The following is a 56,697-nucleotide window of genomic DNA, read 5'->3' as shown; positions in this document are numbered from 1 at the left end:
CTTTGATTCCACTTATTTGAAGTTCTAGAACAGAAAAAACTAATGTTTGGTGGGAAAAAATCATAACAGTGTTTGCCCTTGGGGGAGTGAGTGGGGGAAGGAATAGACTGGAGAGGCATGAGGGACATTTCTGGAGTGATATTAATGTTCTGCATCTTGATATGGATTTGGGTTATAGAGGCTTAGGCATTTGCCCAGTTCTTTGAATGGTATGTGCTTAAGTCTTGTGTGTTTCATTGTCTGCAAATTTTATTTCAATGTATTCTTAAAAGGAATTATAAATGAATATTGAACTCTCATTAATGCTGAAGTATGTAGGAGGATGTGTCCTGATTTCTGAAATTGTAAAATGCATACAAAAAATAAGATATTAATGGATAGGTGGATAAAGGGATGAAAAGAGAAATGAATAGATATATGATATAAATCATGTATTGATATATAGTAAAATGTTAGCTGAAGAACCTAAGCAGGGAATATAGGTGTTCACTGTAAAATCCTCTCAATTTTTCTGCATGTTTGAAGCTTTTCGTAATAAAATGTTGGCAAAAATCTGCTTCCTCCTTTACCAAGTTTCCTTAGCATTCAGTAAACGACAACAGCAAACTTAGAAAAAAAATGAGAGTCATTATTTTACATCATTCTAGTTTAGACATCATTCCTTAGAATATTGATCAATTTTAACAAATAAAAATTACCATTTATTTAAAAATTACAATTTATCAAGTGCCTAATATGTTCCCAGAACCACCACAGGCATGTCACAGATATTATGTCTGATCCTCATAATAGCAAGACAAGCAGAGGTCTCCATTTTATAGATGAGGAAATTGAGGCACAAAGAGACTCATTCATTCTAATACCTATTGAGCCCTTGTGGGTGGAGAGAAAAGGGGGAAAAGGAGAATGAATGACCAGAGATGAGGCTGAAAATCTAATCAGGGGCTAGACCCTAAAGGTCCTTGATAAGGGTTAAGGAGTTTGGACTTTATCTGGAGGGCAATGGGAAGACATTGAAAACTTTTCAGCAGAAAGTGATCTGATCAGATTTGTATATTTAAACATCACGTGGGACTTCCCTGGTGGTCCAGTGGTTAAGAATCTGCCTTCCAATGCGGGGGACACAGGTTCGATCCCTGGTCAGGAAACTAAGATCCCACATGCCGCAGAGCAACTAAGCCCCCCACACCACAACAAAGAGCCTGTGTGCCACAACGAAGACCCAGCACAGCCAAAGTTTTAAAAATAAATCAATAAATTAAAAATAAAAGATCACGCAACTACAATTTGGAGAGAGACAATGGAGAGGAACAAGACCGAAAGCAAGAAGCTGCTTCTGGGAACAGTAATCAACAGGCAGATGATTTGACAGGAACTGAAACAATGGCAGAGGGAATGGAGAGAAGTAGGGATTTGAGAGCTACGAAGGAGGCAGAATAGATGGAGATTCGTACATGATTGGAAGTGGAAGTGAGGGAAATTGTTGGAGGATAATTCTCAAATTTTTAGCATAGGTAACTTGGTGGACAGTGGCTGCCCTTCTCTGAAATGGAGAGGATGAGGAGTTGTCAAGTTTGCTGTTCCTGTGGGACAGCCAAGCAGAGATGTTCAGTACAAAATGGGAAAAATGGATCCGAGCTCCAAAGAGAGCTCTGGGCTAGAGATGCCAGACTGAGGTCTCCAGCCCTTCCAGAAGGCAATTGTGGGACCACTGTAGAGTGAGAAAGGACGCGGTCCTAGGACAGAACCTACAGGCTGAACATCACCTAAGGAACAAGAGAAAAGGAGAATCTCTGAAGAGAGTGGGTAAACGCAAGAGAGAGAGAAGAAAATAACTGGAGTGGTGTCCCAAAGCTAAAGGAAGAGGGGGGGTTCCAAAAAAAAAGGGGGGGTTTCCAAAAAAGAATTTTGTATTTTGATACAAAATATCAAATGCTACTGAGAGTCAAGTAAAATAAGGACTGAAAGTATTCACTAGATCACCCACTGGTGACCTTGGTGGAAGCACTTTCACCTGAAAAGTAGTAAAGGTGGAGGTCGTTTTGCAGTCGATGGAGGGGTAAACGGGAGTGAGGAAGGGGTTTACTTATGGTCAGAGCTTATGAAGAAGAGCAGAAGAGGCGGTAGCTGGAAGGCAATGTGGTAGAAAGAAGTTTTTTAGCTTTTGGCTCATTTGTTGGTTTTAAGAAAGGAAAGTATTAGCATGTTAAAATGCTTCCTGGAATGAGCCAGCAAACAGGAGGAAGTGTACCTCCCTCATTGTTAACAAGAGGTTAAGAATGTTCAGAGACCTCCCTGGTGGTTAAGAATCTGCCAGTGCAGGGGACACGGCTTCAAGCCCTGGTCTGGGAAGATCCCACATGCCTTGGAGCAACTAAGCCCGTGCGCCACAACTACTGAGCCTGCTCTCTAGGGCCCATGAGCCACAACTACTGAGCCCACGTGCCACAGCTACTGAAGCCCACGTGCCTAGAGCCCATACTCTGCAACAAGAGAAGCCACCACAATGAGAAGCCCATGCATTGCAATGAAGACTAGCCCCTGCTCGCTGCAACTAGAGAAAGCCTGCACACAACAATGGAGACCCAACACAGCCAAAAACAAGTAAAATTAAATAAATAAATAAATAAATAAATATTTTTAAATAAATAAATATTTTAAAAAAAATGTTCAGGGGATGCTTAGGACAGTCCTGCTTTATACCTGTTGTCCTGCTGTAATGGTTAATAGTACCCCTTTCGGAGGACTTCCCTGGTGGTCCAGTGGTTAAGACTCCACGCTTCCAATGCAGGGGACACAGTTTCACTCCCTCAGTGGGAAACTAGGATCCCACATGCCGTGCAGGGTATCCAAAAAATTAAAATTAAAAAATAGTACCCCTTTCACACTGTGACAGTGTGGAAGATAATTTATATGGTCAACCTAGATAAGGGGGAAGCCCAGGCTGCGCACAGACTTGGCTAACTTTGAAAGTGAAAGTGTTGGAACCAAAAATTGAAGTTTTCATCCGTGCGTGTGTGTGTGTGTGCGTGTGTGTGTGTGTGTGTTTATAAAGTTTTTTTCGCCTCCTGAGAGAATTCTCATCTAGTGGTTCCTACTTCATTTGTGTACTAGGGAAGAAAGGTCACTGTCCTAGGATGAGGCAAGGAGACAGGAGCAGAAGTCGGAAAGGGAGAGGAGGTCTGACACAGTTGGTGACAGGAATGAGAGGAGAAATTGGCCAAAGTCAAGTAGCATTCCCAAGGTCACCTACCTAGTGACATGGTCAGAATTCAAAACCAGGCCTGCCCAGCTCTCAAGTCAACTCCAGAGCCAATTTGAACTCTTCCTACAATACCAGTTGCCCCTTCTCATTACAATGTATCAAATGGGACTTCCCTGGTGGTCCAGAGGTTAGGACTCGACGCTTCTACTGTCAGAGCCCGGGTTCAATCCCTGGTTGGGGAACCAAGATCCTGCAAGCTGCGCAGCATGGCCAAAATAAAAAAAAAAAGAATGTATCAAGCATGTCTACAGTCAGCCCTCCATTGTATGTTCAGGCCACTCTCTGACCAGTGGTGCCTTCCTTCCCTCCCCATCACTACCACTGTCACCATTCTGAGACTTCTGAAGCACAAGTAAATGAAATAAACATTAGGCATCCTCTTCTCTGCATCTCTCCTAAAAGAAAATATTTGATGGTGGCTTCCCTGATGGCGCAGTGGTTGAGAGCCTGCCAATGGGGGGGACAAGGGTTCGTGCCCCGGTCCGGGAGGATCCCACATGCCGCGGAGCGGCTGGGCCCGTGAGCCATGGCCGCTGAGCCTGCGCGTCCGGAGCCTGTGCTTCACAACGGGAGAGGCCACAACAGTGAGAGGCCCGCGTACTGCAAAAAAAAAAAAAAAAAAATAGATGAATGGATAAAGATGTGGGGTATATATATATATATATATTACTCAACTATAAAAAAGTCAACTATTGCCATTGGCATCAACGTGGATGGACCTAGAGATTATCATACTAAGTGAAGTAACTCAGAGAAGGACAAGTATCATATGATATCACTTTTATGTGGAATCTAAAAAATAATACAAATGAATCTATATACAAAACAGAAACAGACTCACAGCCATAGAAAACAAATTGATGGTTACCAAATGGGACACGGAGGTGGGGAGAGACAAATTAGGAGTATGGGATTAACAGACACAAACTACTGTACATAAAATAGATAAGCAACAAGGATTTACTGTATAGAACAGGGAGTTATACCCAATATCTTAATAAGTTAATAATAACCTATAATGGAATATAATCTGCAAAAACAAAAAACAAATCATTATGCTATACATCTAAAACTAAAACAATATTGTAAATCAAATACACTTCAATAAAAAAAAAAGTTTACCTGTTCCTTGGAAAAAATGCTCTGTCTCATTGATCAGACACAGTACTTAGCACACTGTAGGTGTTCAGTAAACACTGGTGATTGAGTAAGCTGATCTCAGGTTAGCAGAAACAAGCACTTTTTTTTTCAAATTAAATTTATTGTTCATCTTAAAGCAAATCAAATACACAGTAACATGACAATTCCAACTTGTTCACAAAAAGTGATAACTGAGTTCTACTGAGAAATAAGTACTTTTGGGATAATGGGGAAAGCATAAGTTTTGACTAAAAATTCTTTCTTCTTCATAAAACCAAAGTCAACTCAAGGTGTTCTTTCACCAAAAAAAGTCTACCATTTTGAGTTTTTCCCCTAATCTAGTTTATTTCTTTGGTATTTTTATATGAATGATTTGTAGTAATTTGTTTGTAACAGCCAAAGAGAATTTAACCATGGTACTAGTAATAAACAGTAGATTACCAAAACTTTAATATTTATTCCTCTCTATTTTATCTTGAGAAGCAAAACCTTTATGAAAGAAAATGTAATTTAGCAGAATCACTGAAAAAGAGTTCTACCATCCTAAGTTCATTCTTATTTTCATCTCTATACCTTTCTCAAACTGTTTCTTTCCTTTAACATTCTTTACTGCTCCCCACCTATTCACAGCCTTCTTTTTCTCTTAGGGTGGGGGTGGGTGACCATATAATTTACTGTCCAAACCGGAACAGTTGGTTTTTGGTTTTGTTTTTGTTTTTCATGGAAAGACATTTTATATTAAATATAGCAGTGTGTACAAGTCAATCCCAAACTCCCAATTCATCCCTCCCCCCAACCCCCACAACCATAAATTCATTCTCTAAGTCTGTGGGTCTGTTTCTGTTTTGTAAATTAAGTTCATTTGTATCTTTTTTTTTTTTTTAGATTCTGCATGTAAGCAATAATATCATATGATATTTTTCTTTTTCTGTCTGACTTAGTTCACTTCAAACTGGAACTGTTTTGAGACTGAAAGTGGCATTATTGATATTTACACTGGAAAAATAAAACAGGGCTTTCCCAGGGACACTGGGATGTAGGGGTCACCCTACTTTAAACTCTCGGGTCCTCAGTTTCCACATTAATAAAGCGAGGGGGTTGGACCAACTGACTTCTAAGGACCCTTCTAGTCTTAACCATCGAAGAGTCTACTGTTCTGATTTAACGTGCTTCATCCTCAAAATTCAGTCTTACTCAGAAAACCTCAGATGTCGCAAGGCCTCAGAACCACTCTTTTTCATCACAGGTCCATTGAATGCTGAGAAGCAGCAAAGGTGCTGAGTTAGCTAAGGCCTTTCAGCCTCTCTGCACTCCCCTCCATTTCCCATCGAGGCTTGTTGCCTGCAAGGGAACAAGCAGGTTGGACTTGTCGGCTCAGAAGCATTTCTGGGTGGAAAGGGCAGCCCGGCTGCTTGTCCAGGCAAACAGGATGTGTCTTCCCTGGTGAGTCAGAGCCAGATAGAGAAAGCACGCCTGCCCAGCCCCCTGGGGGGTTCCCCTCCGCGTCCCCAGCTTCCAGCTCCTGAAAGGGGAAGACAGGGAAAAATTCTCAGCAACGTTGCTGTTTTCTTCCAGCCTGCCCCCATGTTATACACCCTCTGAGTGTCAGTGTCTGCTGGGCTACACTAGCAGTAAGCAGAGGAAATGAAGCTTTCAAAGACAGAGCGAAAAATGATCATTTAAAGCTGTCACCCTGAGTGCAAGCTCTTACTCTAATGATGCTGACATTATTCCAAACGTTTCTAGAATGACTCTTCTGGAACGGCCTTAGCATCTTGAACCAAAAAAAAAATTTTTTTGAGATCCTTAACGATGACAAATCTTCACACTTTTGAGAGCTAGTTTGATTCTCCAACACATCTAAAAGTCACATAGATCAAATCCAAAAAGTGTGAGAAAGTGAGTAACCAAACACCACTGATTATAAAATCAGGAGAATGAAGATCTTGTGTAGTGTGTACATGCTCCCTGAGGAGCCTTTCAAAGACAAAAAAACTGAAGAACTCTTTTGTGCGTAACTATGATGAGAAGATAATCCCTCCTAGAGCTTAAGATCGCTCCTGTGGTTACGGAGTTGGATATAGACACAAGCAAGGGAGCTTCCCTGCAGGTCCAGTGGGTAAGGCTCCACCCTTTAAATGCAGGGGGTGAGGGTTTGATCCCTGATCTGGGAACTAGGATCCCACATGCCGAGAGGCAGGGCCAAAAGAAAGAAGGAAAAAAAACACTCAGAGGCTCTTCTCTTTTCACGGAATAAGGCCCTTCATGATCTGGCCCCACCAACTATCCAGCCCCACTTCCACGTTTTCCAGGCTCCTTGAAACTCACTCTTGGCCATGTCAAACTAACCACATATGTGTTCTTACCTTCACGTATATATCTGTACATGCGATTCTGTCTACTTTGTCCATCTGATGAATTCTTATTTGCTTTTCAAAATTAAGCTCACATTCTATGAAGGCTTCCCTGAGCCCTGGAGCCAGAGTTAATAGTTCCTTACACCTTGTGACACCTTTATTATGGCCCTTGCTGCACTATGCCATCATTACTTGTTTACACGTCTGTCTCCACTCTAGACTTAGTCCTTTGAGGACAGGGTCCAGGTCTTTTCATCTCTGTGTCCTCAGCACCTAAACATGCTAGGCACATAGTAGAGGCTCAATGTACATTTGCTAAAAGAGTGACTGCATACCTACCAGATAGGCTCCTGTGGGCTCCATGCTGGGCTCCCACACCTCAGCGAAGCCATGAGGTATGGAGCGCCCTCTGGTGGAACCCAAAAAAGCTCCAAGGGTGAAGACCTAAAACCAAGTCCCAGCTTTAACTTTGCTTATTTTTATATCTCAGTAAAGATCCTCTCCATAATTGAAAAATCTACACTTAACAAGAGTTTTCCACCTTCCACTGTTTTCAGCCTAGTAGCCATCATGAAAGGAGGGGAGCAAATATAATCTATAATATATATAATAGATTCTATTTGAATATGTACAATGTAATGTATTAAATCATAATTGTCAGGGTGTGTCTCCTACTTTTATTCATTTATTCTAGGTCTTAACTACTGAATGGATGATTCAACCTAGAGTTCTGAAACCTAGAATTTGGAATGTACTCATCCATTCATTTATTTAATAAATAATGATTTGATTGAATAAGAAAACTGAGACTAAACACTTAAGGAGCAACTGATATATGCCCCACACTGTGCTGAAGAAATATTAAAAGATGCCATATTGGGCTTTAAGGAATTCACAGATACTTGATACTAGAAGCTTCCATCTGCAAAGCTCTTTGCAAAGCATTTGAAGACATCACCTCCTTTAATTATGACTATTCTTTTTTAAAGATGAAGAAAATGAGGAGGATAATGTGAAGCGATTTGCCCAGCTATCCAGCTCACTCCCACTACAAAATAAATGGAAGAACTATGGCCCATTCTGGGGGTTCTGTATTTAAAACCAAAGCTCTTCCCATGGGTTCTCACAAAGCCCCACAAAGTCAAAGGCAATTTTTTTTTTAACCATTTTACTTTAGAGAATTTCAAACATATACAAAAGTATACAAAATGGTATAATGACCCCTAGGGACCTATCACTCAGCCCCGATTATCAGCAACTCACGGTCAACTTTTTTTCACTTATACCTTCACCTATCCATCCAATCTTATTTTGAACAAATGGAAAAAAATCATTTCACCCATAAATATAACTTCAATGCCATTGTCACACCTAAAAAGAATTAACATTTCCTAGGGCTTCCCTGGTGGCGCAGTGGTTGAGAGTCCGCCTGCCGATGCAGGGGACACAGGTTCGAGCCCCGGCCTGGGAAGATCCCACATGCCGCTGAGTGGCTGGGCCCGTGAGCCATGGCCGCTGAGCCTGCACATCTGGAGCCTGTGCTCCACAACAGTGAGAGGTCCACGTACTGCAAAAAAAAAAAAAAAAAAAAAAGAATTAACATTTCCTAAATACCAAATATCCAGTGTTAAAATTTCCACTTATCTCATAAATGTTATGTTTTTTACAGTTTACATATTTGTGTTTTATTATTGTTTTATTTTTTTTAATTGGAGTAAAGTTGCTTTACAATGTTGTGCTAGTTTCTGCTGTACAATGAAGTGAATCAGCTATATGTATACATATTATCCCCTCCCTCTTGGACCTCCCTCCCATCCCCCCATCCCACCCATCTAGGTCATCACAGAGCACTGAGCTGAGCTCCCTGTGCTAAACAGCAGGTTCCCACTAGCTATGTATTTTACACATGGTAGTGTATTTATGTCAAACCTAATCTCCCAATTCGTCCAACCCTCCTCTTCCCTCCCTGTGCCCACATGTCCGTTCTCTACGTCTACGTCTCTATTCCTGTCCTACAAATAGGTTCATCTGTACCATTTTCCTAGATTCCACGTATATGTGTTAATATACGATATTTGTTTTTCTCTTTCTGGCTTACTTCACTCTGTGTGACAGACTCTAAGTCCATCCACATCTCTACAAATGACCCAATTTCGTTCCTCTTTATGGCTGAGTAATATTCAGCCATGTTGTATATATGTACCACATCTTCTTTATCCATTCATCCATTGTTGGACATTTAGGTTGTTTCCATGTCTTGGCTATTATAAATAGTGCTGCAGTGCACATTGGGGTACATGTGTCCTGAGAAAACCATAATTCAAAAGGATACAGTTTACGTATTTGAATTAGGGTCCAAATAAGGTGCAAAATTTGCAATTGGTCCATATGTTTCCTAAGTCTCTTTTAATCTATAGCTTCCTCTTCATCACTTTTTCATTTCCTTGAAATTTACATTTAAAGAAACTGAGTCATTTGTCTCTGGATATTTCCACAGTCTGGACTTTTTGCCTACATTATTATGTCGTGTAATATGTTCCTCTGTATTTCCTATAAATTGGATTTAGAGCAATGGTTCTCAATCTTTAGTGGGCATCAGGGTCTCTTCTGAATGGTTTGTTGAAACAGATTGTGGGGCCCCACTTTCAAGAGTTTCTGTTTCTGGTCCGAGGCAAGTCCTGAAATTTTGCATTTCTAACAAGTTGTCAGGTGATGATTGACCACACCTGAGAGTCATGCTGTAGACTTGACTGAGCCTCAGTCGGAATCAGAGTTGATTTTTTGTAAGACTACCTCACATGTGGTATCGTATTCTTCCTTCAAGAGGTACATAATGTCATCTTTTTGGTTCTGTTAGCAGTCTTCAATGCTCAGTGCCTAGAACCATTCATTCATTCATTAAGCATTATAAACTATGATGTTCTAATTCTATCATTCCTGCTTCATTTACTAGCTAGGCTACTTCTAGGTAGAGAAACTCCCTCATCTGCTAAATGGTTACCCAGTGGGATAGTTCATACAGGAAAGACTAGTTTTGAACACAACAACCTGGTTCACTAGTATCGTCCAATTGTTACCATTTAAAGATTTTCTTTGTGTGTTTGTTTGTTTGTTGTGTCGTTATAAACTCATGGCATTAAACATATTTGATGCATTGCAAACATTACAGATATTATACTTATTGATTCTCAAATGATCCCATCATTAGCTGGTGGGAGCCTCTTCAGATTGGCTCTTGAATCCTTGTAAGGTGTGTTTGCTATGTTATTTAGGAATATTCAGGTCTGGGAATTTCCTGGTGGCCCAGTGGTTAGGACTTGGTGCTTTCACTGTCTCACTGCCGGGGCCCAGCCCGGGTTCAATCCCTGACCCGGGAACTAAGCTTCCGCAAGCTGCACAGTGCGGCCAAAAAAAAAGAAAAAAGAATATTCAGGTCTGCTATGGAAAATAAGAGAAGGAAACAAATAAAGAGGATAGAAGAAATTAAGTGTAGAAGTGAGTAGCTTGTGAGGTAGAGCAGGCCTTAATGAATAAAGCAGATATCTGTTGATATAGGAAGCAATGGACAGACTAAGTAGTTGAATACTAATCTACACGAGGCACATAAAACACCAGATATTTCTGACACACTCAATATTTGTAAAATCTTAAATCAGTCATTTGCTTGTGACACCTATTGTGGCACTCTGTACTCTGCCTGACATACGCAGGTAAAACCCATAACTGCCTATCACAGTAATTGACAAGCTACAGCTGTAGCCTGGAATTGTTGCCCTTGTGTTCCTACAACAGAGTATAGGAGAGGGGAAAGTCTTCCTTGACCCTCTTAGGGTCCCTGGCTGGGTCTGAAAATTAAACTGACAAAGAAAGGTTAACAGGAGGAAAACCTACACATTGATTTAATGTAATTTTTCAGGATATGGGAGACTTCATAAGGAAATGAAGACTCAGAGAAACACACCTGAGTATTTTATGCTGGGTTTGCTGAAGAGTGGACCATTGTGGTGGAATAATAGTTTGAGGAGTATGAGGTCATTGTACCACACTGGGGGAAATTTAACAAGGACAGATTCTTCTCCGAGTTCCTCTGTCTTTGGAGATAAGAATGTTCTTTTCCTCCAGGCATAGGTAGGGCACCTATCACATGAGGATTTATGACCTACATGTTTCAGGGTAGAAGGGCAAGGGGGGAAGGTGAGAGTGAGCTTCCTGCTGCTGCCGTTTTCTCAAAGTCCTTCAGCGTAAAATATTCAATATGCCAAGGTACCATCTTTTGGGGTAGTGTGTCCTGAGCCCCTTGATGGGAGCAAGAGGCAATCCAGCCACCATCATCTGCAGAGCCTCCCTGTTCATCCACAATCCCAGTCCCTGCAGCAGAGAGAAAGGTAGGGCTGATGAACATTATGTAGACAGGATTCACACCCAGTGGGTCTTCCACCGGTTTATACCCTATCCCAGAGGGATTAACCTTCCACATCTCTTTCCCATTGCTACTCACTAAATGTTTTTAATTGATTTAATAAACCAAATGAATCAAGGGTATTAATTTTGTCTGTGAACCATTCTGCTCTGTGATCTCTGGGATTGTTTGTTATATAGTATATTAAGAGGCCATCCAAAAAAAAAAAAAAAAGAGGCCATCATAACATCAAGGTAATTTCTCACATGACAGTCTTTTTGACACATGTGACAAGATGTTGCAGCCTCATCTTGTCTACTTCTTGCCCCAGGTCTGAAATCATCCACAATTCTTCAGGTATCCTTGATTACTTTTTTTCTTAAATAAATTTATTTATTTTTTACTTTTATTTTGGACTGCATTGGGTCTTTGTTGCTGTGCGCGGGCTTTCTCTGGTTGCAGCGAGCGGGGGCTACTCTTCGTTGCGGTGCACAGGCTTCTGATTGTGGTGGCTTCTCTTGTTGCAGAGCACAGGCTCTAGGCGTGCGGGCTTCAGCAGTTGTGGCACATGGGCCGAGTAGTTGTGGCATGCGAGCTCTAGAGCGCAGGTTCAGTAGTTGTGGCACACAGGCTTAGTTGCTCCACGTCATGTGGGATCTTCCTGGGCCAGGACTCGAACCCGTGTCCCCTGCATTGGCAAGTGGATTCTTAACCACTGCGCCACCAGGGAAGCCCTCCTTGATTACTTTTAATGGGAAATAGTATTTGAGGCCTACTTATCTGGGCTTTGGGGGTGCTCATTGCTACTGAATTGGTAAATTATTTTTTTAACTATGTACTGTTTTATGTTATATAGGCTTCTTAGTTCTTCCATTAAAATGAATAATTTAAAGTTAAATATGCAAGCTCAGATCTGAATGTACTCTTTATACAATCAACTCTCAGCTAGTCCAACTTTACAGATATATACATAAGTGGGAAAGGAAATAGAGATACCAGATTTGGTATGACAAACTGCACACACACATGTTATTTATCCCCTTTCACTCCTGAAACCCTACTAAAATGGCATATACCCGTAAAAGACAAGGAGAATGTGAACATAACAGCAGATAGGAAATAGAACAAAAGTTTAGAAGCTAAAAAACCAGTGAATGAGTGGCAAATGACTTACCATACCAGAAAAAGTTAAATTCTTCCAGAGTATTGAAGAAGTAAAATACTACTTAACTCATTCATTGAGGTCAGCATAACGCCAATACAAAAATCAAAGATACTGTAACAAAGAAATTTCAAGCCTATTTCACTAATGAAAATAGAGGGAAAAATTAGAAAGAAAGAAGGAAAGAAGGAAAGGAAGGAAGGAAGGAAGGAAGAAAATACGGAGGGAGGGAGGATGGAAGGGACCACTACCAAACAGGATTTATCCAGTTGTATGGTCAGGCCATTCAGGATGGTTGTTCTCTTGCTCTCTGTACATCTCCTGCTCAACCAGTCGTTGCTTCACTCACATTACTATCCAATTAATCATAAGGCTTAATTAGCCCCTGGTAACTGAGCCCAACTGACATCAATTCCCACCACCACGCCCCCCAGAGCAAAAGCCACTATGTCTTTCCAGGCCATCTGCCACACACAGTGGGGTGTCGCTCCAGGACACTTTGTGGAAGATCCCCTGTCCAATAAACCATTGATGTCTCTGTCCCTGTCTCCAGGCTCTTTCTTTGGTCACTAACTGGGCAACTACAAGGTGTTCAGGCCTGCAGGGTGCAGCCCAACACCAGTTATATAACAATGGTTTAATATTAGAAAATCTACAAATGTAATTTACCACATAAACAGATTCAGAGAAAAACTACATGAGCAACTCAATAGAAGCAGAAAAAGCATTGAATAAAATCCCATGCCTATTCAGGGTAAAAATTCTTTGTAAATCGGAACTAGAAGGGAATTCTTTAACCTGATAAATAATAACTATTAAAATCCTTCAGCAAATATTATCCTAAATGGGGAAATAGCAGATTCATTTCCAAATTAAGAATTGAGAGGAACACCCAATGTCCCCACTTCTATTCCATGCTGTATCATACAGAGCCCTGTCCAGTGCAGTACAATAAGGAAAACATATTAGAGGATTACAGAAGAAAAAAAGAGGAACTAAAGCTGTAACTGTTGGCAGATTACATGATTTTTCACAATACCATAACAAAAGAATATAAACAAATGATTAAGAATAATAGGAGAGGGCTTCCCCAGTGGCGCAGTGGTTGAGAGTCCGCCTGCCGATGCAGGGGACATGGGTTCGTGCCCCGATCCGGGAATATCCCACATGCCGCGGAACGGCTGGGCCCATGAGCCATGGCTGCTGAGCCTGTGCGTCCGGAGCCTGTGCTGCGCAATGGGAGAGGCCACAACAGTGAGACGCCCACGTACCGCAAAAAAATAAATAAATAAATAAAGTAAAATAAATAAATGATAGGATCCTTTAAAAAAAAAAAAGTTAGGGCTTCCCTGGTGGCGCAGTGGTTGAGAGTCCGCCTGCCGATGCAGGGGACACGGGTTCGTGCCCCGGTCCGGGAAGATCCCACATGCCGCGGAGCGGCTGGGCCCATGAGCCATGGCCGCTGAGCCTGCGCGTCCGGAGCCTGTGCTCCTCAACGGGAGAGGCCACAACAGTGAGAGGCCCGCGTACCGCAAAAAAAACAAAAAAGAACAAAAAAAAGTTAGTAGAAGGAAAGAAATCATAAAGATCAGAGCAGAAATAAATGAAATAGAAACAAAACAATAGCAAAGATCAATAAACTTAAAAGTTGGTTCTTTGAGAAGATAAACAAAATTTATAAACCTTTAGCCAGACTCATCAAGAAAAAGAGGGAGAGGACTCAAATCAGTAAAATTAGAAATGAAAAAAGAGAAGTTACAATGGACACCACAGAAATACAAAGCATCATAAGAGACTATTACAAGCAACTGTATGCCAATAAAATGGACAACCTGGAAGAAATGGACAAATTCTTAGCAAGGTATAACCTTCCAAGATTGAACCAGGAAGAAACAGAAAATATGAACAAACCAATCACAAGTAATGAAATTGAAACTGTGATTAAAAATCTTCCAACAAACAAAAGTCCAGGACCAGATGGCTTCACAGGTAAATTCTATCAAACATTTTGAGAAGAGCTAACACCCATACTTCTCAAACTCTTCCAAAAAATGGCAGAGGAAGGAACACTCTCAAACTCATTCTATGAGGCCACCATCACCCTGATACCAAAACCAGACAAAGATACTACAAAAAAAGAAAATTAAAGACCAATATCACTGATGAATATAGATGCAAAAATCCTCAACAAAATACTAGCAAACAGAATCCAACAACACATTAAAAGGATCATACACCATGATCAAGTGGGATTTATCCCAGGGATGCAAGAATTCTTCAATATACACAAATCAATCAATGTGATACACCATATTAAAAAATTGAAGAATAAAAACCATATGATTATCTCAATAGAGGCAGAAAAAGCTTTTGACAAAATTCAACATCCATTTATGATAAAAGCCCTCCAGAATGTGGGCATAGAAGGAACCTACCTCAACATAATAAAGGCCATATATGACAAACCCACAGCAAACATCATTCTCAATGGTGAAAACCTGAAAACATTTCCTCTAAGATCAGGAACAAGACAAGGATGTCCACTCTCGCCACTATTATTCAACATAGTTTTGGAAGTCCTAACCACAGCAATCAGAGAAGAAAAAGAAATAAGAGGAATACAAATTGGAAAAGAAGAAGTAAAACTGTCACTGTTTGCAGATGACATGATACTATACATAGAGAATCCTAAAGATGCCACCAGAAAACTACTAGAGCTAATCAATGAATTTGGTAAAGTTGCAGGATACAAAACTAATGCACAGAAATCTCTTGCATTTCTACACACTAACAACAAAAGATCAGAAGGAGAAATTAAGGAAACAATCCCATTTACCACTGCAACAAAAAGAATAAAATACCTAGGAATAAACCTACCTAAGGAGGTAAAAGACCTGTACTCAGAAAACTATAAGACACTGATGAAAGAAATCAAAGATGACACAAACAGATGGAGAGATATACCATGTTCTTGGATTGGAAGAATCAACATTGTGAAAATGACTATACTACCCAAAGCAATCTACAGATTGAATGCAATCCCTATCAAATTACCAGTGGCATTTTTCACAGAACTAGAACAAAAAATCTTAAAATTTATATGGAGACACAAAAGACTCTGAATAGCAAAAGCAGGCTTGAGGGAAAAAAACGGAGCTGGAGGAATCAAACTCTCTGACTTCAGACTATACCACAAAGCTACAGGAATCAAGACAATATGATACTGGCACAAAAACAGACATATAGATCAATGGAACAGGATAGAAAACCCAGAGATAAACCCACACACCTCTGGTCAACTAATCTATGACAAACAAGGCAAGGATATACAATGGAGAAAAGACAGTCTCTTCAATAAGTGGTGCTGGGAAAACTGGACAGCTACATGTAAAAGAATGAAATTAGAACACTCCCTAACACCATACACAAAAATAAACTCAAAATGGATTAGAGACCTAAATGTAAGACCAGACACTATAAAACTCTTAGAGGAAAACATAGGAAGAAGAGTCTTTGACATAAATCACAGCAAGATTTCTTTTTTAATTTATTTATTTTTTATCTTTGGCTGCACTGGGTCTCTGTTGCTGCACCCGGGCTTTTCTCTAGTTAAGGCGAGTGAGGGCTACTCTTTGCCGCGGTGCACTGGCTTCTCATTGCGGTGGCCTCCCTTGTTGTGGAGTGCCAGCTCTATAGCGCAGGCTCAGCCGCTGTGGCACATGGACTTAGTTGCTCCGTGGCACGTGGGATCTTCCCAGATCAGGGCTCGAACACATGTCTCCTACATTGGCAGGCAGACTCCCAACCACTGCACCACCAGGGAAGCCCAGCAAGACTTTTTTTGATTCACCTCCTAGAGAAATGGAAATAAAAACAAAAATAAACAAATGGGACCTAATGAAACTTATAAGCTTTTGCAAAGCAAAGGAAACTGCAAACAAGACAAAAAGACAACCCTCAGAGTGGGAGAAAATATTTGCAAATGAATCAACAGACAAAGGATTAATCTCCAAAATATATAAACAGCTCATGCAGCTCAGTATTAAAAAAACAACCCAATCAAAAAACGGGCAGAAGACCTAAATAGATGTTTCTCCAAAGAGGACATACAGATGGCCAAGAAGCACATGAAAAGATGCTCAACATCACTAATTATTAGAGAAATGCAAATTAAAACTACAATGAGGTATCACCTCACACCAGTTAGAATGGGCATCATCAGAAAATCTACAAACAACAAATGCTGGAGAGGGTGTGGAGAAAAGGGAACCCTCTTGCACTGTTGGTGGGAATGTAAATTGATACAGCCACTATGGAGAACAGTATGGAGGTTCCTTAAAAAACTAAAAATAGAATTACCATATGACCCAGCAATCCCACTACCGGGCATATACCCAGAGAAAACCATAATTCAAAAAGACACATGCACCCCAATGTTCATTGCAGCACTATTTACAATAGCCAGGTCATGGAAGCAACCTAAGTGCCCATCGACAGACGCATGGATAAAGAAGATGTGGTACATATATACAATGGAATATTACTTAGCCATAAAAAGGAATGGAATTGGGTCATTTGTAGAGACGTGGATGGATCTAGAGACAGTCATACAGGGTGAAGTAAGTCAGAAAGAAAAAAACAAATATTGGATATTAATGCATACATGTGGAACCTAGAAAAATGGTAGAGATGAACCAGTTTGCAGGGCAGAAATAGAGACACAGATGTAGAGAACAAACGTATGGACACCAAGTGGGGAAAGTGGCAGGCGGGGAGGGGCGTGGTGGTGGTGTGATGAATTGGGAGATTGGAATTGACATATATACACTAATATGTATAAAATAGATAACTAATAAGAACCTGCTGTATAAAAAATAAATAAAATAAAATTCAAAATAAATAAAATAAAATTCAACAAAAAAGGAGATAAAGGAAAATAGTCAAGCAAGACAAACTAATAATAGTTTAGCCATTAAACAAAGTCAAGGACTTTTAGTTCCTACTCAAGGACTATAGATGATATTCTGAGCCATGTCCTTTGAGCTGTTTTGCAGATACTGAAACCCCCACCAGGTGGAAGAAGTTAACCGTATGCCACCCACAGCACGTAGACCACAGACTGGTTGAAACCAAAATGTTGATGATGTTGACTCCCGCTTACCTCACCACCAACCAACCGGAAGAATATCCACGAGCTTATCACATACCCCACAATCTCCCTCCCTCACCCTGTCTTTTAAAACCTTTCCCTGAAAGCCATCAGGGAGTTGAGGTCTTTTAAGCACTAGCTGCCTGGATTCCTTGCTTGGCTCCGTGCAATGAACACTGCACTTTCCTGCACCACAACCCAGTGTCAATAGATGGGCTTTACTGTGCACGGGCGAGTAGACCCAAGTTTGGTTCAGTAAAGCTAAGACCTTTGTTATCCACAGCCACCTACGTATTCCTTCAGCAAAGTGTTGGACGGAGAAACAATATTTTACAGGACACGGTGATCTAGGTGGGGGAAGACAAGTAAATGGCAGTTATAACAAGTGTATGGAGGAGTGTTGCCTAACCTAACTTTTTGTTTGGCGTTTAGGGCAGGCTTCTCAGAAGCTGATACATCTAGTTAAAACCTGAAGCCTTAGTATGAGTTGAATAGATGAGGGTGAACCTTCTAGGCAGAAAAACCAAGTGTTTCTTAGAAGTAAGAAAAAGAAAAAGCATGAAGCGGTTAGCCATCTACTAATAATTTAGTATAGCAGAAGCGTGGGAGAGGGGGAGGAAGGAATATAAGGCTAGATAAATCTGGAAAGAAAATCAGCGGCAAGACTCCTTCCCCACCCCCACCACCATCCCTGGGCTTTATAATCATCCTGAGGGTGACGCATGAGTGTTTTAAGCTTCAAGCAGTAGAGTGACAAAGTCACATTTTTGGTGTGTTTTTTTTGTTTTTGTTTTTTTTGCTGTACGCGGGCCTCTCACTGTTGTGGCCTCTCCCTTTGCGGAGCACAGACTCCAGACACACAGGCTCAGCGGCCATGGCTCACGGGCCCAGCCGCTTCACGGCATGTGGGATCTTTCCGGACCGGGGCACGAACCCGTGTTCCCTAGCATAGGCAGGCGGACTCTCAACCACTGCGCCACCAGGGAAGCCCTTTGGTGTGTTTTAAGTTCACTCTCACTGTCTTATGGAGAATGGATTGGTGGGACCAAGCATGGAGGCAAAAAGACCATCATTGCAATAGCTAAGTGTGACTCAAAGGATTAATCCAATCCTCCTCCTCCTCCTCTTCCACAGCCTGAAGGGTTCTCTAGGCTGGCAATAAAATGGGGCCACTGCATGACACCAAAAGCATAGGTAATAAAAGTAAAAAATAGATAAACTGGACTACATCAAAATTTAAAGCTGTGCATCAAGTTTCACAATCACCAGCATGAAAAGGCGACCTATGGAATGGGAGAAAATATTTGCAAATCGTATATCTGATAAAGGGTTAATACCTAGAATATATAAAGTATGACAGCTTTAAAAAAAAAAGCCCCGGGCTTCCCTGGTGGCGCAGTGGTTGAGAGTCCGCCTGCCGATGCAGGGGACACGGGTTCATGCCCTGGTCCGGGAGGATCCCACACGCCGCGGAGCGGCTGGGCCCGTGAGCCATGGCCGCTGGGCCTGTGCTTCCGGAGCCTGTGCTCCGCAGCGGGAGAGGCCACGACGGTGAGAGGCCCGCGTACCGCAAAAAAAAAAAAAAAAAAAAAAAAAAAAAAAGCTCCATTAAAAAATGAGCAAAGGATTTGAATGGACATTTCCCCCAATAAGATATAAAAGGGCCAACAAGCACATGAGAAGACACTCAACATCACTAATTATCAGGGAAATGTAAATCAAAACTACAATGAGATACCACATCACACCCATTAGGATGACTATTATCAAAAGAACAGAAAAGTGTTGATAAAGATGTGGATAAGTCGGAAACTTGTGCACTGTTCGTGGGACTGTAAAATGGTGCGGCTGCTGTGGAAAATACTGTACGAGTTCTTCAAAACATTAAACATAGAATTACCATATGATCCAGCAATTCTACTTCCAGATATATACACAAAAGAACTGAAGGGTCTTGAAGAGATATGTGTACACCCATGTTCATAGCAGCATTATTCATAGTAGCCAAAAGGTGAAAGCAACCCAAGAGTCCATCAGCAGATGAGTAAACAAAATATGCTATATACATAGGATAAAATATTATTCAGTCTGAATCTTGAGGACACTATGCTAATGAAATAAGCTAGTTCCAAAAAGACAAATACCATATGATTCCACTTAAATGAGAGAGTCAAATTCATAGAGACAGAAAATAGAATGATGGTTGCCAGGGGCTGAAGGGAGGGGGAAATGGGGAGTTGTTTTTCAATGAATATACAGTTCCTGTTTTGCAAGATGAAAAGACTTCTGGGGATTGGCTACACAATACAAATGTATTTAACACTACTCAACTGTATACTTAAAAATGGTTAAGATGGTAAATTTTGTTATGTGTATTTTACCACAATTTTTTTTTTAAATCGATCCTCAAAAAAAAAAAAAAAAAAGACTCCACTGCTTGGGGACTGCAAGTTTGCTAGGAACTGAGAGGTGGGGACCATTTGGGAAGCCAGAGGGGAGAACATACCTAATAGACTCCCAGTGAACAGAGTGGGCTTCTGGGCTGGTCTAGTGGCTGTGGAGCAGGTTGAGTGAGGGCAAAGTTCAGAGGAGTAGAGACATTTCATACCAAGCATTTATGGGCCCATATTGCTGATTTCCTAGTCAGTTGTCGCTTCCTTCTGTTCATTTTGAGAGGGAACTGGAGACTGGGTTCTATAAACCCAGGATGGAGAAAAGCTCTTGAATAGTAATTCTCAAATAAGATGGCACTGTTCTCTAAAGGGGTGTGGTGTTGTTTGTGTGGGATGCTAAAGGCCATGCACAGAATAGGTCAGCAAAACAAAAAATTATCCTACACCCCATATGACTTTCAAACGGCCCAAGGGACATTTATGGACATAGCAGGTGGCAGAACCCTCCCCTAGCTTCCTCAACCTGTAAGAGCTGTTGTGTTAGGAAAAGCCAACAGAAACCCTTGAAACTGTCCATGACTCCCAGCCAAGATTATAAATAAAAAATAATATGGCACCGCAAAGGGAATGGTAGAGATTAGTGTCACTTTGAAGGACTTAAAGGATGGTGGAACAATGATTCTACCATATCCCCATTTAATTCACTAATTTGGCTTTTGCAAAAAATGAGGAATCACTGTACCTGAGAGTGAATTACTGAAAACCAAATAGTAACCCCAACAGCAGCAGCTGTGCCAAATGTAATACCTTTGTTAGAGGAAAACAGGAAACAGACATAACAGACATATACTTTCCTGGTCTTGCCTGGGGCTATGTTAATTTTTCCACTCTCTGTCATAACATAGTCTGAAGGGACCTGGATGATCTGGACATTCTTGAGAACATTATAGCATTCTACTATATCAGTAACATCAACGCTAGCCAAATCGAATAAGCAAGAAATGGCAAGTACTTTGAGGCTTTGGGGAAGGGGAGATAAACCTTATGAAGATTCAGGGGACTGCCACCTAAGTGGCCTTCTTAGGAGTCCAGGGTCTTGGGCCAGCCAGGCCATGCCTTCCAATGTAGAAGACATGTTATTACACCTTGCACCGATCCTAACTTTAAGAAGGAAACACAGCACCTCATGTTTTGGAGGAACATACTCCACACTTGATTATTTACCATGTGACCTGGAACTCTTCCAGGTTTGGGTGGAGCCCAGAGCAGTAAAGGGCTCTGCAGCAAGTCCAGGTTGCAGTGCAAGCAGTTCTGCAACCTGGGCCATATTTTGGCACACCTGATGGTAATTAGAAATATCTACGGTGAGAAAAGTTGCCTTTTGGAGTTTATGGCAAGTTCTTTTCTTTTTTAATTTATTTATTTTTGGTCATGTTGCATGGCACGTGGGATCTTAGTTCCCTGACCAAGGATCAAACCCACACCCCCTGCTGTGGAAGCTCGGAGTCTTAACCACTGAACCACCAGGAAAGTCCCTATGGTAAGTTCCAGTAGGAGGATCACAATGTTGACACATAGGGTTCTGGAGCAAGGCCATTCCATCTTCAGCAGAGAATTGTATACCATTGGAGAAACAGCTCCAGGCAAGCTACTAGAACAGACACACTGGTAGAGCTGAGTGACTGACTATGGGACATCAATTGGCCATTAAATCAGAACTGCTCATTATAGGGCTTCCCTGGTGGCGCAGTGGTTGAGAGTCCGCCTGCCGATGCAGGGGACACGGGTTCGTGCTCCAGTCTGGGAAGATCCCACATGCCGCGGAGCAGCTGGGCCCGTGAGCCATGGCGGCTGAGCCTACGCGTCCGGAGCCTGTGCTCCGCAACGGGAGAGGCCACAACAGTGACAGGCCCGCGTACCGCAAAAAAAAAAAAAAAGAACTGCCCATTATAAGTTAAGCACTTGTCAGATCCACCAAGTTGTAAAGTTGGGTGGATATAGCAACAATCCATCATAATATGTAAGGAATACAGTCTGGTTCAGGCATGAGTAGCTACAGAGGATACAAGCTCCAGGAGTACCTAGCCCATACTCCTATGTCCTCCACCACTGATAGTGGAGAATAAAGCCTGATCTTTGTTGACAGATGTCAGCTCAGTATGTGGATACAAGTCAAAATGGACTGCTGTAGCCCTGCAGGCCACTCAGAAGTGGTCTTGAGGACTTCCTTGGTGGTGCAGTGGTTAAGAATCTGCCTGTCAATGCAGGGGACACGGGTTCAGTCCCTGGTCCGGGTAGATCCCACATGCCGTGGAGCAACTAAGTCCGTGCGCCACAACTACTGAGCCCGCACACTGCAATTACTGAAGCCCGCAGGCCTAGAGCCCGTGCTCTGTAGTAAGAGAAGCCATCGCAATGAGAAGCCCGTGCATCTCAATGAAGAGTAGCCCCCACTCACCGCAACTAGAGAAAAGCCCGTGCACAGCAACGAAGACCCAACGCAGCCAAAAAATTAAAATAAAATTTTAAAAAGTAGCCTTGAAAGCCAGTAGTGAGGGGAGATTCTCCCAAACGGCGGAGCTTCTGGCATCGTACCTGGTCATCCACTTTATGGATGTTTGAATATATAGAGATTCATGCACAGTGGTGGATGGCTTAATTTATTGATCAGGGGTTTTAAATAAGATTAGAAGATTGGGAACAAGAAAGTATGGAGAAGAGGCATGTGTATGGACCAATGTGCATGATTATAAAGTGAGTAGGTCTTTGTGTCACGAGTTAACACCCACCAGAGAACATCTATCATGGAAGAGGCACTACAGCACAAAGTAGAAGAAAATGACTTGGCCAGCTAATGTCAACTAGCCTCTGTCCTCAGCCATCCCAACACAGGGACAATGGACTTATGAATGCAGTAACTATTGGTGGCAGTGATGGAGGCTATACCTGGGTACAGTAGTGTGAGCTTCCACTCACCAAGGCTGATCTAGCTACTGCTGCTCCCGAAACAGAGTTCAGTGCTGAGCCTGCAATTTGGGACCATCCTTGGGGGAAACCAACCAGCCACTTCCTGCCCAGATGATTACATTGGACCCTTCCAAACCAAACCTGGAAAGGACTCAATTCATTTGATAGGAATTGATAGATATTCAATTCTATCAAATGAACGGTACGGGTTTGACTTTCTTGCCTGTAAGGCCTCAGCTGGACCTACTATCCAAGATTTCACATACTGTCTGATCCATAAGCACTGGATCTTGCATAGCCTCACAACAGACCATGGGACCCACTTTATAACAAAGGTATATAGACGTACGACAATGGGATCGACTGGGCCTATCATATACCACACCGTCCTAAAGCTGCCAGCCAATGGACCAATGGAATAGCCTTTTGAAGACATATCTAAGGCATCAACTTAAAGATGACACCCTGCAGCCTGGGGCACTATCCTTCAGGATGTGACATACATCTTAAATCAGTGACTATCATATGATACTGCATCCCCAAGACATAGAGTATATGCATTCAGGAAGCAAGGGCTGGAAGTAAGAGCATCCATATTTACCATTACCCAGTGAAGCATTTAGGAAATCTGTGTTTCCTGTCCCTGTAACTCTAGACTGAGTTTCTAGAGGCCATGGTTTCCAGAGGCAGAATGCTTCCACCATAGTACACACTAAGAGTCCTATTAAACTAAGCTACACCTGCTGTCTCCCCTGCCAAGAGACCAGTAGGCAAAAAAACAATTCGCTCTCCCAGCAGGATGAATCTCTCCTTATCATCAGGAGGAGTCAGGGTTGCAGGGGGCAGGGAGAATACATATAGAACCCAAGGGTTCATGGCCTGAGAAGGCCATGCCGACCAGGAGCTCAGGCTCCCCAAGCTATGTCTTCTCTTAGTTCAGCAGAAGGGCTTGCTGAGGCCGGGAGCAATCTAGAAGAGTAATAAAGGAGGGAGATGATGACTATTAGATGGGACCCCCAGAAGAGCTGTGTAGTGGGACTGTAATTTTCCTTTCACAAGCTTCTCCAGGAAAAGAGATCAACCAGAACCCTGAAAAGGCTGTTTTAAAAATGACGTGATGGGCTTCCCTGGTGGCGCAGTGGTTGAGGGTCCGCCTGCCGATGCAGGGGACACGGGTTCGTGCCCCGGTCCAGGAAGATCCCACACGCCGCAGAACGGCTGGGCCTGTGAGCCATGGCCGCTGGGCCTGCGCGTCGGAGCCTGTGCTCCGCAACGGGAGAGGCCACCACAGTGAGAGGCCCGCGTACCGAAAAAAATAAAAATAAAATAAAAATTTAAATGGCGTGAAATTTTTATACAGCAAGTGGATCTGAGCAGTGCAAGGGGTGAACTGCATGGGTACTGCCCAGGTTCCCCTTTGAGGACTGCTTACTCCCCTGGCTGCTGGGAGGGTATCCTCTGAAAGCCCACAGCTGAGCCCTTTCACAGACATCGTTCTCAGTGGAAGCCGCTGTAACACCCAAGTTCACACCTCTCTGGAACCAGCTCATAAGCAAAACTAAATGATATACCTGTGGCCTCAACTCAGGACCACTCTGACCGGTCATCCTGTTATCGAGTCCAAGCTCATACTGCTTGCTGCACTACAGACCAATAAATAGAGAGAAGAGTTACTGGGGAAAGGAACGGCCACTTTATTCGAAAAGCCAGCAGATGGAAAAGATGGTGGACTAGTGTTCCAAAGAACCATCTGCCCAGATTCAGAATTCAGGCTTCTTTTATACTGAAAAGGGAAGGTATAAAGTCCTGGCTCCAGCCAGACTCCAGAGGGGTTGTATTAATTTCTTCCTTCCTGCAGTCATTCACAGGTGGGCCTGGTCAGGATGCTCCCTGTGAGCTAAACAAAGGTATTTTAGCTTAACACTCATTACCTCGGAGGCAGGGCTCCCAGGGATGGGCCATTATGTATAATTTAAGCTTATAGGTAACATCACTTTAGTGATTAACTTGTAATAGAATATAAGGTTCTTCCCTATTATAATCCTAGCCTGGGAACTCCCCTTGGGATTGGCTGAGCTCTCGTTGTAATTCCCCTTCTCCCTCTGCCAATCCCGCTTCCTTCCCTGACAGGTGCTCTTCCTGTGCTTCCCTCCATGAGACACCTGCACACAAATTCCATTGCAAAGTTTGTTTCCCAGAGAACCCGAATGATGACAACGCACATTTAGAGATAAGAAGGTAACCACCAGGAAAAAAACAGTTTACAAAGTTGAAAGTGGTTTTCTCCAGGGAGAGGGATAGGGCTGAGTTGAGGTGAGGTGAGAGACTGTTGCATGTACCCTTCTGTGCTCTTCTTTGTTTGTAACGTGCATGTATTACTTCCATAATTAATTTTTTCATTTAAAAATTTTTAAACGTTTAAAGAATTTGATGCTGTCATCCTCCTGTTTTAAACCCTTCCATCACTTCCCATTGCCCTTAAAATAATCCTTAGGAGTCTTTAACAAGGCTTGCAAATCCCTCCCCATCTGGAACCTGCTGAATTTCTGGTCCCATTTCTTACCTTCCTTCTCACTCTGTTACCTGCCTTTCTGGACTTCCAGTTTCTTGAATGCCTCTCTTCCTCATCTCCAGGCTCCAGACATGATGCTCCCTTTGTCTGGAATACTTTACTTGCTCTCCCGCCCCGCCCCGCACCTGGGTCACCCCTATTCCTCCATCAGGTTTCAGCTTAGATGTCACCCTGAGAAGGGTGAATTTCTCTACCCCCAGACTATATTAGGCCCCCCTCTATCACTCCCACAGCCCCTGTATTTCCTCTTTCTCAGCATCCATCTCCTGAAATAATCAGTTTAATATGCACATTTCCTTTCATCCTCCACAAGGACTATCTTGTGACTGCTGTATTACTAGCACCCGGGCACATACTACAGCATAGTAGATATCAAATATTTACTGAATCAATGAATTTCGCCAAAATGTTTTCCAGGGTTCCAGCTCTGTAATCTGTGACAAATTAAATAACCTGTCTGAACCTCAGTTTGCTCAAGTATAAAATGGGGACGAAAATACTACCTACCTTAGAGGGCTGTTTTGAGGATTAAGTGAGATCTGTTGGTGAAGCCCTCGGCACGGTACCTGGCACCCGGTAAGCATTTGATCGATGCATATACTCAAACCATTTGCACTCGCATCAGCAGATTCTGAGACTGTCACTCTTTACCCTTTCCAACATTGAATACTGTGTTTTTAAATGTTTTTGCAAATATTATAGACAAAAAAGAATGGCATCTCATGGTTTTAAGCCATGTCTTTAAGTCATGTCTTTTCAAGCCAGCAGTTTTGCTAATAAAATGGCTGTGTCTTGCTGCCCCATGCCACATACGCCATAAAGAAAGCAGCTCTTCTGTGCTCCTCTCTCTTCCTGTCACAGCCTGTTTGGCGGGCAGGGGTTTCTGAGAAGGGAGCCCCCGACATGGGGGTTGCATTGTGCAAGGCCCAGACAACTAAACTGCAGGCATTTTTCACAGCAATTTCAGGTCTCGCTCGTCCAATGGGAGGACGTGGGGCCCAACTCTCCCCAGCCAACCCAGGTGGCTGCCTCTGCCTCGAACGTTTCCCAGTGACGTAGAACCCTGCAGGCCCAGAGGCGCCTCCACACTTCCTGTGTGGGGTTCAGAAACCCGCCTCCCCTCCCAGCCTTAGGTGCCTGCTTCGGAAAATGGTGAGTCTCCCGCTCACAAAGCCCCCTTCTTCATCCCAGCATTGGGAGCAATGGCCCCAGGGTCCTCATCTCCATCAGGGGTTTTGAAAAAGTCCTCTGGCTTCTTTTTCAGAAGTTATAAGCCAACCGGCCTCCGCCATCTTAGGTAGAGTGAGTGTCTGGTGAGGGAAGGATGCAGTCGGGGAATCTCTGGAGAGTTCTGGGACTCTGCCTCTTATCAGGTGAGTAGGATGGAATGAAAAGGGGAGTGTTTCTCCAGACCATGGAAGGCTCACATCCTAACCTGGTGCTGCCCAGTGGTACCAAGGAACCTCATTTACTAGAAAATATAAAGTGTTTGTGCAATGTTAGCATAGGGAACCAGGGCTGGAGGCTAGTGTGTGCCCAGGAGACCTTTCAGAGAACAGCCAAAGGAAAGCAGTTGGGATGATCATATCTACTGAAAGCAAGGCGGTCTTTGTGCCTCTGAGAACAAGCTCATTCTGTCAATGAACAACTGAGCCCTTAAGAACTAACACAGAAGAGATTAGAAGAGTTAACCTTCACTCTTTGTTGTGAGGAGACTAGATAGTTGAACCCAAACTCTGCACAGGGTATACAGCAAGCTTAGTATCTGAGACAATGAAACACCTCATAATTTTCAGTCTTCTTCAGTTGACCAAGAGCTTTCAATTACTTTAGTCCTTTTTGAAGCAAGGTGGAATATAAATTGATAAATAACCAAGAGCATTTCCATATCTCAAAACAGACAAAGAAGATTCTTTTAAAGGTTGCCGTTTATTGAGTGTCAGATATCGTGTTAAAAAAGTCTTTACACATGTTTACTAATTTAATCCTTACCTCCACCTTGGAAGGTAAACGTTATATGGATCCCCTATTTTACAGATGAAGAAACTAATACTCAAAGAAGCTCAATAACTTGTTTAGAACCACACAGTTAGTAAGTGCTGCAGTTGACCTGGGAATTCAGGACTGCCTACGGGCCTGTGCTCTTAATGACAGCACGACATGAGGCCAGACAGCTCACAAGGGTTTTATTTCAGAGACCTAGAAAATGCTATCACAGCTGGGGCTCCCATCAGAGCTACAGCCATGGCTTCTCTACTTCCTGCTTCATCTTGGGTTTCTCAAGCTTGAATGTGCACACAAATCACGGGGGGATCTTGTTAAATTGCAACTTCTGCTTCAGTGGGTCTGGAGTGGGACTGCGATGCTGCCTTTCTAATAAGCTCTCTGGCTTATTCGTCTGCTACTGGTCCAGAAAACACATTTGGAGTGTCAAGGGGCAGAGTGTGACTCCTTCAAGGAATTGGCTTAGAGGCCTATAGTATAAACTATGCTCTGCAGAGGCAGAGAGAGAGAGAGAGAGAGAGAGAGAGGATACCAAAGACCCAAGCACCTCTAGAGATTCGGCATCATGAGAATGTGCTCAGTCTGCCCTTGTTAGGCAGGTGCGGGCAGGAGGCAGTTGGGAGGGGTGTCTCACACAATATAGAGGCTGTTGATAAAAGAGGTACACATAAAACTTTAAGGCAGGACTGCCCTGGTGGTGCAGTGGTTAAGAATCCGCCTGCAGGGCTTCCCTGGTGGCACAGTGGTTGAGAGTCCGCCTGCCGATGCAGGGGACACGGGTTCGTGCCCCGGTCCGGGAAGATCCCACATGCTGTGGAGCGGCTGGGCCCGTGAGCCATGGCCGCTGAGCCTGCGCGTCCGGAGCCTGTGCTCCGCAACGGGAGAGGCCACAACAGTGAGAGGCCCGCATAACACACAAAAAAAATAAAAGAAAAGAATCCGCCTGCCAATGCAGGGGATATGGGTTCGATCCCTGGTCTGGGAGGATCCCACATTCAGAGGAGCAACTAAGGCCGTGTGCCACAACTACTGAGCCTGTACTCTAGAGCCCGCGAGCCACAACTACTGAGCCTGCGTGCCACAACTACTGAAGCCCGCTTACCTAGAGCCCGTGCTCCGCAACAAGAGAAGGCACTGCAATGAGAAGCCCACCCACCGCAATGGAGGGTAGCCCCCGCTCACCACAACTAGAGCACTCCCACGCACAGCAACGAAGACCCAATGCAGCCAAAAATAAAATTAATTAATTTTTTTAAAAAAACAAAAACTTTAAGGCAATGTCAGGGAAACTGATTTTTATAAAGAATCCAAATTACTGCTAAATGTGGGGACCCTGGAGGGTCCAGTGGAAATATGATGGGACTCTTCAATGCACAGGCTCTAGTTGATGAATAATTGGTTTCAGATATTTCCATCTCTTTCTCAAGTAGGAAACAAATTGAAAAACCGAACCATCAGACAAGCAGGAGTCAGAGATGGAACGAGAATCTCAGTCTTTGTACCTAACCCAGAGCTTGTTTTTCTTCCACAGTCAGAGATTTCTTTTCAAAATTGTGGCTGGGCTGCAAACTTCTTTTGCTGTTTCTCCAATCTCCCCAGATGTACCCTCAACATTTTCTAACTTCTGTTTCCCAAGTGTTGTGTGTTCATGTTTAACACTAGCTGCTTTCTTCTTCTGTTTCATCCCGAATTGACCAGGAACTCGTGGTCAGTACGCAGCAGTCTTTGTCACTTATCTGGGGTATAGGAATAACTGTGATCCAGCAGTGGGTGGAAAGGACCTTTGATCTTCAGAAATGGTCAGACTAGGCCATAGAACTTTTTCTGCTTGGAATCTCAGGCACTCACAACATTTACTAACTCTTTTTTTCTTATTTATTTTCTAGTTGGTGCTTGGGCAGAAGAAGGTGAGATATGCTTTCTTTCCTTGTTATGAAATCAGCCCAGTGTGTTTTGTATTTATGAGTGGAGTTTTCACTAGACCTCCCACAGAGCTCCCACAGATACCAATAAAAGAGGTTTCTATCGTCTTCTCCTTTGCCTTTTCTTCATGAGTCTAGAGAGAGTTCTAGCCAAGAAGAGGAATGAAACAGAGATCATAGGAAATAATGAGTCTTAACTATTCAAAAGAAAAAAAGTGAGATAACTAAAAAAGTGCAAACAGTTTTCATTTGTTTGCATTTCATATTTGATGGGAGATTTTTGTAGAGGGTTTGTGGCTTGAATGCCTGCATGGAGATGCACTGAAAAAGCCTCTGGGGCAGCATTTGAGTGCACTTTCAGAATTACATGTCCAAATACTTTGAATGTATGTGCATATGTGTTCATGTGTGCACATGCATATGAGTGTGCCTGCCCTGGACTTACTTTCTCAGTCATTGCAGAGAGTCAAGAATGTCCCAATATTGGAAGGCTTTCTATTCAGTCAGCTCCTCCAAATTGAGTGAACCAATTTTGTGTTTAAAGGCAGCCACTGGGCCAGTCTCCATTCCATTGCATTACACTGCCTAATTTGTAGTGTCCTTTGGATATTCTTTTTAATATATCATGGAGAATGTGTTAATGTTACATTATTGACAGATGGGATATGTCAAAAGCACTGATATATTTCAGAATAACTCACCTCTTCCACATGTTACTGGCCATTTAGGGTTGATTTTGTTTATCATTTAATTTATGTCCAATACAGATCTTCTTCTTTCCCCAGCTTTATTGGAACATAGTTGACATATAACATGGGGTGAGTTTAAGGCGTACAATGTACTGATTTCATAAATATATTTTTTATATTTATATACCAAATATATATATTATATTCAAAATGATTACTTAGAACCCTTTTTTATAATTAGTTACCAGTTGTTTAATGTAGGATCCTAAACAGCTTTTCGTATACAGCCATGGGGAATTTGAATATCCATCTTTTTTTTTTTTAACATCTTTATTGGAGTATAATTGCTTTACAATGGTGTGTTAGTTTCTGCTTTATAACAAGGTGAATCAGTTATACATATACATATGTTCCCATATCTCCTCCCTCTTGCGTCTCCCTCCCTCCCACCCTCCCTATCCCACCCCTCTAGGTGGTCACAAACAACCTAGCTGATCTCCCTGTGCTATGCTGCTGCTTCCCACTAGCTAACACATATATATGGAATCTAAGAAAAAAAAAAAAAGGTCATGAAGAACCTAGGGGTAAGATGGGAATAAAGACACAGACCTACTAGAGAAAGGTCTTGAGGATATGGGGGAGGGGGAAGGGTAAGTTGTGACAAAGTGAGAGAGTGGCATGGACATATATACACTACCAAACGTATCCATTGTTTCTAAAGGTTGAGGGAAGAGTCCTAACCCACGGCAGCAGGGTCTGATCTTAGTAGCTGATAGGAGTATTGCTAATAGTTTCTTATCATTTCCTTTTCAGATTTTGAAGAAACTGGTAAGAGGATTTTCACTCTGTACGACTTCCTTTCAAATGTGGAACAGAATGGTCATAGAAGACAATCATAGTAATAAATACTAAGAACCAGAACTATTAGAGGGAAAATACAATTATCTTTCAATGATATGTGCCTATGTTTGTTGCTAACTGTCAGGTCTGATTATAGCTGAGCGTGGTGCGTATCCCTGAGCAACCATTCAGGAAAGAATACACATGTGGGTGTTGGAGCCACCACAAGTTTTTGTGTAAATCATGAATTCATTGAAAGCAGAGATGGCGTCTTATTTACCTGGCCCAGTGCCTAGCACATAGTAGGTGCTCAATGAATATTTTTTGAATGAATAAATGATCATACACGTGAATGCATCACTAGTTCCTTCCCCTCGAGAAGCTGATGATCTTGGGAATTCCCTGGCAGTCCAGTGGTTAGGACTGCACGCTTTCACTGCAGAGGGCCCAGTTTCAATCCCTGGTTGGGGAGCTAAGATCCCTCAAGACAGGTGGTATGTCGTAAAAAAAATCCAAAAAAAGCTGATGGTCTTATTTGAAAGACAAATAATTGATAATATAGTCTTTTGCATGTTATGGGTAGATACAGAATAAAATATAAAGAGAAGAGTGGTCAACTCTACAGAGGATGGTTGGGGAAAGCTCCCCAGAGGAGGTGATTCTTGAGCTGAATTTTAAAGGGTGAGCTTATATTTTAAGGAAGAATATCTCAGGCAGAGGAGAAGGCCATGTAGCGTATGGTTAAGAGTCTAACTCTGAATCTAGACAGTCATATCTGAATCCTGGCTCAACTTCTTATTTGCTGAGTGTCTTTGAATAATTTAGTTAACTTCTCTGTGCCATAGCATCATTACCCGCAAAATGGAAATAATAATGATACCTAGCTGATAAGGTTGTTATGAGGACTGAATGAGTCATTTACTTAGAACATTATCTGACGTATAGAAAGCAGGGGGTGGATTTTAGCTATCATTATATGGGAAGTATGCAGACTAATTAATATGCATTAAAGTTTATTGAGCATGTGTGTTCTATGTATTGCCCTTAATATTTTACCTGAATTTCCTCATATAACTCTCCTAACATCCCTATTCTACAGGTAAGAAAACCAAGGCTTAGAAAATGAATATATAGTCCAATCAGAGAGAGAAATATAAACGCATATTTAGCTGGTGCTGAAGCTCATTTTTTTAATCGTTATGAATGTGTACAAAATTTTTGTGAGCGTAGACATCTAGGCCCTTGTATGAGAATGTGTTGGTCTGAGCTCTGCTACTGCATTTGTGCCAAAAGGAGTTGTGAGCAATTTCCTTTACATTGCTTTTCCAAACAAACACACCAATCAGAGTGAAACTTCTATTTACTTCTAAATTATTTTATTTATGATTTCTAGTTTAATATTTCTAAGAAATATCAGTGCTGAAAAATGATTCCCAAATCAAAATATTATAGACTATTGCCATTATACTCAACTCGCAATTATTAACAGATAGATACACCTGTAGAATGACTTGTTTACATTCCGTATGATCTCAGCTGGAGGGCTGACTGAGCAACTGGGGCAGAACTCTGTTCTGCTTTCCATTAGCAGGACCCCCAAAAGGAAAGGAAGAAAGTAACTAACACTTTTCTTGAGCATCTGCTATGCACCCCATCCATTTTCACGTTCATAATCCATTTAATTCTCACGAATACCCTCTGAAGTGGATGTTTTATCTCCATTTCCCAGATGAAGAAACTGAAGCTCTGAGAAGTTAAATGATTTTCCCTTGGTCACACAGCCTAAAGCAGATCTTGGATTCAAACACAGCGCTACTGACTCAGCCCAGTGCTCTGTCCCCAACAGCACACTGTAGCAAAACAGCCCCAACAGAGAGAGGGCTGTCTCTGAGCACCACTCTCCACCCTTCCAGCTGTCATATACAGGCTCAAGCATAGCCTAGTGCCACCCAGTGTCCCAGCCACAAGTTTTCCAGGAAATGAGGGTGCTCCCCAGCCCACTTCCCAGGGCAAAATTGCCTACTGTGGGGAATTTGGCTGGATCCCCAAATTATACTAGTGGATTTCAGTTGTCCACACCAATAGTTCTAACAAAAATAATTGAGAGTTGATTGCACTCAGATATAATTTAAAATAAAGTCACATTTTATTAGAAGAACTATTTCCTTAAAATGTGCATAGTGCTTCACATAACTTAAGGGCAATAACAGAAAAGTGGCATGGAATAAGAAGAAAGATATTTGATCTCTACTATGAGGGTTTCTGTTAGTTATAAGTAAGAACTTCTGAATAATGAAAAACACGGAAGCCCAAGAATCAGTGATTCAAACATATAAAGGTCTTTATCTCTGAGAAGACCCTTTCATATCTATCTGGAATATGGTTCTTGCTAATGCAAGAGAATAAGCTTGAAGACGACTGGAATTTTTCAGCTTCAGGATTTTAAGACTGAGCTCTAGTGGATCTAAATCTAGAAGCACATGCTGGTATATTCTCAGTTTGATGTATCTGAGTTGTGTCTATGAGCATATCTCATAGGACAAGGACATACCTCACCTTCAAGACTTGGAGCTCCCTAAAGAACAGGCCCTCTTTGGGAATTCTTGAGGATAGTATCTAGTTCCACTTGAAATTTTTCACCTACAATTTAAACTTAAACCAAGGTTATTTTCTTACCGTTCCTTCCTTTTTTCATTTTCAGATGAAGTTACACCAACACAAACAATTAAAAGTAAGTTTATCAGTCTTTTATATCTGCCCTATCTGATGATGCAAGTCAGTGGTTGGGAAGAAGGAATTGATTGAGAGAGATTAACCCCAAGAACTGAGGTCCTCCCAACCTCATATTTCTAACTCCCATTTTAGAAACATTGCAAATAAGGACTGCTATAGATTTTCTTTACTTCCCTCCTCCCCTTCCAAGTCCCCATGTCCATGCCTAAACTCTGAAGTCACCTTCAAAACCTTCTCTAGGGCCCCTTCTCCTACATATCTCCTCTTTCATACCCCCTAGCCAGCAGAGTTCCCTTTTGACAAGAAAATCTAAGATCTAGGATGTCAGAGGACTTTCTGCACTTGGTTGGTTCTTCTGCTACTAATTTGCCTTAAATCTTACTGGGTTCTCCCTTTAATTTCCCTTCTCTTTTCTCCAATTCCCCAGCATATAAAGTCTCCATCTCTGGAAAGAGTGTAGAGCTGACATGCCCTGAGGATACTGTACCTGAGGAAATAACTTGGAGAAAAGATGATAAACCAGTGCCCCATTTTGACAAGCCACTGTTACTGAAGGATTTTTCAGAAATAGAGAACAGCGGTTATTATACCTGCTCAAAGGACAAGAAGCATAAGCTCTACCTGAAAGCAAGAGGTAATATAGATCTTCAGAGCAAGCACTATTAGACTCTTTAGGGAGGACCATTTCAAAAGGGCATTCTCAACATTTCCCCTAACCCAACTCACAGTCCCCTGGCATCTTTGTGCTTCTGCGACACTCAGTCCTGGACTGTCTGGGGCCGCACAGCATCAGTGTTTTCTGAAATATAGATTAAACACCAATATGGGGCTGTCTGGGTAACCTCAGTCAGCTCTAGATCTAAAACTACAATGTCCCAAGAGACAAGATTGGGTCCTTTGCATTATATCGTGTCCAGAATTACGGGACACCAATATTAGTTTATCTGATGCTTTATCCAGAGAGGAATTCTCCAGGATTTACAGAAAGGACTCAAAGCCACTCTACTAAAGTGTCATAAACTAAGGCATATTAATAAGCAATAATGATAGCTAACAATCATTGAGAGCTTATTAAGTTTTAAGCACTATACCAAATACTTGTCAGGGCTTTTCACACAATCCTCTTAACCACCATATGGGTTGAGTGCTGTCTTACTCCCATTTTATAGATGAGGAAACAGAGGTTTTGTGGGTTGAACACACATTCCACAGCTTTCACAGCTAGTGAGTAGTATGGCTGGGACTTGAACCCAGGACTGTCTGACTGCAGAGCCTCTACCCATGAACACCACAGTTTGCTTGTTGTTATAAACATGTTGAAAGGGGGCAGGGGGTGTCTGACCATGGCAGGCATGTGAGTATTAAAGGCAGAACGACCTTCATTTTTGCCTTCCTCATCTCCAGTGTCCTGTGTCTTCCCTTCTGGGTGATTTCTCTTCTTCTCTCCACACTCCCCACCCCACAGTGTGTGAGAACTGCATGGAGGCGGATCTGAGGATGGTGGCCACAATCATCGTAGTGGACATCTGTGTCACTTTGGGCTTGCTGCTGCTGGTGTATCACTGCAGCAAGAGCAGAAAGGCCAGGACCGCGCCTGTGACGAGAGGAGCGGGTGCTGGTGGCAGGCCCAGGGGTAAGACCATGGAGGAGATTCCCGCCAAGGGGGGATGCCCAGGCCAGGCCAGGATGGGCTGGCAAGTCTAGGGCTAGGTCGAGACAGCTTCTCTAGAACATTCACAGTGTGGCCAAGATCTTGACACAGAGTGTCCCATTTCAGATCACTCCTGTCCTCTCCACCCTTGAAAAATGCAAAAACGTTTACTACCAGGATGGGCTTCTTCAAGTGCCTGTCAGTGTTCTGGAGTAATCAGACTCCACCCCTCAATCTTTGTGGAGACTTTGGGACATTAGTTCCTGCCTTTTCCTTGCCCTCCCGACTCCAACCTGTGGGAAAGGAAACAGTGGAAGGACCTTTAGCTGAGGTCACAAATGATAAGGACAGTGTGGGGTCATTAGAGATGGGATGAAAGAAAGCAAAGAGAAAGGGCAGCTGAAATAGAAAAAAGAAGTAGACGAGAGTTCGCCCTCCTTGATCTGGGTCTCGTTCTCACAAGATTGGTGTTTCCTCATGGCAATGAATCCTTTTCCCTTCCCTCCTCTGCAGGACAAAACAGGGAGAGGCCACCACCTGTACCCAACCCAGACTATGAGGTAACAAGGGATAAAGTGGGGTGAGGGGTCTTTCTAGGAGAGAAGGGGACAGGTGGGACTGGCCCATCAGACACTTGAAATCCCCTCCCTCAGGGCTCCAGGATAACCCACCATGTGCCCGCCTCTGCATCCATCATGGTAGGACGGGGCCATCTCAAAGGCTGCAGGGCTTCCACAACCACGGGTGGTAGGGGTGAGGTGCTGCCCCTATTTCTCTGGCTTATTCATTAGCTGAGCGACAGCCATGGGGAATACCGTGCACCCAGACTCTAACATGATAAACTCATGACTGATGTTCCACCGGCATGCACCTACCTGTTGTTGGAACATGAAAATATTTCACTGGTGAATAGCCCCAAGCTTCCTCCATCCTCCATCCCCAGCACACACACTGCCAGACATCACAGCCCCTCCCCCACTGGACCACCTCTAGATTGGGCAACTGAAGAGTTATTGCCTAGCATAGCAGAGAACCACCAGGATTGTTCTGATTGCTCGGTGTATGTGCACTACCAATTGTTAGATATTTTGAATATCACACCTGGACAAACTCAACAAATATTTATTGAGCACCAGTCAAGAGCGTGCTGTTCACTTTCGCACGAGTGACTTCATTTAATTCTGAGAAAAGGTCCGAGAGTTGAGTCTTTAGTTTCCCATTTTTGAGATGGGAAAACTGAGGCTCACAGGAGGTGAGCAGATCAAATCTCTTACCAGTTGAGCCTGCCTCCTGACCCCTGGTCTAAGGTTCTTCAGAGGCCCTTCTTTCTCAGGAGTGACCTCCTCCCACCCTGCTGACCACCCCCTCTCTATTCCACCCCTAGCCCATCCGGAAAGGCCAGCGGGACCTGTATGCTGGCCTAAATCAGAGAGGCATCTGACAGCTCCTGAAGACACTGTCTCCCACTGACCCAGGTCTGGCTCCTCTCCAGGCCTGCTACTCCCTGTTCCCTGGGCAAACCTTGGACCGCACAGGAGAACTGTTCCTCTGCCTTGTGGGGAGCTCACACCCTCAGCCTTGTCTCCAGCGGCCTCCTTCCTGCCTTCTCTGCTGGCCCCCATCCAAGGATATTGCTGCCTCATTATCCTTTGAAATATCATCACTACTCACCCCTCGCACCCAGCCTGCCCTCTTATCAGGATATTTATTTCTGTTCTTCACACACCCCCATTCCTTCCTGCCCTGATGGCTGTTACTTCTCCCTGTGGCTCCCTCCTCCTCCTGCATAGAAGTTGCCCCATCCCTAACTATTCCATCTACATTTCCCTGTTTCTAGCTCTCTCTTTGGCGACCCTCTGTGGGAATGGACTGGGTAAATGCTGGCAGAGGTCCCGCCCTGTTCACAGACCCTGGCCCAGAGCTAGTCCTGTGCCCCTTCCCTCTCTGTCTCCACAGCAGGCCCCTAGACGGTCATTTGCAGCTCCATGAATGTGCTAGGCGCCTTTTCAGCTGAGAGAGAAAAGAAATAAAGTGTATTTGGCTGAAAGAGTTGCTGTCCCTCTTTTCTGGGAGGCCCTCAGAGGCTGCCTCGTTTCCTAAGACAACACAGGTCCTCCCTTCCTCTGACTATATTCCTAGCTATGACCCCAAATGCCAGTACTACCTGTTTTCACAGCTGAAACAGACATTATCTGAAGCTCTCTTTGGAAAGGGCATCAGGGAATAAATCAAAAGAGAGAGAGAGAGAGTGAAAGGGACGGAGGGAGGGAGGGAAGGAGGAAGGAAGGAAAAGAAAGAAAGGAGAGAGAGAGAAAGAAAGAAATGATCGTTTGCCTAACGTCTTTTGGAGAAAAACATCAAGGATGGCAGAGAGTGCCTGATGGGTCCCTGATGGAGTGGTCAGCTCAGAAAATGGGTGAGACAGAAACAGAGGCCTTAAAAGGTAGCTGAAGGCAGCAGGCAGAAGAGAGGAGGTGAAGGGGAGGCAGCGGACACATATTTCCTCGCTGCCTCGAAAAGGAAGCGCCTCCGCGGAGCTGGGGAGGGGAGGGGAGGGGAGGGGAGGAGAGGAGGTGCTGCCGGGCAGGCCCCTCTCCCTCCACTGTGAGAGGCAGCAGCCTGCAGCCCGAGGCGGGCTGTGGTTTAGCGGCCAGGATGTGGGCTACACTCTGAGCGAGGGACATGGGTGCAGCGCAGCAGAAACTGGTGTTGTGGGAGGGTTTCTTTCCACTCTCCCAGGGCACACACTCAGCTTGCAGAGAGAAGACGCCAGAGCACTGAGGACCTCTCAGCCCAGCTCAAACCAGTGGGCTCTCCTTGCTCCCTCTCTGCACTCAGAAACCTCTCTGCTGACCCCAGGAATATTTAAGAGTGTGACCACGACTCACAAAAGCCCTTTGTGGTTAGCAGCCTCCACACACTGGACACACTCAGCCTTGGTCTTGTGGCTACAGTTTCTATCTGTTGGCCCCTGCTGAAGCTGCTTCTCTCCCTGTAAGCACTCAGCACTCAGGCTCGAAAGGAATCTCTGTGACGTTGACCACCACTAGCTGCTGATCAGCAGGCTGGCCCGGGGTGGCAGTTCTGTCCCAGGTATACGTGATGCTGCCCAGGCAAGGGAGGTATGGCTCAGCGTAACGAAAGCAATAATAGCTAACACTTAGGAAGCATTTACTCTGCTCTAGAAATTGTGTTTAGCACTATACAAGCGTTATCTCATTTCATCTATGATGACCGACCGACAAGGTAGATGTCCTTATTTTACAGATGAGAATAGGGGGCTCAAAGAGGTGAAGTCATTCACTCAAGGTGCACAGTTAGTCAGGGACAGAGCTGGAATTAGCCGCCAAGGCTGTCCAACTCCAATGCTCTGAACAGCTACCCAGTGCTGACTATGATCATTAGAAATGCTCTCCATTTTCCTGACTTAAAAACTCTGTATTGAATTGCTTAGGTATTCCTTCCATGAGTGCTTTTCTAATCACTCGTGTGACAGACCAGCACTGTGCTAAGTACCAAAAGGATACAAACAGTTCCTGTCTTCAAGGAGCTTACAATTATATGAGTGGTCAAGTATGCAAAAAGTTAAACAGCGACAGAACCAATGTGAGTAAGCATAGAAGTGCTATAGATGGTGTTGTCAGTGTTCCCAGGAGGAACTGGGAGAGCTGAGGTGGTGGGCAAAAGCTCCATGGAGGAAGAGAGACTTGATCTGGGCCCTGAAGGGAAGGATGGAGAGAATTTGAAGTCAAAGGAGAAGGCACTCCACTCACTGAAGATGAACTAGGTAACCAAAATAGCCCTTCAGCTATTAAATAAACTGAATTCAGAGTTGAAAACCTTTCCACAAAGAAAACTCTAACCAAGATGGCTTCCTTGGTGAAATCTATCAAACATTTAAGGAAGAAATAATACCAACTCTATACAAACCCCTTCAGAAAATTGAAGAGAGAATACTACTCATTCTATGAAGACCAAACTTATCACGCGCAATGCTTAATATTATGTGTCAGACTGGCTGAGCCACAGTACCCAGATATTTGGTCAAATGCATCTCATTGTGTTGTGAAGGTACTCTTTAGCTGAGATTAACATTTATATCGTCGACTTTGAGTAAAGCAGATTACCTTCTATAATGTGGGAGAGCTTCATCGAATCAGTGAAGGTCTTAAGAAAAAGCAGACTGAGGTCGTCTGAGGAAGAGGGCGCTCTTACTGTCTCTAGACCTTCCTTTGGGCTCAACATGGAACATCAACTGCAACTCTGTTGCTCTGAAGAACCCTGACTAACATACCCTGATACCAAAAAACCAGACAAAGACATTACAAGAAAAGAAAGCTGCAGACCAATATCCCATATGAATAGATGCAAAAATGCCTCACGGGCTCCCCTGGTGGCGCAGTGGTTAAGAATCCACCTGCCAATGCAGGGGACACGGGTTCGAGCCCTGGTCGTGGAAGATCCCACATGCCGCGGAGCAACTAAGCCCGTGCACCATAACTACTGAGCCTGCGCTCCAGAACCCGCGAGCCACAACTACTGGGCCCGTGTGCCTAGAACCCATGCTCCGCAACAAGAGAAGCCACCACAATGAGAAGCCCGCGCACCGCAACGAACAGTGGCCCCCGCTCGCCGCAACTAGAGAAAGCCCGTGCACAGCAACGAAGACCCAACACAGCCAAAAAAAAAAAAATAAGCTTCACAAAATTTTAGCGAATTTAATCTAATAATATACACACACACAAAAAATACATAATGACCAAGTACAGTTTTTTTCAGGAATGCAGGATTGGGTTAACAGATCATGCCATCAACGTAATTTACCATATTAACAGACAAAAAAAGTAAAACCATATAATCATCTCAATGGATACAGAAGAAGCACTTGACAATCCTCAACAACTATTTTTGTTTAAAATTCTCAGCAAACTGGACAGAGAAGGGAATGACCTCAACCTGTTAGAGGGCATCTAAGAAAAACGTACAGCCTACATCATATTTAAGGATGAAAAACAATGCTTTCCCCCTAAGATCACTAATAAGGCAGGACTTCCCTGGTGGTCCAGTGGTTAAGACTCCACGCTCCCAATGCAGGGGACCTGGGTTCAATCCCTGGTCAAGGAACTAGATCCCACATACCACAACTAAGAGTTCACATGCCGCAACTAAAGATCCCACGTGCTGCAACTAAGAGCCGGCACAGCCAAATAAATAAATATTTAGAATGGACCCAGAACTTAAAAACAAACAAACAAAAACACAAATAAGGCAAGGCTGTCCTCTCTCCACTTCTACTCCACATTGTACTGGAGGTTCTAGTAGTACAATGAGCCAAGAAACGGAAGTAAAACAGATCCAGATTGGAAATGGAAAAGCTGGAAATAAAAAACTGTCTTTATTCACAAACAACATGATCAAATATATGGAGTATCCAATGGGATCTACAAAAAAAAAAGCTACTAGAATTAATAAATGGGTTTAGGAAGTTTTCAGGATAGAAGATCAATATACAAAAAGTAATTGTATTCCTATACAATTTCAAGGAACTACTGGAAATCAAAAAATTTTAAATAACATAAACAATATCATCATATAGTAAAGCACCTAGGGATAAATTTGACAAAAGACATATTCATGGACTAGAAGACTCAATATCATTAGGATGTCAGTTCTCTCCAAACTGATCTATGAATTCAATGCAATTCTGATCAAAATCTCAGCAGGCATTTTGTAGTAACTGAGAAGGCAATTCATACGGGACTGCAAAGAACCTAGAATAGCCAGACTACTTTCTTTAAAAGTTGTATCCCAGCCATTCCACTCCTGAGTATTTATCCAATAGAGATAAGAGTGTATGTCCTTGTATATGAGTGTATGACTTGTATAATGATTTATGTATGAATGTTCATAGCAACTTAATTTGTAATAGTCAAGACCAGGAAACACTCAAAAGACAATCAAGGGGTGAATGGATAAACAACTTGTGGTATATCCATACAATGGAGTACTACTGAACATTAGAAAGGAATGAACTATTCATAGATGCAAAGGGATGGATGAATCTCAAAATAATTATGCTGAGTGTAAGGAGCCAGACCAGAAAAGGGTACATATTGTATTATTTCACTTATTTAAAACTCTAGATAAATGGAAACTAATCTATAATGACAGAAAGCCGATCAGTGGTTGCCTAGAGGATGAGAGGATAAGGAAGAGGTTGCATGCAAAGAGGCACAAGGAAACTGTCCAAGGTATTGGGTAAGTTCATACTTATCAATCTTGGTGATGTTTCACAAGTGTATACATATGCCAAAACTTATCAAATTTTACACGTTAAATATATGCAGTTTATTCATGTCAGTTTACTTCAGTAAAGCTGTGTTTTAAAAGCACAAAAAAAAAGAGAGCTGAAGGGACCCAAGTTTCCAGAAGGGCTCAGGTGAAGGTCAGTGTTTCTCATCCTTGGCTTCACATTAGAATCAGCTTAGGCAGTTTGAAAAGTCCTGATGTTCCAACCCAGTATAATCAGCATCTCTAGGGGTGTCACCCAGGCATCAGTACTTTGAAAGCTCCCCAGGAGATTCCAATGTGCAGTGAATTTTGAGAACTGGTGAGCTGTAGAGGGGGACATAAGGGTATATGAGGAGCACAGGGTCAAAGGAAGTGTGCAGGGCACGGGAAGGACACAAGTATTGCTGCAATGCAAGCCGTGGAAGAGTTGCCCAAGGTGGAGGGATCCAGTGTGAAAATTGGATCTAGGGCTAGGAGGACTGCAGCAGTAGGGTATAAAGGGTAGGAATGAAACATAACCATGAATGAAGCCTGTGTAAATTGGAAGTTCATTCTGTCCTAACAAAGTTAGGGTCTGTGTGTATCTTGAGGAGATAGTGGGCAGAATCATCCAGACCTCTGGCTATGTGGTTGCTAATAATTTTCTCCTTTGGGAACCCTGGTCTAAGAAACTCCCACTCTTGGGGACTTTTCTGGTGGTCCAGTGGTTAAAACTTTGCCTTCCAATGCAGGGGGTGTGGGTTCGATCCCTGGTTGGGGAGCTAAGACCCCACATGCCTCGCAGCCAAAAAACCAAAACATGAAACAGAAGCAATATTATAACAAATTCAATAAAGACTTTAAAAATGGTTCACATCAAAAAAATCTTTAAAAAAAAAAAAAGCCCATCTCTCATTAAACTGTTCTGAAGTTTATTGAATTACTCTTACGCAGAGAAAAAAAAGAGGGGTTCCCACACATGGTTGACAGGCATGGGCATAAAGGACACAAAAGAGTAAGTGGCCTCAATTCTTCCTCTAAACCAGAGATTTTCTGAATTGAGGCTGCTTCAGAATCACCTGGGGACCCAAGAGTGTCCCCAAGTGGGACCCAAGTGTGTATTTTTTAAATAAATCCCAAAGTTTCAGAACCACCACTAACCCAATGGCTAAAGATGCCATCTATTGAAAATATCCTAATTCCCCACCCAGTCTCAGACTCCAGCTTTCCAAGTGTGTGGAGAAGGATAGTACGTTTTAATTGATGAAGAGTTTCTGATGCCAGTTTACTATGCAGAAGGCAGGGGTGGGGCAGGGAAAGGTTCTGAGGAAAGAAAATAGAACGGTACCTTCTATACAGGGGAAAAGGGTACTGAAGGGGCCCTGGCTGAGACCTCCTTGTAGGTAGTGGCTACCACTCCACAGGAGTCATAAAGCCAAGGCCAGCCCCTTAGCAGAAATGGGACTTTGTCATACACACTCTCGGAGTCTTGATAAGAAGTGATCCTCAGGGCCTTTGATGTCTCTGCCACCTCCGCTCATGATGTCATGGAAACTTCTGAGTGGCTGTGTCCCTAAACACAGCAGCCCGCCCTCCACTGTGGTGAGGAAATCAAAGCCGTAGAAGGGTTGTAATAGGGGACTGGAGCCAAGAGAGTGTGGTGGGGCCGATCCTGCACCCAGGAAGCCCACCAGGACAGAAACACCAGTGGGTCAAGATACGGTGGGAGACGGCCCATCACACGGTCCATGTGGGGCAGAGGAGGGAAGTGATGAAAGAAGGACACAGGTGGGCAGGGGAGGGCAAGGGCCCAGTCAGGTCAGGGCCACTCCCATGCCTTGTCCAGGAGCCTTCAAAAGTCCAGGCGCCTGCTGAGTGAAGGAGGACAGCTTTCTTGGCTGAGCAAGGAGAGAAGGTCCAGTCGATAACCAATGAGCCTAGAAGCCACCAGCCTCAGGTTCACTTGTTCCGAGCCCAGTTCTCACCAAGATGACTGTACTGAGCGTCATTCCGATCTCGAAGGGGCTAAGAGATGAGAAGGAGAAACAGGGAGGCAGTGTCAGAACTGTCCCAGGGAGAACCCCAGCAGACCCCAGAGATGAGAGATCATTCCTGGCCATTCCAGACCCCCCAGTGACGGATTCCCCACTAGGACCTTCACACACATACACATTAAACCTAGTATCAGGCTCTCCATCCCCACTCACTCCTCCCCCCATTCTCATCTTTTTCCCCTCAGGGCTCACCTGATAGAGCTGGTCATTCCCCAACAAAACTTGAGTGTCAGCAACTAGAAGAACCAGGGAAAGAGAGTCAACAAGGGCCTAGGAGATGGGACAGGGAGACCCCATGAATGCTGCAGGGGGACTTCAGCTGGTCACACCCTTGGAAGTCTGCATGAGCTACATGGGCACCTAAGTTCTGTCAGCAACCAGTTGTAAGAGGCCTTAGGAGATTGCAATAGTGACTCCCAGATGAGACACAACCCACCTCCAGCCCCATTCCTTAGCAGGTACACACTCATACCCACATTCACAGCCACAACACACACATGTTCTGTCCCTTCCACTTACCCCTGGAGAGCCTTCCAGTCTCGTGTCCAGCAAAGCAGTAGACACCCAAAGCAAGGAGCACAGTGGCAATGATGTCAGTGATGACGATGCCTGCCAGGGTGGCTGAGTCCAGCTCCACACAGTTCTGGCACACTGTGGGGGAAGGGAGGCCGAAGGAGAGGTGGAGGGTCTTCAAGATCAGGGAACCATCTCTGCCTCTTAAGTCAGCCCCAGGATCTCTCATGCCAAGACCCAAACTTGGAAAAAGTCCTGCTGAGAGCCTTGATACATCTACCTCTAACCTTCAACCCAAGAAATCCCTGAGGAGAGCCAAGAAGTTGTCTCAGCTTTGTAGGAACTTAAACAAGGCAGTAGGCCAACCACTCTCCCCACCAAGCCCCTACTGCTTGGGTCACAAGGTCCCTATTGTTCTTTTGCCATTAAGCTATTTCCCACTCAGGGCTCCAAAATCTGGCTCATGCCATTACGAGAACAACCCAGTTTGTTGAGAGCACAGACTGGTACACCAGAGCTCCCTACACCTAGAAAGTTCTCATATACAGAGGCCCCATCCATTCCAACGCAAAGGGTCTTGGAAGCACATACTTCGATAGTATACTTGCAGAGTAGGTGTTTTGCTGGTTTGTCCATCTGCCTTATTGCACACATACACTCCTCGTGGGTCCAGGTTGCGTTTTCCCAAGTCCATAGTTTTATTGCCTAAGGCCAGTTGTCCTACCGTTCCTTCTAGCCACGTGATACTCTCATTGCATCTCAAAAACACTCTGTCCTCAAGTTCCTCCACAGAGATATCGAAGGGGCTCACTAAGGGAAAAAATACCACAATTGGAGCCAGCTCTTTGGTCTGCACCAGACTGCTTGTTCTGCTGAGGCTCATACTTAAGAAGGACCAATTTCCAAGTCTAGAATAGTTCATGGTTTCTAGTGAGAGAGACGGAAGTCACAAGAGAAGTGCTTCAATAAGCTCCCCACAAACTGCGGGGACCAAGAAGGACATGAAGATACAATCCAAACAGAGGACAGGCCCTGATGGACATGGAGCAAAAGAGGAAAACATGGAGTTGGGTCGATCCAAGAACCTTCCTAGAAATGTGTTCAGACCACTGATTAGAAGTAGGAGGGGAGCCCAGACTGCTAAAACACCCAAGAGATATGGAAAGGCAGAAGAATGGTCCTCGATTGGAGATGTCTTCATTTTTTTCTCCAAGAAACCTTCTAATTCTACTTCCCAGCCACCTGCAACACTCCCAGGTCAACTTCTCATCTTCTGCCCCCTCGCCCCACCCTTGCCCCAACCACTACCAAGGGAATGGTACTACTAAAGCCTTTCCTATGGCCAATGATGGCTGCGGGTAGGAGAGAAGCTAATATGAATTACCATCCCAGTGATCCAAAAGGGGACCTAGGGCAAATCCCATGTAAAGATTTTTAGTTGTTCCACCCTTGCTTAGGAGGAGAGGGACAGGAAAAAAAATTTTTATTGAATCTGTTCTTGGGGCTCCACACAGGTCAAGTCTTGTGGGGAGTTTAAGGGTTGGAGGTACGAACAGCACCTTTCTAGATCCACTGAACTGCTGTGACTGAGAGCATCTCCACAGCCCACAAAGGCACTGGAATCTATATCTCCAATCCCAGGAAAAAGTGGAATCTACATTCTTCCTGAGATTCATGGTCAGTAACCAATTTGGATAGAAGAGCATCCTCTAGAAAACCCCCCGAAGAGCCATTTCTCATGCCTCTGTAGCAGGTCAGGAGAAAATGCATGTATCCTCAGGGAGATCCATGTACATCAGATGCTCCACATCACAGAGTCATGTATTCCTTGGGGATCCGCTTCCAATGGAAATCCTGGATGTCCCAAAGAAGCTGACTACTAGGGTAACCATTCATCCCAGTTTGCCTGGGATTGAGAGAATACCTGGGACATGAGAGTATCAGTTTTAAAACCAGACAAACGTGGATGAGTGGGTCATTCTACTACCCCAAATCTGCCCTCCCTCCTGCTCAGCCTCAATTTAACTTTTCTCTTAAAGCATTCCCCTGAGTGCTGGGCCATGGCCCCAGGTGGTGACATCATGATGGCCAAATGACCAAGAGTCCTGGATCCCAAAGGCTCTCTGCCCTAGAAGGAACAGTGCTCCCATTACCAGCCCTAGGCTAAGGCACACACATACTGCAACACTTCCTACAGATCTCTGGCCTAAGGTCTTCAGAGAGACATTCAAGGCAAAGATGCACCCCTAGCTGGATTCAGTCAAAGCCAAGAGCCTGTGCTTCCCAGACCCTGTGCTACGTCCCAACATGGCCCTCCTTGACAACGCTGCCTGGTGAATTGAAGCTAGCATTGAGAAGGACTTTCGAGTGGACCACATTCCAGGTGGTAATGTCGCTCTTAGGTCCCTTCTCCAAGATGCCCCCATCCACCCAGAGAAGCCTTACCTTGGGAGAGAAGGGCAGCCAGTATCAGGCCAGACAGAAAACTTCTGTGTTCCATCTTCCAGCAGAATTCATCCAGAAGACAGACCCAAGTCACAGAACTATCAGCCAAGGTGAAAGCTGCCTTCCCCCAACTGACTCATGTGTACCCGGAAAAAGTAAAGGGTGGTGGAGGCACTAGAAGACGCCTATTTCTCTGCTCTCTGCTGTTGGTGATGGGAGGCTGCCAGGGTAGAGGTAGGCTGGGGGTGGGGTAGGAAGGAAGCAGGTGCAAATTGCTCTTTCTCAGAGCATGGAGGGTGGGGGAGGGGTAGAAGGGGGAAGCAGAGGATATGGAAAAGGTTGCCTGGACTTCTAGGAAGTAAAAGGAGATTCAGGGTGTCCTTTCTTGAGTCACTGATGAAAAACAAGAAATTCTGAGTTCCTGTCAGCAAACATCACTACATTTACTCACCACCTAAAAACTGCCACCTCTCAAAACCCTTGAGACAAGCTGTGAACCCCATCCCAGAAGCCATATCAGCTAGGTTCCTCCCTTTTCTGGTCTTTCTTGGGACCCTACCCGAGGTCCTCCTTGGGCCGCCTGGGACACCACACTAAGTAGCTTCTTTTTTTTCTTCTTCTTCTTCTGTTTTTTTTTGTTTTGTTTTGTTTTTTTGGTTTTTTTTGGCGGTACGCGGGCCTCTCACTGCTGTGGCCTCTCCCGTTGCGGAGCACAGGCTCCGGACGCGCAGGCTCAGCGGCCATGGCTCACGGGCCCAGCCGCTCCGCGCCATGTGGGATCCTCCCGGACCGGGGCACGAACCCGCGTCCCCTGCATCGGCAGGCGGACTCCCAACCACTGCGCCACCAGGGAAGCCCCTAAGTAGCTTCTTACCAGTGGGAGTTTGAGCTTTGGGAGCCCTCTAACGAGAGATTTACATCCTGGCTCCAATACTGCCTACCTGCTGGGTCTGAGCCAGTCACAGAATTCTTCAGAGCCCGATTCCCTCAGTACCATGAGAAGAATTCGAATGGAATGTTTCCATGGTAACTGACACTTCATATGTTCTCAATAAGAGAGAGAGTTATTAATAACAATATGATTAATTCGCAGCACAATTGAGTCTCCCCAGGAGACAAATGGACTTTTTTCCTCTGGGCTATGGAAATCCCAAACTGCCTACACTGTCGCAGTTAGACTGTAATTTATCTGAGGGTAGAGAGCGTACATGTCTTGCTCACTTCTGTATCACCAGCACCTGGCCTGTGCGTGGCACGTGATGAGAGCTCCGTACATTTTTCTCAATTCACTGGCTGACCGGCTGAGGGGCCTGAGGTCCTGGGAACACAGCTGACCCTAGTCCTTGGAAATGTATGGTCTGTCTTGGTGGAATTGTCCTACCTATTCCTTTCCAGGCAGGCACCACTCTGATGATCTCATCTCAAGAGAGCAGTGAAAAAAAATCCCTGGACTGAGGTGGCTTTCTGTTCAGAGTTCCAGCCCCAAGCACCTAAGAGTTCCCACCTAAATTCACTAGTTCTAACAACAACAGCTAGCAACAGCTGGCTGAGACCCAAGTAACAAGTGGTGGCAGAAACGTTTATCTTCCCCTCATAAAAAGAAAGCGGCCCAGGCCCCCTCCTGCCCAGCACCCAAGGTGGCTTTCCGTACAAGCTGAGTCTCTGAGATGGGAATCCAGCACTCCCTCACGCTCCCTCCCCTCCACCACCCACGCTCCTCTCCTTAACTGAAAAGCCAGAGGTATCTGCACCTGCAGCCCTCCTGAGCCCTGCCCCCACCCACTGCCCACACTTGAAGCAGAGGGTGGAGGCTCCGGGTTCTTGCCTTCTCACAGGGGCCCCAGCCTTAAGGATGCTGGGCGGAGCCAGGCTATACGCTAGCACAGGCTGGCTGGCTGGCTGCTAGGGGCTGCTCAGTGCTTCTGCGGGAGAAGAACAGAGGCTGCTATGGAGCAGGGGAAGCGTCTGGCTGGCCTCATCCTGGCTATCACTCTTCTTCAAGGTAAGGGCCCGCTAGGGGGTCTGACAGTCTGGAGAAGGGCTCAAGGGAAGAAGCCATAACAGGGGGGCAAGAATATTTGGATCCCCTAACCTCGAGCTGTCATCCTAAAGTTCAGAGAAGGAAGGGCAAAAATGAAGCTTCTCACTGCTCTCTGCTAAAGAGAAGCCATGTTCCATGGGAGAGATGGAGTCCTTGTCTCTTAAGAAATCAAAACAGATGACTTTACTGGCTTGAGAGAGAATCCGGATGCCACCATCTTAGGTTTGAATGTAGCCCAAAGGGCACAGGCCAGGAGTCTGAAGAGAAACGTATGTGTTCCTTAACTCAGAGCTGGGGTTAGGAGTAGACCTATGAAGCATTCACTCACTCTGTTGGTCAGCTGGTCAACAAATACGTGTGAGATCCTATTACGTGTTAGGCTATAAAGGTGAATAAAAACCTTCTGCTCCAATTAGCTCATAGTCTAATTGAAGAGATAAGTTTCAACGTTGCCAGATTGAGTGTAAGGTTCAATATAGGTTGCCTGAACAAATATTCAGTTGGAAATACAATAGGAAGTGGATGAACTGGGCCGATGCCTGGGATCTGGACTAGAGGTGATCCTCTCCACATTGAAAGTCGTTGAAATCACGCAAGAACTATGAGAGATGTGAGGAAGAGGAGGCTGAGGATAGAACTGTGAGGATACCACCTTTAAAGAATAGTTAGAGAACAAACATGTCAGTAAAGAGATAAGGGAATGATCCAAGAGCTGAAATAATCGGATTAGTGCTATTCCATAGAAACCAAGGGAGTAGAGAGCTTCCAGAAGGAGAAAATCACCATGAGTATGAAATGCTAAAGAGACGTCCACTGATGTAAGAATATATTCAAAAGTTTAAGTCTGTATACATACTACCAAATGTAAAATAGATCGCTGGTGGGAAGCAGCCGCATAGCACAGGGATATCAGCTCGGTGCTTTTGGACCACCTAGAGGGGTAGGATAGGGAGGGTGGGAGGGAGACGCAAGAGGGAGGAGATATGGGGAGTTTTGAATCAGAGTTAGAATGAGGGGACTCTTTTTTCCTCCCATGGTGATCAGGTGGATGGGGAGAAGAGCTAGTTAGAAATCTGCTTAACTCTTTGTCTTGCTTTTCTTTATCTTCATTTACCCATTTATTCACTCATACATTCATTCGAAATATATAAAGCTCCTACCATATTCCAGGCACTGTGCTGGGTGAACTATTCATAAACAGTTCACCCCTATATGAAGTTCTAAGACTGTTGACTCCTTCCAACTGTTTCCATCACACTTTGATCTATGCCCCCATCTCTCCCCATAACAAACTCTACCTCTAGCCAAACTACCTCTTTTGTCCTTTTCCAAGTCTGTATCTTTGTTCAGCTATTCTTTCTACCTGGAAACTCTTTCTCTGTCTGGTGAATTCTTACTCATTCTTCAAGGCAGAACCAAATGCCATCTTCTCTGTCAAGCTTTCCCTGTCCCCTCACCCTTGGTCAAAATCAATAGTTTCTACCCCTTTCCATATGCATTTATACAAATACTAAATGATAATTTACAAGTACTATTACATTTATTACATTTGTGTTTATTTTTTTCCCACTTCATTGTAAACTCTTCAGAAGCAACAACTAGTTATTTGTATCACCACCCTTTTCTTCCACACTCGTTACTCATTACTCGTTACTCAGACATATAATAGTGGTAAGTGTTTGGATTAAATCCAATTGAACTGAACTCCAGTGTTGGTTCTCTATAGTATGTCTACCATGCAACTCTACTACTCTGAGTTTTGAGACAGATTTGAGGGCTATTTAATAGCTAACTCTTTGGGGACATTCAGGGTTTCCACAAAAAATGGATCACCAAGGCTGAAGGTTTTAGAAGTAACTCAGCTCTAAAAGGCTTTAGCTAGTGCACACCCAGTCTTTGCCAGGGCTTTAGCTGCTAAAGGAGAAGAGCATTCCACACTGTACAGGCAATACCCTTACGGATACTGCAATACAGTTCTGCAATGCTAACCGTCCAGAGTTAGTGTCAGACCTCAAAGGTTAAGGGCTCAGTCCCCAAAACGACTGCCCTCACTTTAAAAGCTAGGCACAAGTTCAGGGATCCTCAGACTACCCACACTTCTAACGAACTGCCTACAAATCTGGAGGGTTCCCAAGAACCCCCTCAGAATTTGCTAGAACAACTCACAGAACTCCGGAAAGCCCTATCCTTACTACTACAGTTTTCTTACAAAAAATAAAATCAGATCTATCCAAATGAAGAGACACATAGGGTGAGGTCTGGGAGGGTCCTGAACACAAAGCTTCCATGCCCTCTCCTTCAGGAATTAAAATACATCACCCTCCTGGCACATTGATATATTCACCAACTAGGAAGTATGAATGAGTTTTTATTGGGGTTTCATTACATAGGCATGATTGATTGAATCACTGGTCGTGTGACTGAACTCAATCTCCAGTCCTCCTCCCCCTCCTAGGGCTCAAAGCCCCAATTCTCCAATCACATGTTTGGTCTTGACCAGTCCCATCCTGAGTCATCTCATTAGCATAAACTCATGTGTGATCCAAGGGCCCACGAAGAATCACAAAGGCAATCCTGTCATTCATGAAATTCCACGGGTTGAGAAACTCCCTCCCAGCAACCCAGGAGAAAGACCAGACAAACTCTTTGCTATACAACACCCTAAATTCGGTTTGGTGATTTAGGCAACAATCCAAAGAAATAGGTATAGATACTGTCACTCGCATGAATTAGGCTCTTGCTCTCCATGTTGGCCTCAAATGACCATGGAAATGATACATCAGGGGATCTGAATGACTCCATGCCCAGCTGATCCTCTGTCTCTCTTCTGTCTCTACAGGTACTATGGCACAGTTGAATGAAGGTAGGGGAAATGGCTTCTTTCTATCATCAACCTCTGAGGAAATTCATGGAAGTATGGCTTCCCACAACAGTAGTCCTATAGGAGCAAGTGAAGAGCTAAGAAGGGATGGGATGATGAAGGATAGACAGCAAACCTCCCCAGCGTCAACCAAATCAGTGGCCAGCCTTGACCTCCCTGGCAGCTTTCCTGTAGCTAAACAATTAGTTTTCTGGTTCTTGGAGGAGAAAGAGGACCCTAGCAGCTAGGCACTACTCAAAGCACAACCTATGAACCAACAGCATTGGCATCACCTGGGAGCATGTTAGAAATGCAGAATCTCAGTCCCTCCCCAGAACTATTGAATAAAATCTGAAATTCTAACTAGACCCCATGTGATTCATGTGCACATTAAAGCTTAAGAAGCAGTACTGTCATGGTCTCCTGATGCCCTGGGACAGGGAGAATTTCAGAGGCAAGATCTTAACAGACATTTCCTTTTTCAGTAAAAGTGGATGACAATCAAGAAGATGGTTCAGTAATTCTGAATTGTGACATGAATGAAAATGTTATCAGATGGTTTAAAGATGAGGTGGAAATAAGTCCTGTAAACACAAGTAAAAAGACTTGGAATCTTGGAAGTAGTACCAAGGACCCTCGAGGGATATATTGGTGTCAAGGATCAAAGAACCGTTCAAAACCACTCCAAGTATATTATAGAAGTACGTATCCCCTTTGGTTTGCTTGTGTGAAATTAAACAGTACTTGCTGCTCTGGTGAGCTTCTTGTCTGGGGTGAGTGTGGAAATAGATGCTAAACAGTGAAGTAAGAGCCAGTTTTCTTAATCTCAACATAATTTTTTTTTAATTTATTTATTTGGCTGCGCCGGGTCTTAGTTGCGGCACGCGGGATTTTCATTGAGGCATGGGGGATCTTTAGTTGCGGCATGTGGGATCTTTTAGTTGCAGCATGCAGGATCTAATTCCCTGACCAGGGATCAAACTCTGGCCCCCTGAATTGGGAGCATGGAGACTTAACCACTGGACCACCAGGGAAGTCCCTCAACTTACTTCTTTTTGAATTTAACAAAGTAGCTCCCCCAAATTCTTGAAAAAACATAGCCTGTGTTGTAAAGCCTGACTCACTTTTGGGTAGGCCCCACAGATTGGAGCAGTCAGCAGTTTATATAAAGTGAGTTAGGGCAGGTGAGGGAGACAGGGGAGACTACCAGGTAAGTAACAGGAATGTAGAAGGCAGTTGAGCATGGAGAATGGGATCTGGTCTTCCTTATATTTCAATAGTTGCTGGGACTAATACTCCATGGGCTCCCCCAGGCCTCCTGGGGGACAGAGGAACATCAAAAAGCATTGAGTTCTCAGCCCAAGGATCTTCCCAGGCAATTCCCTTGCCATACCACCCACAGAGAGAACAGTCTTCTGCCCTAGACAGAGGTATTATCTCAGGAGAAAAAAATCCAGAACAACTTTCACACCTCGAAGGAGGCTTATCCTTCCCTTTCCCCACAGTGTGTCAGAACTGCATTGAGCTGAATTTAGCCACTGTGTCTGGCTTTATCTTCGCTGAAATCATCAGCATTTTCCTCCTTGCTGTTGGGGTCTACTACATTGCGGGACAGGAAGGAGTTCGCCAGTCAAGAGGTAAAAGAATGCTCTTAGCTGAGGGGTGAGACCACCTGGGACCCTTAGCCTTCTTCCTACCAAAATAGAACCAATAGAAAAGACTGGGTTGGCACGTGTCACTGATGAGCACGACTGGGTGGGGCTCTGGTTCTGTAGGCAGGAGAAAAGGACACTTGGTGTTTTCACAGCATATTTGCCTATCTCAAGATCCAACTCTCTCTGATTTGTCCTCTGTGCTTTTTAAGAAACTCTTTCTTGAAGTAAAACCTACATACAGAAAAGGGCATGAATCACATACACACAGCTCAAAAAGCTTTTCTAAAAAAGCAAACACACACATGAATCCAGCACCCAGTTTAAGAAAGAGAATTAACACTTGTGGTCACTTCCAGCCTCCACTTAGTCCCAAAAGCGACCACTATCCTGACTTCTAACAACATTGATTCATTTTGCCTGTTTTTGTTGCTTACGTAAATAGACTCATACAGTAAGTACTCTTGTGTGTGGCTTCTTTTGCTCAACAATATGCTTGTGACATCTATCCATAGTGTTATAGGTAGATGTATTTCACTAATTCTTATTGCTATTCAGTACTCCATTGGGTGAATATATCCCAGTATATTATTTATTCTATCTTGTGTATGTGTACCTTTTGTTTATTTTTTGTGCAGCTTCAGACAAGCAGACACTGTTGTCCAATGACCAGCTCTATCAGGTAACGGAATGTGAAGTGAAAGAGACATTGCTAGTTAGTAGTCGTAAAATTTTGGAATGGGGGGGCAAGTTATTTGGAAGAAACTGCTTAGGACATACCAGACGATGGCATTGTTATCCCTTTGGGTAGAATGGACGAAATAAAGAGAAGGGTTGAGAGAGACTGAGGTCAGGGTCTAGTGACAAAAAATTGAAGAACACACAGAGAAACTAGATACAGAGCCTCCATTCTTGTCCTCTCCCACCCCCAGGACCATGAAGAAACCACTCCAAAGCCTTGAACATAAAAAGCACTCAATAAGTATGCATCAATAGAAAACAAACTTATGGTTACCAGGGGATAAGGGCAGGGAGGGATAAATAGGGAGATTGGGATTGACATATACACACTACTATATATAAAGTAGATAACTAATAAGAACCTGCTGTATAGCACAGGGAATTCTATTCAATACTCTGTAATGATCTATATGGGAAAAGAATCTTAAAAAAAGTTTTTTTTAAAAAAAGAGTGGATATATGTATATGTATAATAGATTCACTTTGCTGTATACCTGAAACTAACACAACATTGTAAATCAACTATACTCCAATAAAAAAAATTTTAGTATATATATATGAAGAAAGGTGAAAAAAATAAAGACATTTAGAGTGAAAGCTAAAAATTTTTTTAATTAGAAAATAAATATGCATCAAATTAATTCATAGAGGACGATGGAAAATGATTATGACTGTACTATCCTTTTTAGCCCCTTAAGGAAAGGGAAGATGACCAATACAGCCACCTTCAAGGAAACCATTTGAGGAAGAATTGAGCCCAGAACTCAGAGTAGGTGTGTCTCTCTACACCAATTCTAAGAACGTGCCTTTGCACTACCTGCCTTCCCAACTACTGCCAAGTTTATCTCCTTTCCCCAAGCAGCTATAAGGATGGGGGGTAGGGAGGATTGATTGATAATTCCTTGGGGGGAGGGGGATGACTTCCTGTGCATTGTAGGATTTTTAGCAGCATCCCTCGCCTCTGTCCACCAGATGCCAGTAGTACTCCCCAGCTGTGACAACAAAAATATCTCCAGATATTGCAAGTATCCCCATGGGATGCAAAGTCGCCCTTAGTTAAGAATCACTGAACCTATATTAACCTTCTAATCACCCAAGCAATCAATCAGAAGTTCTAATTCAATCAACCAGAAATTTCAGTCAGTAAAACAGGGCCCAAGCATTATTTGGTTTTCTGAACCAGTTACAATTTTTCTTTTTTAATCCAGGTGTTTTCCCTTCTATCCAGTTCTCAGAAACAGAGCAATACATTTTGGAGCAATCCTAGTAGAGATTTTCAACCCTAAATCTAGACTCAAGATTCCCAAAGGTGACAAATGGAGAGGAAAGGCCATCAGAGCAAATTCGGGTTTTTCTCAAAAAAAAAAAAAAAGTAAAGTAAAACTTGTATGGTGTTTCAGGAGCGCCACCTATTGGAAGTAATTTTTCTGTAAAAGAAAAACGAAACGGTCAAATAACCTCCTTTATTTGAATACCATTTTTTTAAGTTTGCATTTTTATTTACTTTCTTTATAAGTCATAATTCACATGGTTCTAATATGCAGTGAAAGGTCGCCCTCCACCTCCCTCTCCAGCCACCCAGTTGCCTTCTACAGAGGCAAACAATAATACTAGTTTCTTACATAGCTTTACAAGATATTTAAAGTATTATATATCGGAGGTATTCTAGGCATACATAAGCAAATTCTTTTTTTTTTATGGATGATAAATGCATCGTGATTTTTTGTTTGGTTTGGTTTTAGCTGCGTTGGGTCTTCATTGCTGCACGTGGGCTTTCTCTAGTTGCAGCAAGTGGGGGCTACTCTTCACTGCAATGCGCTGGCTTTTCACTGCAGTAGCTTCTCTTGTTGTGGAGCATGGGCTCTAGGCGCACGGGCTTCAGTAGTTGTGGCACATGGGCTCAGCAGTTGTGGCACACGGGCTTAGTTGTTCTGCGGCATGTGGAATCTTCCCGGACCAGGGATGGAACCCATGTCCCCTGCATTGGCAGGCAGATTCTTAACCACTGTGCCACCAGGGAGGTCCCCAAGCAAACTCTTAAGTACACATTATTCTTCCTTCCCCTATTTTTCACACAAATGTTATCATACTATACATCTTGCACTTCTCACCTAATAAAACCTGAAGATCACTTCATACCAATATATAAAGGAGCTCTTTTTTTTTTATGCAGCCACTTTGTACAGATCCCCTATAATTTATTTAACCAGTCCTCTACTGATGGAAATTTACGTTTGTTCTTTTGCTCTTACAATGCCACAATGACCGTATAAATGTCGTTTTTTAAAATTGTATTGAGGTATAATTTACATAAAATTCACTCATTTTAAGTGATTTCACCTGTTCTCGGTAATTTTTAGCAAATTTACCCAGTTGTACAACCATCACCATAATCCAGATTTAGAATATTTCCATCAGTCTCTTAAGATCTCTTGTGCTCTTTGCAGTCACTCCTTGTTCTCACCCTCAATGCCAGGCAATCACTAATCTCTTTTCTATCTCTTTAGATTTGCCTTTTCTGGATGAATGGAGTCATACAATATGCTGCTCTGGACATTCTCGTACAAGTCTTCGTGTGGACATATGTTTTCATTTGTCTGGGTTGATATCTAGGAGTGAAGGATTGCTGGGTTGTATGGTAAATTTATGTATAACATTTTAAGAAACTGCCAGTTTGCCAAACTGGCTGTTCCATTTTACATTCCCACCGGCGATGGATGAATGAGGTTCCTGTTTCTCCACATCTTCACAAATATTTGTTACTATCTTTTTTAGTATAGCCACTCTAGTAGATGTAAAATAGTGTCTTATTGTGGCTTTAATTTGCATTCCCTAACGACTAACGATGTTGAACATCTTTTCATGTGCTTATTAGCTA

General features: G+C 43.6%; 3 protein-coding genes across 3 annotated transcripts; 2 read left to right on the top strand and 1 right to left on the bottom strand.

Moving 5' to 3' along the window:
• The first annotated feature begins 26,522 nt into the window (after positions 1-26,522).
• Positions 26,523-36,893, top strand: CD3E (CD3 epsilon subunit of T-cell receptor complex). The gene is made up of 9 exons (XM_082660554.1): positions 26,523-26,556; positions 26,669-26,777; positions 29,295-29,315; positions 30,833-30,847; positions 33,561-33,590; positions 34,020-34,226; positions 35,058-35,225; positions 35,757-35,803; positions 36,628-36,893. Exons 2-9 carry the CDS (start codon positions 26,729-26,731, stop codon positions 36,682-36,684), a joined length of 594 nt encoding a protein of 197 aa, XP_082516680.1. The 5' UTR covers positions 26,523-26,556; positions 26,669-26,728; the 3' UTR covers positions 36,685-36,893.
• A 6,579-nt stretch (positions 36,894-43,472) lies between these two features.
• Positions 43,473-46,601, bottom strand: CD3D (CD3 delta subunit of T-cell receptor complex; the record flags this gene model as incomplete). The annotated part of the gene is made up of 5 exons (XM_082659186.1): positions 46,526-46,601; positions 44,672-44,890; positions 44,087-44,218; positions 43,760-43,803; positions 43,473-43,538 (listed from the first exon to the last, which is right to left on the bottom strand). Exons 1-5 carry the CDS (start codon positions 46,578-46,580, stop codon positions 43,473-43,475), a joined length of 516 nt encoding a protein of 171 aa, XP_082515312.1. The 5' UTR covers positions 46,581-46,601.
• Positions 46,602-48,420: 1,819 nt separating this feature from the next.
• Positions 48,421-56,448, top strand: CD3G (CD3 gamma subunit of T-cell receptor complex). Its single transcript, XM_082660783.1, has 7 exons — positions 48,421-48,527; positions 51,406-51,429; positions 51,912-52,127; positions 52,932-53,063; positions 53,717-53,760; positions 54,509-54,592; positions 56,327-56,448. The coding sequence occupies exons 1-6, from the start codon at positions 48,473-48,475 to the stop codon at positions 54,572-54,574; spliced, it is 537 nt and encodes a 178-aa protein (XP_082516909.1). The 5' UTR covers positions 48,421-48,472; the 3' UTR covers positions 54,575-54,592; positions 56,327-56,448.
• The last annotated feature ends 249 nt before the right edge of the window (positions 56,449-56,697 follow it).

The sequence above is a fragment of the Grampus griseus genome (genome assembly GCF_964374135.1).
Source record: "Grampus griseus genome assembly, chromosome: 8".
Classification (NCBI taxonomy): Eukaryota; Metazoa; Chordata; class Mammalia; order Artiodactyla; family Delphinidae; genus Grampus; species Grampus griseus.
Note: the sequence above shows the minus strand (reverse complement) of the source record. Positions and strands in the feature narration are given on the sequence as shown.

Bases quoted from the DNA above. Each gene is read 5' to 3' on its own strand.
- CD3G (XM_082660783.1), top strand. From the start codon at position 48,473: ATGGAGCAGGGGAAGCGTCTGGCTGGCCTCATCCTGGCTATCACTCTT. The intron at 48,528-51,405 runs GTAAGGGCCCGC...CTGTCTCTACAG, and splicing joins GGCTATCACTCTTCTTCAAG to GTACTATGGCACAGTTGAAT. The intron at 53,064-53,716 runs GTAAAAGAATGC...TTTTTTGTGCAG, and splicing joins AGGAGTTCGCCAGTCAAGAG to CTTCAGACAAGCAGACACTG.
- CD3E (XM_082660554.1), top strand. From the start codon at position 26,729: ATGCAGTCGGGGAATCTCTGGAGAGTTCTGGGACTCTGCCTCTTATCA. The intron at 33,591-34,019 runs GTAAGTTTATCA...CCAATTCCCCAG, and splicing joins ACCAACACAAACAATTAAAA to CATATAAAGTCTCCATCTCT. The intron at 34,227-35,057 runs GTAATATAGATC...CCCACCCCACAG, and splicing joins GCTCTACCTGAAAGCAAGAG to TGTGTGAGAACTGCATGGAG.